Source organism: Thalia democratica, chromosome 7 (assembly GCF_965202585.1).
Source record: "Thalia democratica chromosome 7, ktThaDemo2.hap1.1, whole genome shotgun sequence".
Classification (NCBI taxonomy): Eukaryota; Metazoa; Chordata; class Thaliacea; order Salpida; family Salpidae; genus Thalia; species Thalia democratica.
This window is the reverse complement of record NC_139171.1, coordinates 20,340,431-20,412,519: the sequence shown is the minus strand read 5'-3', so window position 1 is coordinate 20,412,519 and position 72,089 is coordinate 20,340,431. Positions and strand designations below refer to the sequence as shown.

The 72,089-nt window shown below is 24.7% G+C and overlaps 1 protein-coding gene across 1 annotated transcript; it reads right to left on the bottom strand.

Annotated features, from left to right (window-relative positions):
• Positions 1–29,541: 29,541 nt before the first annotated feature.
• LOC145841164 (kelch-like protein 36) lies at positions 29,542–30,501 on the bottom strand. The gene has a single exon (XM_082948535.1). The coding sequence runs from the start codon at positions 30,499–30,501 to the stop codon at positions 29,542–29,544; it is 960 nt and encodes a 319-aa protein (XP_082804661.1).
• Between the last annotated feature and the right edge of the window lie 41,588 nt (positions 30,502–72,089).

The window sequence follows — 72,089 nt, the reverse complement described above, 5'->3', positions numbered from 1 at the left end:
AGGACAGTAGATCTCTCACCACTTAACAAGTATTGCAAGAGGGAGACGTGCGCTACAGATACTCCGTTTAAACTAGCGCGCAGAATCCCAAAGGGAACGTTCAAGACTGTAACAGATGCATGGAACGGGTATCATGGAGTTCCACTGAAAGAAAGTGATAAACACCTCACTACATTTATCACTCCGTTTGGCAGGTTCCGATATACTAGAGCACCTCAAGGCTTTGTATCATCTGGTGATGGTTACAATCGACGATTTGCAGCTATTTTATCTGATTTTGAAAGAAAGGAGAGGTGTGTTGATGACACCATATTTTTTGATTCAGAATTAGAGTGTCACTGGTGGCGAACAATAGATTTTCTGTCAAAAGTTGGCAATGCAGGCATCATTCTAAATCCAAAGAAGTTCCAGTTTTGTCAAAAGTCCGTTGACTTTGCTGGATTTAGAATTTCTGATGAACGTATAGAACCTTTGCCCAAATATCTGGATTCCATTCGCAATTTCCCAACCCCAAAGTCTGCCACAGATATACGCAGCTGGTTTGGTCTGATAAATCAAGTCGCAAATTATGCCAAACTTCGTAAAGTCATGGCACCGTTTAGAGATTTTCTCAGTCCAAAATGTAAGTTTATGTGGACAGAAAAATTAAACCAATCATTTAATGAATCAAAAGAGATAATCATTGACGCAATAAAGAGCGGTGTTCAAATTTTTGATCTTGGAAAACTGACTTGTCTTAGACCAGACTGGTCAAAGCAAGGATTTGGCTACTTCCTTATGCAGAAACACTACAAATGCAATAGCCGGTTACCAGATTGCTGCACCACCGGCTGGAAAGTGACGCTTGCAGGTTCAAGGTTTCTGAATGGGGTAGAAAAGAATTATGCTGCCATAGAAGGGGAGTCGCTTGCTATTGCTTGGTCATTAGAACAGACAAAGCATTTCACTAAGGGCTGCAAAGATCTTGTGGTTGTTACGGATCATAAACCACTGGTAAAGATTTTTGGTGATCGCACCTTAAACGAAATTCACAACACGAACATTTTTAGGCTCAAACAACGTACTTTGCCATAGTTTTTTCAAGTGCATTACATGCCAGGTAAAACTAATCTAGCGGCAGATGCTGCATCGCGTTATCCAAGCTCGATTAATGTAGTTAATTCACATGATAATGATTTGACTAACGAATCACTTCTAATTGCTTCATTGAGTAATGAAGTATGCCATTCAATGGCAATCACTTGGGAGGAAATTGTAGAAGAGACACTAAATGACAAAGTTCTTTAAAGAGTATCCAGGTGTATTGAGGAAGGTCGAAGCTTGAAACATGATGAATCTTTGTCAGCGTATTTTAGATACGATGATGCATTGTACTTAAGTGATGGGGCTATACTTTACAAGGACAGAGTAGTAATCCCCGTCAGTTTACGATATCGGGTCCTCAACAAGTTACACTCGGCGCACCAAGGAGTCACATCAATGCATAATCGTGCCCAACAGATTGTCTTCTGGTCTGGTATTACACAAGACATTGAAGCAATTCGGGCCAATTGTCAAAGCTGCAACCGCAAATCACCTTCTCAACCATCATTGCCACAAGAAGCATCTGATCCTCCTACAAACCCTTTTGAAAAAATTTTCGCAGATTTTTTCCAGTTTTCCGGAAACAATTTTTTGGTAGTCGGTGACAGGTTGTCGGGTTGGTCGGAAATATTTTCCACACCCAGCGGAACCTCTCAGGCAGGTTTGCGTGGGTTGATTAAGTGCCTCCGAGTTTTGTTTTCCAGGCTTGGAGTACCCGAGGAAATATCGAGTGATGGTGGACCGAAATTTACGTCCAGTGCAACAAAGGAATTTCTTAAAACCTGGGATGTCACGCATCGAATATCTTCAGCTTACTATCCAAGATCAAACGGCAGAGCGGAAGTAGCCGTCAAACAGGTAAAAAGGTTGCTAAGATCAAATGTTGACGCTTCAGGAAGTCTGGACAATGACAAGTTTTTAAGTGCGTTGCTCCATCTGAGAAATACTCCTGATAGCGATTGTCAAGTGTCTCAAGCCGAGATCATATATGGACGTCAGCTGCGAGATAGTTTCTCATTTTTGAACAAACTTGACAAATTCTCCAATCCTAATGTGCGACCCATGTAGAGAAAAGCATGGAAGCTTAAAGAAGAGGCGCTCCGTACAAAATTTGGTAAGAATTCTGAAGTACTTAACCAAAGAGCCAGGGATTTGCGGCCTCTCTATGTTGGCAGTAGGTGTTTACTACAGAACCAGAGTGGCACTCATCCACGTAAATGGGACAGAAGCGGAGTGATAATGGAGGTGCTTCCACATGATCAGTATGTAGTCAGAGTTGATGGTTCACGGAGACTTACTCGGAGGAACAGAAAATTTTTAAGGATGTACAACCCAGCCTCAACAAGCATTGAAGCAAAAACTTCCCATAGTTCGAGCAGTAATCTACCAAGCTCACATGAGTGCAATGTTGGTCCTCAACGTCCTGATTCTTCTGTAAGTTACAGAGGATTCCAACAGTGCCAATAGTGGTAAAACCAGTGAGGTTGAAGCGGATCATGAAGAGGTTGATGAAGAGTACATTCCTGCTCCTATATTTCCCAAAAAAAAATAAGGTGCCGCTTGCTTTGCGTAGGTTGAAAGACTTCAATGCGCCAGGGAGGCTTGAAAGTGGAGTACTCCAAAGTAGAAATCACCGTAAGTGAAGTCTGTTTGTTCCTGTTTATACAAAAGTTTGTGCTGAGTATCAATTGATGCTGATAGTGATGATTGCTGAGCCAGGAAGGATTCAGCGTGAAATAGCATGAATTTGTATTGTTTTGGATTTATTTAGTGCGTTTTATTGCAGTTTTGATTTTCTTCAAATAAATCCCTTGTTTAAAGATTTTTTATTTAAGTCAATTGAGTTTTTTTTTTAATGCATAAAATTTAGTTTCATCGTAGTAAAATATTTTTGTTAGTCGTTTAAATCCCCTCTTGACGAGCTATGTCATTGCCTTAAACTTGTTATTATCTTTAGTGAGCTGGAGGGGATGTAGAATAATTAGACAATAGCTCATTTTAGTGTTTATGTTTATACTTGTTTTCTTTTCAGATTTTACATTGTTAATAAATTATTGAACTAAATTGACAAGGAGTTATTCTTCAGTATTAGTCATTTATCATCTAAATTCTTTATTATTCATCAAGTTTACGTTTTTACTACATATCAAATAAATAGTTACAGGTAGGTTAATCATGTTAGTTTTTTGCTAATCTGCTAATGATGTAATACAAGTGTATTTCGTTATATTTTCTTTATTATTCTTTTTTATTACTTCTTTACACGTTACTTACTTTGATATTAAAAGGGTAGATCTTTAGAAAGCATTAATTAACAGAAAAATTTTGTAATATAGAAAAAAAAATCATTATACTTGTTAGTGATCTATCTTTTATTCATTAAAATAAAAATGTACATAAAAACTTTGTTTTTTTTAGTTGTTTAAGTTTATTTTCTTAAGTGTTAGATAAGTAAAATTTAAATTTATTAGCCATAATCTTTCAATTAGTCTAACCACTAATTCTGTTAGTTTACAAAATATTGTTTAAATAAATGTAAAAATAAATCAAACCATTGGTTTATGTGTATTCAAGTTATTTTATTTTTGTTTGTTTATAAATTTAAAAATACAAAAACTATCCATAATATTTATATAGATCTAGACAGTATTTTATTTTTCATTTAATTGCAGCAACATCTCAATACTACCCATAATTTGAATAAAATCACATCAAAATATGGGCATAACTGATTGAAGCAATTCTATACATAAAATAGTGCCCATAAAATAGTACACATGAGACCAAACTACTACTTCTATAAGTTAACTAAATATAAATTACATCTATACATTTATAAATCAAACAATTGGTTTATGTGTGTTTAATTTTTATTTTTTAATATTATTTTAAAAATCTTAAATAAAAAAAATATCCAAAATATTTATAAAATTACAAGCCATTACTTTTGTTAGTATAAAAAAAATAAATTACATAAATATAATTATAAATCAAATAATTTTTATTTTATTAAATATTACATAAAAAAAAACTCTTCATACTATTTTAGTAAGTCTAACCACTACTTCTGTCAGTTTACAAAACATAATTTAAATAAATGTAAAAATAAGTCAAACTATTGGTTTATATTTATTTAAGTTATATTTTATTTTGTTGTTTATAAACTTAAAACTACAAAAACTATCCATAATATTTGTATAAGATCTAGACAGTATTTTATTTTTCATTTAATTTCAGCAACTTAATTGCAGCTACATCTCAATACTACCCATTATTTGAATGAAATCACATCAAATTATGGGCATAATTGATTGAAGCAATTCTACACATAAAATAGTGCTTATAAAGTAGTGCACATAAGGCCGAACCTCTACTCTATAAGTTTACTAAATACATATTACGTATACACAACTATAAATCAAAAAGTTTTAGATTTAAATCAAACAGTTTATGTGTGTTCAAGTTTAATTTATAAATTTTGTTTATAAAATCTTTAATAAAAAAAAAACAAAATAACTTATTATATGACTAGCCATTAATTGTGTTAGTATAAAAACAATAGATTACATAAATATACATATAAATCAAACAATTTGTTTAAGTGTATTCAAGTTTTTTTTCTTTATTTAAAATTACTTAAAAAAATTTATCCATAATCTTTTAATAAGTCTAGCCACTACTTCTGTCAGTTTACAAAATATAACTCAAATAAATGTAAAAATAAATCATACTATCGGTTTATGTGTATTCAAGTTATATTTTGTTTGTTTGTTTATAAACTTAAAACTACAAAAACTATCCATAATATTTATATAAGGCATGAACAGTAATTTATTATTCATTTAATTGCAGCAACATCTAAATACTACACATAATTTTGATGACATCACATCAAATTATGGGCATAATTGAATGCAGCAATTCTACACATAAAATAGTGCCCATAAAATAGTTAACATATAAAGTCCTACCGGGCCTCTCTAAAAATCATGGATTTTCGTTGGCCTCTTTACTGCTTATGACCCCTCTAGCTTTTTGTAAAGTTATAAGTATAATTCTAGATTTTGTAACTATATTTCAAGTGAATAAAATTTAATCACTTAAGTTGTCTGAAGCTGAATTGTATTGAACATTTATTTAAAATTTAAAAAAGTGAAACTTATTTTGTTAAAGAAATGTTAGTTACAACTCAGTGTGACTTTTGGCCTTGGTAATCTGTAATAAGTGAATATCAAACTAAAAGAGAAAAATTATTCTGAAAAGACTAAAAATATAATTTCAATACATTGTCCTCCAATGGTGTGATTTTTTTAACAGATATAAGGAAATAAATATATACTTCATTGAAATATACATTTTACTTAGATTTAAATGATATTTAGTTTAAGCTAATTTTCTTTTAATTTTATTGGGTCGCTTTTAACAATATTTCAAGTTTTTAAATTGATTAGGGTAATCTTTTAAAGTGTTTTTAAAGCATAAGCTGAGCTAAGTCTAACAAAAAATACTCTTTACTGATCAAATAGTATTACAGTAGATTAGTTTATGATACTGTGAAATGTTTCTGCTTAAAGTTTAAAAGATAAACAACTATTTTTCATACCTCACTATCTCCACTCTTATATGTTGAAGATTTTACAGTATTTGGTGCTTGATCCATATCTTCTATATCCATGTTATAAGTTAAACAATATCTATGGAGCAAAAGAAAACTATTTATTTATTTGTAAAATATGATATCTTTAGTTATAAAAGATGTAATTTTTTAAAATTCAACTTGTATTAAAAAGTGGATACTTAATAATTTTCCTTTAAAAAACGCTAATTCTATTTACCTGCTAAATGAAAACAAAATAAATTGTTGTTTTTAGTAAAAGTGCTTTTAATGATAACTTCCACGTTATTTGAGTTTTAATCTTTAAATTCCAGACAAATAGCCATTCTGTTAATGTGTCTACAAAATTCTGTTTTTTTTTACTTTTCTGATTTTTGAAGATTTAATATTTTTGTTAGTTATTATGATAAAATTAAATTTATGGTTAAAAATGTTGCAAATATTACAAAGGTATTAAAAAGGTCAAGTCGAGCTACTTTACAAGTTATTTTTAATGATGAAATACTAAATGTTTAAAAATTTAACACAATGGATATTTTGTGTCTGATTTATATTTTACAGATCAATATTATCAGGTTTTTCAAGTTTTTTATTGATTTCTTAAAAAGACTCCAGGTTTTAAATAAATAAAATTACATGTTTTAATCCAGGTTTTTACATTAAATGACTATACTAATATTTTTTTTTGTTAACACTGTTAAATAAAATATTATTTTCAATCAAATACACAATAGTTTATTAATTAAGACTATGAAAAATTAATAAGCTATACAATTAAATCAAAAAATAAAAAAATAACTAAAACTACATGTTTGTATCCAGTATTTCACATTAAATGTCCCTACTAATATTTTTATGTTACCACTGTTATATAAAAACATTATTTTCATTCAAATAAATAACAGTTTATTGTTTAAACCGGAAAAAGTTATTAAACCATGTAACATTTATAAACATTCTGTATATAGCTTATATATTTCTTAGAAAATTGTCAATTAAACATATAGTAAGAAGCTTAAATTTAATAGTCCTAATGTTTTACACAAAAAACTAATTTTTATAAACAATTATAAAAATAGATTGCGAACATTGATCCTATAAAAATAAACAAAGAAACAAAATTACATTTATAAACTTTATAACAAACAATAAACTCTTCTAAATAAAAGTCTAGAATACACTAAAAAATAATATTTTACTAAATTTAACTTTAAATGTTGTAAACCAAATTCATAATTGTACAACATATAACTCAGTTAGTACTTATAATGGGTTAGTAAAATAATTAATACAAATTTAAGTAAATATAGTTAAGTAAATTGCTTATAGGCGTATTTAATAAATTTTTTTTAATATTTCTAATGAACCAATAAATATTTTTTTAAAGTTCAAATAAAGACTGGTGAAATGTAAGCTGAAACGTAAAGTTTATCTAAATATCACTGTTCAAAATGATAGTTGAATAAAAATTATAAACAATGTCTACGTGTAATTTTTTTTTGATTTATCATAAGAAAACTGTTTTTTACTTAAAAAAGTATTTTGAAATTTTAGTTGAAGTTTGTTTAATACATAACCATTAAAAGTAATCATAAGAATTTTCAAACTGGTTAATAAAAAATTAAAAAAAAAATATATATATATATAATAATAGTCTGTTATTTTGTTACTGATACGTATAAAGACAGACTTTTAATTCTTTTGCAATTTTAAAATTATTTGTTGTATTGTGTTGTTAGTAACATCAAACTATTGGTTTGAAATTTTTGACCTTGATGAGAAACTTTGTATGCAGCTACTGTTTTAAGTTAAAAATATACTTAATGTGAAAAAACATTTGACTAATATTTTTCTCCGATATTTAAATAGTTTAAAACTTTTAGAATAGTTTTAGGGGTGGCTTCGCGTTTAACCACCAAATCCTTCGCTCTACTGAGCACGAAAGATAGCTTTTTTCAATGAGATAAAATCATTCAACCGTATAAATTGATGCTAAGAGCTAAACAGTAAAACACAAAATGAAATTTTTTGAGTGAAACAATAACATATCAATAACAATATCTTATAATACTTAAAGTTATAAACAGTGGTAATGGTGACACAGTTAACAGCACATAGATAAATAAAATCTATATCAGCCTAAACTAAGAATGAGATAAAATGTGATTATCATAGTATTTTAAGTCCATTTGTTTTTTTTAATAATTTTTTTGTATTCATGGAAGCTCAGGATTGTAGTATTTATAACTTAGTTTTCTTTTCAAACACTGTTTTAAACGCTTACATTCTGACTTATAACAAAAAAAAAATGTTTATTCGGAAGAACTTATACATTATAAATAGTATCTTAAAATTTAAGTAAGGTAATTTCAAGTAGCCCTGTTTTACACCAGCAGAGCTAATGTGATTCTTATACTGACTTTTTTAAGAAACAACTTTTAAAGAAACAAAAAAAATTAGATTCAAAAGTTTTTAAGTCAAAAGATGAGTAGTAATTTTTTATGAATCCGAAACCACTCTTATTCTTTTTGAACATTTATCTATTTTTTTTATCATATTTAAATATATTTAGGAAAGCTAAAATTTTATGCCACAATATAATTAATTACCATAAAATAGTTTTCACAGAATAAAAAATTGCTAATTAATTTTTGTGATAAAGTCTTATGTATAAAAAACTTCATAGAAATATAGAAGAACTATTTTTTATTAATGATTTCCTCTAAATTAAAAAAGAAAACTACTAAAATTAGTCTTCTTAGTTTTTAAATAAATTGACTTCATATTTTCAGGAAGTGATTAATTCATTAGTAGAGAAACCGCTCGGCCATTAGACCTTGGTATGACTTCACAATTAGCTTTTATAAACTTCATAATTTAAGAATTTTAAAAAAATATTCTGTATTCCAGTTATAAGCGCAGTATTTTTAAAATTTAAAATTTTTATAAAATAAGTTTTATCTAAACTGGTTTTATGCATTTAAAGTTTTTAAAGTTTCGCACATGTGATAAAAACTAATTAAATAAACACGCATAAAAATGTTATAAAAAGTTATATTTCAAGTAATTTAATACAAAACGCTACTAAATAACATGTTTGTAATAAAAAATTTAATTAAGTCTTAAAATTTATTTCAATATACAAAACATTTCTAAACTAGCTTTAGATTTAAAGTCTCTAAGTATTCATAGTCTAAATGTTTGACAATTTTTAGTTGTTTATTTGAATTAACTTGAATTATTTTGATTACCAATTTACAAAGTTAGTTACCTCGAATCTAGGTTGTATTAACTATGTAGTTCTGTGAAACAGCAACTAAGTTTAATAGTATGGGACGAATGAAAATTAGCTTGATTTGCCAAAAAACATTGTTTGAAAAATGAAAATCTAAACCTAAAAATTTTTTTTTTAAATATGTCATATGTATATATTATTTTAAATGTGACTGTACACACTTAGATATTATATGTAAAAAAAGTAACAATAAATAATTTTGCGTAAAATATCTAACTTAAGTAATAAATAAAAAGTGGTTTAGCATCTACTGAGCATCTTTGAATACTGGTGTAACTAAGAAATAATTTAAAGTACAAAAATAACTTTAAAAAATCAAAATTTGTCAAAATGAAAATAAAATTAACCGTTTTTGTTAATATGTTAGTTGAAAGTTTTTTTTCACACAAATATATAATATTTATTAAAAAAAAGATCTATAATAGATACTTAGGTATAAAAACATGTTAAACAAAATACCTAAACTGTAAAGATTGACATTTTAGTTAATTACTGTACATTATTTTTGTACAAATGAAAACATTTGATTTAATTTTATTTAGTAAATAGGTATTATATAACTAACTTACTAAATAAAGGCACTCATTACACTCTTTTTCAGATATATACTTGCGGTTTGTAGAAGAAAGTTATAATGAAACTGAGAAAAAAATTACTAGACAAATGCTAATCTGTTTTTTCACTATTTTAACTAAAGTAGTAAAGTCTTTTAACTTTTTTAAAAACTTATTAATATACAGGGAATTAGAACGAAACTAATCAAATTAAACCAAACTACGTAAATAAAATAAACTTAATATAAATTTTTGCTCAGCGGGCCACATTTACATGCTCGCGGGCCGCAAAACTTTCTTTCGTGGGCTGCTTTTCACGCGGACCGCAGTTTTCGGACCTCTGAGGTAGAATAAAAAGTTTTTTTGTACGGTTTTGTATTTCTATATTTAAACTGCAATTAAGTATACAGCTGTCACTCTAAATTAAACATAGCTGGTAACAGGACCTATGATCAATAGTTATAGTTTATTTTGAATTTTTTTAAAATAACTTAAATTAAAAATATGTATATTCGTATGTTTAATAGATACTCAAAGTTTTTGTTTAGTCTACAAACATATATTAAATCTTACAAAATTTTATTACTATCAATGCTAAAAGTAAGTAAGTTTTTAATACTTTTTGAAACGTGATAATTTTTAAAACTTACAGTTATTGTCTGTAGTTTAATATTTAACAAAATTTGTATATTTTGTTGAAGTTGAAATATATTTAATTTAATCGAAGTGCAATCTTCATGTGTACTACGGTATCGTGAGTACTTAAAAGCTTACTAAAAAATTTTATATATAAATTCCTGTTTTTAAGTCTTTGATGAGCAGAAACAAAATACAACTACTACTAAAAAATACATTTCGACCAAAATTTATTTTTAAAGTTGAATTTATTTTAAATAAAAAAATAAGAACGTTTAATATTTACGGCTAAATTATTTAATAACTTTATTTGTTTTACACAAGGTTTAGTACATATATCAGATGACTTTTTTAATAATATTTTGGAAAAATTTATTTTTTAAATTTCGATAAACCTTTTTACAGTTGTTTAAGTTTTATTAATATAGAGTAAACTGTATCTGCAAAAAACAGAAAGAACACATAAGAACTAAAAATTTAGAACTAACCATCTGGCATAAACATGTAATAAACATATTCTAACTTAAACAACTTATTATCATAAAATTACAAAAACATTTTTAACCTATAAGTCATAATATTTTTTTTTTATGCAGTGTTCTGAAATCAATATAAGTATGTATCTTTATATTTTTAAATTACTTACTTTAGTAAAGAAAAGTATAATAATATACTTTTTACTATACTAAGTAAACAGACTTAAATTATTCAATTATATAAACTTCATTGTATAAATGGGGTATTACTAAAAATTTTAAACAGAAATAGACTTAAATTTTAACTATTTGAAGTATAAAATATTTTAGTTAATTTTATGCCTACAAATAGGGCACGTATTATGTTCAGTAAACCATCATTCAATGCATTCCTGACAGAAAGAATGCTGACTATCACAAGTGAGACGCATCATTCTTCTACAAACATCTATGTCTTCTATACAAATACTACATTGATCACCAACATGCGTTACATCAGCTGTAACATCAGCTGTAAAAAAGTCGAGTGCCCGAATGGTTTTATTAGACAAGCCTTATGATCGATTTCTTTGTTGTGGTTTCTGAAAAAATATCGTAGACGATTACCAGTACCGAAAACTTTTGACCAAACTTTTTATGAATTTCTATTAGTTTGTCTTCAGCCATCGTAATCATTATATGTCTTCTTTTAATAAACAAAAGTTTATGATTTTGTTGAATGATAGCTAGTTGCTTTGTCTTGTTTGCTTTAAAGTGTTGCTTTTGCAAAGTTTCCAAGCGCTCGGTATTCTCTTTCAGTTCAGCTTCGATTGTAAACAAATGTTTTTCTTCCAGAAATTTAATCTTGCTATAAAACTCAGTGCAAAAGGACTGGTGATGTTGACGATAAGTCTGAAGAACCCAGGCAACATTAGAGTTGTTCGTGAGGCTTCGAACGAAATTTTCCCAAGATTGATGTATCCTTTCATTAAACTGTTCGAACTTGTCCACATTTAACTAAATAAAGTTGTATACTATTTAAGTGAAAAAAAAAAGTAACTTTTTATTGAAAAAAAATTTATATATAAAATTTAAATTATAAAAGTTTTATACAAGAGTAAGATTCAATTTTACTATTTCAATTAAACTGTTTTAGCATTTACTTTAATTTTAAGCATGATAACACGTACATAAGTCTAAATTTTGCATAAATAACTTATTATTTACTAACTTTTTAATAAAATGTTCACAAACTACTTTTAAACAACTAATCTTCAGCATTATAAAGAAACTTTTTGAATTTAAGATAGCAGTGGTATTTTTGCAGCAGTATCATTAGCTACCTTCAACAACTTTTGTATTGATCTACTAAATTCTAGTATTCGTTCACGGAACCGACCATAAAACGCTTTTAGATTCGGATTCGGTCGGATACTAACTTTTTAAAATAATTAGATTCTGCCGGATCCTATTTTGAAAATTTAAACCGAATCTGGCTGATTCTTAACGTTCGTGAACCGCTAGATCCCTTAAAACACTAAATTTATTTTAGTTACTTTTTCTTTAAAAATTAAGCGACATTTTTTAGGGTTTTAAAACTTCTTTTAGATTTTTTGGATTAATCTGATTATAAGCAAAAATATTAAAAGATCTTTGGCGTATTATGAAGTAATTTTAAAAATTTCACTAAATACTACGAAAAAAAAAAAGATATTACGACAATGATAATTACAATGAATGTTACTAAAAACAATAAAAATATCACTAATTTTTCTGAAGTTCTTGTAAAAAAACAAAATAGTTCTTAGGCTTTATTTAGGTAGTGTTGGAATTTTTTTATAAGATAGAAAAATATGAAAATATAGTTTCAAATTTTAGATTTCACCATAAAGAGCAAAAAGTGTCTTAGGCACATTTTAGCTTAGTAAGTTACATTAGATAATACAATAAAACTAATAAAATTCAAACTACTAGATGCTAAGGGAACTTGATTATAAATTTATCAAGTATAATGATAAAATATAAAACTCACACTAAATACACTAGAGTAAGTTTTAAAAAGCAAAAGAAGGTGAAAAACTTACAGAATTCGGTATTATCTGTATTTTAAAATATACCCAGATTATTCCGAATCCTATTCATGGAATATTGATGCGGCTGGGTCTTGATTTAAAAATTTGATTCTGATTAAGCAGGGTACTTTTTTTGCAAAAATAATTTATTACGGATCCAAACGATACCAACACTTTGGGTTATGTCGATCACTGATTTTTTATTACTTAAAGTAAATAAAAACTCTGTGTATGTTTAAAGCTTTTCTGGTTTTAGTTTAAACTAAGTAAAAAAGTTAAACTCTAAGATTAGTAGTTATTTTTTTAATATATATTATATCCGTTGTTTATAGTTTCTTATAACCTAATAGTTTCAAATTTTACTTAAGGTATCTGGATCTCTAAGGTACGTAGTCTAAAAATAAATTTTGATAGTTTTTATTAATAAAGATGTTTAAATTGCTTAATAGTGTTGAGGTATTTTAAAATCTTAAAAATTGGGTAACTAATATTCTAAAATTTGTTTCTTTAAAATTCGTATAAATTTTAAGTTTGTTTAAAGCAGGTATTATGACCAAAGTTATAGCTCAGTAATGAAGTACAAGATTATTAATTGAAATATATTTTTCACTCGTTCTAAACAGTTTTGTTATCTGTAGTTGTTAAATGATTTTAAACCGAATCAAAAAACATTATAATCAATTGCAGGAAAGCCAACGATTAGGCTAACTATAATTGTTTGTTAACTAAAACTAGATGTTCTTGAGTTGGCAGTAAAAAAATGGCTGTACTTATGGGTAGTTTTAAAGCTCGTAATGGATATTATAGAAAGTTTTAGAAGTTAAGGGAATCTTTAGCTGTGAAAGGGAAGCCATTAGTCTATAAATTGATATATAAAATAGTTATTCTAAAATTGATTGTGAAGAGCAAAAAATAAAAAGTTCTAAAGTATATTTGTGAGATATTTTTTCAAGATAAACTTTGTCGGAGGTGACTTAGACTTTTTCACATATTTAAAAGGCGTCTTATTAAAAAAGTAAACAGTTTGGGAGACCCTGAAATAGGTGTAATAATTAACTGACGAGAGTAATTTTCTACAAGGCTGGTTCATTTCAATCTTATCAAGAAAGCTTAATCTACATTTTGAATTAATTATATAATTATTAGATTTTACGTTTAGTATAGGCTGCTAATAATTTCAAAAACCTTCAACTTCTATTACTAATTACGATACTGTTTTAAATATATGAATTTTTGTTTTATATTAACGATTTCAAAATGTACAATACTTATTGTACGTACTGTAAAAAGTATTACAAACTTGTTAAAGAAAAATACAAAAACTTCATATTTTCATGACAAAACTTATCTTATAGACAATCATTTTGTTAAAGTAATTAAAAATTTAATTTTTTACTAAAATGTGCATTGTTATGTATTTAGATACGTAGTAAGGTTAACTTACAACATGTTTTAAGGATTTGAATATATAGAAAACAAGCTATCAATTATTAAATAATGTACTGACTACTGACTACTGACCTCATTGTTTACCTCATTTTTCCATGCTTTGAACTCATTTACCCATGCTACGAAAACTGGACTATCTGTAAATGACAATGAAACATGCATTGCTTGTTTAAACTTAATTATAATGTACCTAAGTAATAACAAAATTAACTTAGTTTAATTACTGCATAGTCTTATGATACTAGTAACTGAATTTTAGCTGTTTTTTCAAAAAAATCATAAAAACGTTTTAAAATTTAGCTTATTAAAAATTAGCTTAATATACTAAACTTCCAAAAATATAAAACATTTTTTAAATTTTAAATTTAGAGTGACAAACTTTATTTGGAAATGGAGTCTAAATCAAATTCAGTTATTGTTATAATACGTGTATTTAACTCATCATTAACAGTTATTAGCATTTAATTTTATACGCAGTGTTAACAGTTTATTATCTATAATAATAGTTAAGATTCAATTAGAGTTTGATTAAATATATTATAAATATACTCCACTATTTTCACTACAGTTTTTCTAGGGTTTTTTAATTATTCCATGCGTTTAAAAGTTTATGATTTCTATTTTTTTTTATATGAAATTAATTTAAGTAAAAACCGGTCTAAAGAATTTAATAGTTATTAATAAGACACATATATACTACTTAAAAGGGTTTTATAGTTACAAAGGTAGTAATGATAACATTGCGTAGAATATGTTTTAGTATGTAACCAAAACTTTTTATTTACAATTAAATTTTTTTATTCCAAGTTAAAGATATGCTTTATGATTAATATAATAAACATGATTTTGACCTCTGGTAGGCAACAATAAGTACTTCAGCAAATTTAAAGTTTCAAAAGTATATAACCTAAATTAAAATGCTGATTGTGTGGATTTCTTTAAAACAACAAACTTATTAACCAAAATTTTCTGAAGCTTCGACTTCAGATTAATACTTTTATGAATAAGCTACCAGTTATTTAAGAGTACTGTTTTAATAAAAAATTTTTAGATATAATCTGATAAAATTTATTAATTGAATAAATACAGACTATTTAAAAAAAAATAATTTCTTTCATTTAGTTTTTTACCAGAATTTTATTTTATTTATATCAGAGTAGCAACAGGCTTTTAAAAAATTAAATGCAGCTTATTGTAACAAGGTATTTTCTGGTGTTTTAAAATTAGTAAAAAATAAGGTTAAAAAAGCTTTTAATAGTATAAATTTACAATAAAGGTACTGTAGTGATACTAAATGTATGTTTATGCTAAACAAAAATCAAAATGATATATATTTTTTGAATAAATATTTTTTGTCATTTCATATAATTTTAATCATGAAAATGTTTTAAACACAGTTTTTTTATTTTGCTTGCCTATATTTTTAAACTAAGGTATTTCCAGATAAAATGACCACCCTGTAGATAAAACAGTAAAATCTGTTTAAAGTAATAAACTTTCTGTAAACAATATGAAAACATCATTTAATTTCTATTAGGCATTATTTTACCAGATTCTAAAAAATCTTATTTAATTTCTATGTACTTTGTTTTTAGAAGTTAAATCAGCTGTTTTTTTTTAACTTTAGTCACAAAAGTTAAATATTTTGGTTATTAAATCCACTTACTAAATTTATCTGTAAGAATGGAAAAAAAACACTTCCTTTTTTTTAGTCTAAGAGCAATATACTTATTATCTTTTTCAAATAAGGATGCCACTCCTTTAGTCAAAGTAAATGTCTTAGTCGACCAAAAAATTCTCTTTTGATTTTCTAAGATTTTTCAAAATCTTAAAATATTTTTTAGTTTTCAAAACTTAAAATATTGAAACTAATTAACCAAATCTCATTTAAAGTGAAAAAAAATGTAATGACTTTATTAAATAATAAAACTATCCTGAATAGTCTATAACAGAAACATAGTATCTTAACTCAGATTAATTGAATTATCCTGAGTTATCCTAAGTCCACCAGATATTTTAAAGGGTCTAGAAATTTACTAATATTTCCCTAATCAGCCTGAGAGTTTATTTTTTTTTATTAAATTAATTATATACTGAGCGTACTGAGTATTCTGATAAGTGATAATCCAGTAAAAACTATGAAAACATTATCCATAAATAACTTATCTTTCAATAAACTGTATCAGACACTTTTTAACAACTAACTGTACCTTAAGAATCAGTTTAAATTACTTATATCTTTGTTATATGTATCATGCAGTATAATTTTCTTGATAAAAACTAAAATGTCCTCTTTTTATAAATGAATTTTTTTTTTTGTACCATCATTTAACATTATAATTTTATAAAAATGTAGTTCGTATGTTAAAGCAATTTTTTTCAAGTTTAAGTAACGTTTTTTTTTTACAAGATTTTTAAAATTCTGCTAAATTTTGAAAATTTTGCTTAAGTCTATCAATTTATATTTCTAAAAAAAATAAAAACCTATTTTTGACCATTGTTAAAAACAAATTACTTTGTAGTTACCAAAAGTGTGTATTTAAGTAAGTTTAAATACTTTTAAGATAATATAAATAAAAATTTTGTTTTATACTTTTGCTACCTGTACTAACATTTTAGATTATTTTTTTTGAAAGTTCTTCTTATATGACATTTTTAAACTTTAATACCTTATAATACTTTAAATATAGAAAAAGAAATTATATCAAATGTTTTACAAAAGATAACTGAGAACTTCTTTTGGTTAGTGTGTCCTGTAACTGCCTTACTTTTTCACTTTAACTATTTGCTTTTAATATGACTTTTGTTCATAAACTAATAGACTTAACTATTACACTACTCAATATGTCTAAATTTACTAGCAATTTTACAAAAGTATTATAAAGTTAAAGTTATTGCACCTCTAATGTTCTTTTAAAATAGCCATTAGTTTTTTTAGCCATGCATACAATATTAAACATATAAACAGTAAACAAATAAGGTTAATAGAAAAATGAGTGTATAAAAAGTTTAATTGACAAACTATTAAGTTTTATAGTTATATACTATAGTTTTAAAGTTTTTTTATTTGTAAGTTTAAAGCTTTTATTTTTGTAATGTATTATTTTAACCAAAAAAGTATACTTTGCTTCAAATTTTTTAATAAATTAACTTTTTTATTAGTCTTATTTGGATTGTAAAAATCTACATTAAACAATATATACTTAGAAAAGACGTTATTATAGCTTTAATAAATTTTTTTTTTCGGAAAACCTTTGAATTGAAATATAAACTTTATGTTAGGTAGAAGACTGCTTTTACTTTACATACTTTCTCGCTATTTAAATTAAGGTTATAAAGTATATATGTTTTCATTTGTTGCTTTGTTTAAGTAAAAGCATATTTGTTTTTTAATCAACTGAATAGTAATTTTCAAAACATCTTTATATATTTGTAAGCTGATTGTCAGGTGATTAATAAAATAAAAAAATGTGTACCTCATACCTAACAAAAGTATTGGATAATTTTTTTATCAGCAACGCAAACAAAAAATAAACAGTAAGAAAATAAGGTTCATCAAATAAAGTTTTTGTTTTTAAAAGTGTTTATTTATAAACTATAAAGTTCTATAGTTGATTTGTTTTAAGAAATAGAAAATTTTTTTCACTTACTATCTTAACAAACAAAAACAATACTAGTTTTTAGGCTATTTAACTTTTTTCTAAAAAAAAAATTCTTAATATAAAATGGATTACTATTTAATAAATTTTATTTAGACCGCTAATTTACTTAAGTGTCTTTTTTTAAACTACTCAACTAAAATATGGTTTTTGATTTATACTTAAAACAATGATTAAATGACTATTTTGTACAACAATGTAGTTTCATATACATTTTTTGTGATAAGGCTATCAAAAACTGATCAAAAATTAATGTAAAAACTCTGTTTGTCTTTGTACTAAATTACAATCATAATACCAAGAAACTAGCATCATAGTAAACTTCAAGCTTAAATTTTACCGTTAAAGTTCGATTGAAAATTGCTTTATATTTCTCATACAAATTTTGATTATCAAAAGCATCGAAATAGGCAGAACTCTGCAGACTGAGTATTGTCCTTTTACTGTTTTACGATAAGAACAAATGAAACTTAAATCACAAAGAAAAATTGTTCACCTAGTTTCGTTTAGCTTTGAGTTAACTAGCATACTCTATGCATAGGTGACGTACATAGATTAACATTGAATTTCACGAAGTGTTTTTCACGCAAACAACTCAACTGACGTTTTTAAATACTAAATACTGTTTGAGTATGAAATTTCCTTTTTCTTATTATATAGTGCAAGTCAGTTTACTGTTTTGATAAATTTGATAGGTAAAACATGTAATAGTAAATGTTTTAATTTAAAGTGAAATATTGTCTACCTTTATTATAAAGAAATAAAAAAGTTTAAATAGAAGGTAGTTTTCTCTATATTATTGTTTAATCGACTTGTTTTTCAAGAAAAAAATGCTAACTGACTATTTTGTTCTTGATAAAATTAAAGACTTTGTAACTCTAATGAGTAAAACTTTAAAAACTTAAACATTTATGCGTTTTATTTTAAATAACTTACTGGCTATATACAGCAAGAAAAAAAAAATAGTTTTTAACTATACTATTAATTGATAAAAATTAATTCAAGATTTTATCAAGACTAAATAAAAAACTATATGAATACTTTTCAGAGTTGCCACTCTTTAAGTGAAAAAAACAATCTTAAGAGATGTTATACTGTCCTGACTCCTAAGTATTTAAAAATCTTTGATTTAAACTATAAATAAATTCAAAAATACAAATATTCTTTTTAAATAACCAAAAATTAAGTTTTTGAACAAAATTAGTTATAAAATATCAAAACATTAAATCTAAAATAACTTAATCTCATCAAAGATGTAGATAATAAATAAAACTAGCTTGGTATTTGAAAAAAAAGGTATCTTGAGTTTTCTAATAAAATAATTAAACTTGCGTGAGTCATACAAACTGAGTGTTTTGGAGCTCTGAGTTATTATATTGAAAAATTAAAGCCGTTCTATTTATTTAGCAATTGGAATTTTTAAAAATCGATTCTTAATGGAATTTTAAAAATTTTCAAATTAATTATAGATTGTAATATCCTACCTATGTCATCTTAAATCCCTTGTTGTTATTACATTACTTTAAATTTTGTTAAATTTTTTAACTCCACATTTTTTATTTTATTTGTAATAAGTAATAAATTATAACTAATTACTATTTGTAAAAGTGGTTAGAAGTTTAATCTAGAATAAGACATTTTAAAGTTTAATCTAAAACAAGAACTATAAAACGTTTAAGTTTTTGTTAAAAATTTTTAAAGTCTTTTGAAACTAAATAGCTAGAACACTGAACATTTATGTATTGAAGAATGTTACATTCATTGCTTTTAAGTATTTCCAGTTATAAAAAAACACTAGACACAATCAAAATAAGAAGAGTCTATGTGTAGTGAAATGTTATAGAAAATTAAGATAACGAATCATTAAAAAATTAGTTAATATTTAAATATTTCAAACACAAACAAGACTTTGTAGTATCTCAAGTATTTTTGTAAATAGAAAACACTTTAACATAAAAAAACTCCTAACTTATTTAAAATACTAAGCATGTTTCTAACCTCAATTTAGTTTTATAATAAACAAGCTTTTTTAAAAATAATAACACAAAAACAAAACCATTTTACAACTTCAAAATAAGTTCAACCTATAGAACTCTATTTAGTACTATAAAGTTTAATTAGAAGTATATAAAACTTTAACTCATACGTAAAAAAATTAGAATAAACTAATCGGAAAAAAATATGCGTTAAAGTTAAGTACCTTTAGGAGAAAGTAAACTTCTATAGTACTCAAATTATTTAAAAGTCGTATATTAAACTTGTAGACGTAGAACAATTCATTTTAAATTTAAGGAAAAATTAACACCAAAAATAATTTTACTTGTTCCATAAAAAATATAGAAAAAGAAACAAATCATTTAAATATATGCCTACAGATGGGGCAGGTATTATGTTCAGCAAACCACCCTTCAATGCATTCCTGGCAAAAGGAGTGCTGACCATCGCAAGTGAGACGCATCATTTTTCTACCAACATCTATGACTTCCATACAAATACTACATTGATCACCAACATGCGTTTCATCAGTGGTGAAGAGAGGAAATCTCTGAATACTTGCTGATGGCAGACCTCCTTTATTATCAATGATGTGCTGTAGTTGATAGTTTCTTAAAACTCTAACAGCTCGTGTTCGAACTTCACTACTTATAAGATAAAATTGAATTTTAAGAGTTTGTAAAGTTTCTTTTTCTTTAAAAGACATTGCTTTGAGTTTTTCGAAGTCTTTCATTTCTCTTTTCTGCTTTCTATATTGTGTACCACTTTCATTACAGTTCTGTGGCATACTTCTCAATCGTTTGAGATTTTTCTTACATTTATCAATAGTTTTTTGCAACAAGTTATTTTTATTTATAAAAAGAGAACGATATTGAATAAATTTTGCATTACAAGTATCAATAAATATCCTTGCTTGATCTAATCCTGCCACGTTTTGTAGTTCATCTTGCCATTTCTGGTTAACTTCTTCAAGTTCTCGTTTTAACTCTTTGTAATATATATGTTAAGTATTTTTATTTAATAATAAATAATACATTATATTTATTTTTAAAATTCTTTAATCATCTACATTATTTTTTAGTTTAATTAAGGTATACTTTAGTTAATTAGTTCTCTTATGTTAGTAATGTTTATAAATTTGATCAGTATTTAAAGTTATTTATCTTTTAACCTACATATTCGTAATTTCCTAAACTTATGAGAAAAACATGTTTTAAAAGTTTATTTTACAAATTTTCAACTCATTAATTGTTTAGCTTCTGGTGCAAGTATAGTATGCATAAGTTGCATTAGTTTTACGTATTGACACTTTGAAATTGTTTATGTGTCTTTATATAGAAACATTGTTCTTTACTGCGAGGATACCCATGTTAGATAAAAAAATAACTTTGTTTATCAAGACACTATTACATTTAAGTTCATTTCATTTTGTAAATAAAGAGTCTAAGCTGCACACGATTTCAACCCTATTTATTAAAACCGCTTGCCGACCAAGGAAAAGGTTCAGGGGTAACAGTTGTAGTTAAGAAAATATGTATAAAAGTTAAGGAAAACTAATTGGATGGGGATTGTGTGCAGGTGTAAATTTTGAGTATTTGATTATTTAAAACCCATTTTTAAAACCAGCATATTATAGACTATTCGCAATTGTTAGATTATTATAATACTACTAACTAAAAAGTTTATTAACGTTTTACTTTAGTTTAAGAATGTTTGCAAAAGTTTTTAACGATAATTTAGATGAAATACAATTTAATACTTAATCTATGTCGAGATTCGTTTGTTGAAACTTTGATATAAAACTATAAAGATAAGTTTTGGTGCAAGTTAGTCAGTATTACCTTTGAAATTATGTCTAATGTTTCTTTAACAGAAAAAAGCTAGTGCTTTAATTATAATGAAAATGTTTTGAGTATTTTTATTTTAAAGCAAGGTTTTACAAACTACTTAAAAAGGCACAAATTACTTTTACTAAATTTGAAAATTATTTCTCATTAAACAGCCATTAAAAAGGTCTAAGACCTTTATTTTTGCTCTTCATCACAATACCCTAGAATATCTAGTGTAAGATAAAAAATAAGACATTATGGCCCGTCTGTGACCTCTCAACTGTTCATGGCTTCCCGTTTGCCCCTTTACTGCTTATGGCTTACTTAATTTGTGTAGAGGTCCCAAAGGAAGCCATTTTGATAATTTGCGTAAACCTAGCTTCAACGTTTAACAAACAATAATCCTTAAAAACTTTATATAATACCAAGTTGTACGTATAGTTTTAGATTTTTAGGTATATTTCAAGTGGATAATAATTAATCAAAATATTTCTTTTTTCGTATTGACATTTATTTAAAATTTAAAAAGCAAAAAAAAAATGTTACGTTCAACTCAGTGTGACTTTTAGCTCAGGTAGTATTTATTTAATGATTATCGATTCAGAGGAGAAAAGTAGGTCTAAAAATATGACATAAATATTTTTTCCTCAAATGGTATGTAAATTTTTGTTTAATAAATATAAGAAAATAAAAAAATAATTTATTTAAATATACATTTTAGTTAGTTAAAGTAGTTTTTAGTTTTAGCTATTTTTCTTTAAGTTTTATTAGATTGACTTTTACAATTTGTTAAACTTTTAAAATTGATTCAGGTGAAATTTTATTGTGTTTTTAAGGCATGAGCTGAGTCAAAAAAAAACACACTTTATTCTAATCAAATATTATAACACTAGAGTAGTTTATACAAGGTTGCCAAAAAAGTGAAAACCTTAAAACACATGAAAATTACCTGAAGAAACCTGGAATTAAAAAACTTAAAAAAAAACTGTAAAAACCTAGAGTTTTGATTCAAAGTCACCAAAAAACCTGGAAAAACCTGAAAATTTTAACAATTATAACATGTTATGTAGAAAAATTTTAATTTGACATAAAAAGTCTATCATATAAATAAAACATTTTTGTCATCATCAATTTTTTTTTTATAAATAACACATTTAAAGTAGGTTTACAGTATGTTTTAACGTTTTTTTTACTTTTCAACTCAGCTTCTTAACTTGAACTTTACTTTAAACTAAAAATAGACCCAAAACTGTGTACTTTTAAAAACCTGAAAGAAAATTTTAATAACTTGGTGAAAATTTGATAAAAAAAATTGGAAACTCTCTTTATGATAGAGTTAAAATGTCTGTGCTTAAAGTAACACTTAAAAAAAAAACATTTTGCCTACCTCAGTATCTTAAATCTTATCTGTTATAGATTTTGTAATGTTTGGTGCTTGGTTGTCATTAACTTCTATTATGATGTTATAACTGTTATAAGTTATCTGTAATAAAAGTGTAAATTGGTGTTTTTTCTAAAATAATACATCATAATAACTGTAGTTACAAAAAGATATAACTTACAAATTGTAGTTTGTAAAAAGCAAAGTTAATATTTACAATTTTTTAATAAAAAAACGTCTAAACTAAATTTACTTGCTTGCTAATTGAATAAAATAAAAATTTGATCCAGTAAATATTCTCATTCTTAAAACTTAAAAGTATTACAGGGTTGTTTTTGTTTTAAATTTTAGATTTTAAGTTATTAAAGAATTTCAAAATAAGTAGCCACTCTGTCAGAAAAACCAAAAGTTTTTAAGAATCTTTTCCAGATACTCTTATTACCTTCTAAGCTTTTAAAGGTTCAAATTTTCTTGTCATTTACTAAAATTACCAAATAATTTAATTTAAAACTGTTCCTAAACAAGGTTCAAAAATATTAATATGCTGCAACTTTTTTCATAATTAAGTTTTAAATTTTAAGAATTTGTGTAAAATTGATATTTGGTGCCTGATTTAATGATCTTTCATGTAATATTTGATCAAACTTTCATATTTTTCATTGTTTTTTTAAAGATTGTTATTAAAAATTCAAGGCTTCTTAAATAAAAACAATTACATGGTTTTTTAGAATTTCACGTTAAACGGCCCTGCTAATAATTTTCTTGTTATCACCTTTTTTGTAAAAAATATTTATGCTTAAATTAGGTATAGTTTATAAGTTAAAATGCAAAAAACTAATAAGCCATGCAACAGTAAAAAATTGTATAAAACTGATATATTACTTAAACATATTATTGGTTTTAATTTTAATTTTTTGTTTATATTTTTTCATTTCTCTTTTTTTTTTTTTTGTTATTATTTTTTTTTACTATTACCATCGGTATTTTTTTATTTTTGTTTTTTTATTTATTTTTTTTAATTTTTTTAATGTAGATATTTTCTGCCTTTTTTTTACTCTCGTGCAAAATTGACTCTGGGTACAAAATTTTCTTCAAGCAGTTTTGTCACCAGTGCAAATTTTTCTTTGTGCAAAAGTATCTTCGTGCAATCTGTCCCATTACCCTTTTATTCATATAAAAAAAATCTGAGGTTAACTAGATTTAACCATATTTTAGTTGATGTATTATAAAAAATACTCGAGAAAATTTTGCTAATCTATATAGAGTCTATAAACTAATTATCTATTTTATACGAATAATTTTTTCCATTTTCTTTAAAAAAGTTATATAGCCTATTTTTGGTTGTAAAGGTAGTAAATTATTATAATTTTCTATATCTAAATACTTAATCTAACTATAAAACTTTTGTGTTAATCAATAAAATTGTTGAATTGAACAATTAAAACCAAAGAGACTTGGTGACCCAACATCCAAAGGTTCATTTGACCTAAAACGCTTACGCTTAGGGCTTAATTTGAATGTGACTTTACTATTGGGATTTGACATACTTATTACTTTACCCTAGACTTAATATTACTATATATCAATACTATTATAAATAACCAGGCACAACAATTGAGTGGCTTTCTCTATTAAACGAACTTCAATGAATACAAAACCAATTGTAAAAATTACAAGAACTATTAAATCTGTGTATCGTAATTACTTTTTATATAGTAGAAACTTGAATCCTTTAGATCACGTAGTTTTGTGCACATAGAACAAGATTCTAGAGTTTCATTGTTTTATTTAAAGTACGAGCGGTTTTAAAGTGTGTTTACTAGTTTTTTCATTATTATTTTTGCTATTTTTCGGCCTACTGTAACTTTTTTTTATATAGTAGAAAGTTAAATCTTTATGATTACGTAGTTCTACGCACATAAAACAAGGTTCTAGGGTTTTGTCGTTCTAGTTTAAGTACGAGCAGTTATAAAGTGTGTTTACTAGGCTTCTTCTATATTTTCATTATTATATCTGGTATTTTTCGGCGTATCGTAACTATTTCATTTTTTATAGTAGAAACTTAAATTACGAAGTTGATCACGTAGTTCTGCGCACATGGAACAAGGTTCTAGAGTTTTATTGTTCTAACTTAATTGCGAGCGGTTGAAAAGTGCTGTAATGACTATAATTAAAAAATTAGAATATGTTGAAAATCTTAAATTTAAATGTCTATGAAACTTCAGCCTCGTAAAAGTTATTTGTTTTTATAAACAAGTTTATAATAAAAGTTTGCAATAATCTATTATATATATTTTTATACTAACATGAATAAAAAATGATAAAATAAACATTTATTAAACATTTTAAAAGGGTAATTTTATCTGAACAAATAACTAAAGTTACCAATAAATCATCTTAAAGTGTTTTCATATGTACACATAAATGTACAAAATACACACACAAACTCAGTTTGTACCCCTTTTTATTAAATACTTTAGTTAGTTTAAGTTTAGTTTATGCATAATTTTCTAACATTGTTGTTTCTACATTTTATATATAAATTTGTTCAGACAAATTTATAACAACATATATGACATAAATTAATATAGTTTTTGTTAGGTATATATTTTAAATTTTTAAACATTGAATTGTCAAACTAAGTTAATTTGTATTCCTTGAATATCAATACACAAAATTGCTGGTTTTTGGAGCTACATTTTTAATTTTAAATAGATTAAGGGATGGTAAATTTATTAAGTTTGTACATTGTTAATCATATTAGTTCAAATTCAAGCAAATAAACAACCAAACAGTGCCACAAACTCAGTCTATCACTAATTTAAAACTTCAAATCTCAGGCTAACTAAGTCATTTTTTAAGTTTTGGCTAGAATTGTTTTTTGTATACAAAAAAAAATCAGGAATATCTTTGTTTGGAAGAGTGGCAAATTAAACTTATAATGTATGTTTTGCTCAACCCACAGTGTTAGTTTGAGTTATAATATATGTTAGATTTAAGTCTTAAAGCTGACATAATTCAAAGTAACATTTATACTATTGTGTACTTTTAGTGTGAACAATCAGTGTTGACAAAAAACCTAAATCCCGGAAAAGCTGTGAATTTGAAACTTTATGCTTAAAAATTCTGAGAAAAACTTGAATTTGAGAATTTTTGAAAAAACCTAAAATTTCAAACAATTGTTACATGTAAAGCAATAAAATTTCGTATGAAATAAAATTTACCAAATAAATATTTTTCTATTAAAAACATATTAAAGTAGCTTAACAGTTTGTTTTAATATTGTTATATTTTTACGCCATTTTCTATAAATATTAATTAAACTAAAAATAAATGAAGGAAATGTATTTCCAAAAATTTTGTATTGGTGCTTTGCACCTTTACTTGAAAAATTTCACCGATTGCTGTGCTTTGCGTTGAAACTAAACTAAGAAATTCTACTAAAATGTAAAAGTTAGTAGAAACATCTCTAATAAAAATTATAAGATGAGCAATAGTTTTTTCTATCAATGCCTCATGTTAAATGATTGATTAAAATTTTAATTTGATTTATGCGACTTTATAACTTTAATGCAATTCCTAAACACGACTTCTTATTGTCATTGAAGAAATAAACAAATATTTTTCATTACCTCCAACATAAATTCTTTAAAAAAATTTTAAATTATAAACGGTATCTCATTTTAAGTAATAAATTTTGCTTCTTCATAACTTGCCTTAACAATTTTTTCTGATCATTCTGTAGTTAGTGAAGATAACCATGTGCTTTGTTTGAACTAATTTGTTTGTTTATTGTTTCTCGCAATATATTATAACTAACGTTTTTTATTCTTGTGGCTCGTCTTATATTCTACAATTACTATTTTTTAATGCAATGTTCTTATTGCAGAAAAAGAATTGCTATAATGCTTAATGAAATTAAGTTATCTACTTCGTTAATGACTTAAAAAAGTTTTATACTTTTGTTAAATTAGTTTAAGAAACTTAAAAATCTATTCCAGCTGACTTATATTTTTTTGGAATGTAATTAATTTACTTATAATAACCTTCTTAATTTCTTCATGTTGTGAACTTTATTTTAAATGTGTTGCTACACAAACAGACTATTTTAAAAGTTTGAAACCTAAGCAGTTTGTGAAAATTTTATTTCTTCCAATTTCTTCCAAAGAAATCTTCCAATTATCAGAATAGATTTTATGACTGTAAAGTAGTCTACTAATAGTAACTTTTTTCTTAATTTCTAACACTTTGTACATTTTAATAATGATAATATTTTAACTAGGTGATTAAGCTTGATTAACAACTATTTTTTAGCTTCTTCAACTTTAAATAAACTGGTTTGATACAACTTAGACATCATTGATTTTCACGTGGCAACCATGTAAAAGACTAGTTACTAATAAGATATTTTATTAAAGTATTGGAGTATTAACTATTTTAGAGAATTTGTTTTAGCTTCAGGAATATAAACAGGTATTAATTTTATTAAGTTTACTAGTTAATAAATTCTTTAATAAATTTGAATTGTTTTTAACGCAAAAACTTTTTTTAAAGTAAATATTTTAAGATATATAAAAAAAGGGTTGATAACTTAACAAATAAATTGTCCTCAAGTTAGGTTTTTATAGAGAGCTAGGTTGTAAGTAAAGTAACAAAAGTATTAAGTTTTAAGTTTAAGTATTAAGAAAGTACATAGCTTATTAACACTTAAGTATACTATTCAATGTAAGTTCTATTCTAATAAATAAAAATTTAATTAGGCATTCTTTTTATGGCTCAAAGTCATTTAGAATAATAAAGTGAGTAAAAGTAAAACATTTCTCTAGTGTGACTAAAACTAAAACCACAAGATTATTCAAATGTCACTAAAACTGCGGCCCGCGAAGACTTTGGAAACTTGAAATTTGGCTCGTGACCAAAAAATGCCTGGCGACCCCTGCTCTAGAAGTTGGTTGTAGTAATATTCTATGATATTTAACTATATGCAGATTATATTAATTTTGCTTAGTCTAGCCTTTTTTTCCGATAGTATACTTTACAAACAGTATATGAGCTATTTATAAAAAAATTAAATGCTTACTATTCTAACTAAATTATAAGAAGTTTAAAATAAAAAATTTCGATTCTTGTTTCAGTTTAAACTTTTTTTACTAGAACTACAAAGAGAGTTTAATTTTGATTTTTTACTTATTTAAAGTAAAAAAAAAATAATTTCTGGTGTATTAAAAAAAAAAAAGTATAGTAATAAAATAAGGGAAGTAAGTAAGTATAGCAATGATAGTGAATTCTAAAACTAATTTGAAGAAAATCAACTATGGGTCCATATAAAAAATTCAAATAGACAAAAACTTATAACGGCTTTTATTTTTTAAAATTAGAAATCAGGGTTTCCACAAACTCAGTCTGTATGACTATGGCAAGCATAGTTGTTAGGTAAATTACTCAAGATACTTTTTAGAATTTTTTGAATACCAAGATAGTTGATTAAATCCTGGATCTTTAATTAGATTTAGTTTTCCATGTTTAAATATTTTGATATTTTATAAATATTTTTTTTAAAGTTTTTGATTTTTATTAATTTTTGAATTAATGTTTTATTATTAAAACTTATTTAAGTGTGTTTAATTACTGAGGAGTTGAAAAACTTTGAGGTCGTTTAAGATTGTTTTTTTTTTCTGACTTAAAGACAAGCAACCCTGATTGATACTTATGATATATTATGTTTAAGTATTTTAAAAAAAATTAATAAATATTTTATGAATTAATAGTGTTTTAAAAATTAATAGTGTTTTATTTTCCTATTCCTCTTACTCTGGAGAGATAGTTTGCGGTTTTTGTAAATTTGATTGTATAAATGTTCAATTTTTAATAGTATTATCTATTAGAGTTACAAAGTTTTTAATTCTATTACTCACAAAACAGTAAGTTTGCAATCAATTTGAAAAATAAGTTAATTGACCTAAAACAGTATTGATTACTACCTTACAAATTATATATTTATAACTAGAGCCGATCATTTTTTACTCGCAATCATTACTAACCTGACCAAACTTAATTAATGTTTTAATTACAGCTACTTGAAATTTTAATTTTATATTAAAAACTAATTAAGATTTTTTTTTTGCTAAACTGTTTATTAAACATAATCAAAAAATACTTAAAAGTTAACTAGACGCATTGACTATGATGGTCTTCATGCACATGTTTGAGAGTAATTTTTAAAAAGAACAAATGTAAAAATAAAATTTTGAAAATACGAAAACACTAAAATTTCTAAAACTGTTATACATTCATAGTTTTTGTTTTTAGTGAAAAACATAAACAAGGCACACCTTTGCGTCTAGTCTTTAAGAATAAACTACGAAGTTTAGTAGTTTTTTTTATAAAACGAATAGCTTTTTAAATTTCAAAAACTTTAAAAAGTTCGTAGCTAAAAATAAAATCTAAGTTGTTAAACTTTTAAAGTTGAATTGAAATTCTAAACTCCTTATTTAATATTTCTTTTTACAGCTTTTATTCTAGCATAGTTGCGGTAGTTTAGCACAAGAAAAATACCCATTATTTTCAGTTATTTCACAAGATGTTTCTGACCATACGTCATTGTCAACGTCATAAAGAAGTGCAAAGGTTCGGTTGTTGCTGAAAACTACAATTTTATTTCCAACCATAACTACGTCAGACTTCCAGTATACGTACTCATTTGAACCTGCAGGGGGAGGTTTCAGCAAAACAAACTCGTTACAAAATGAATCAAAAACTTCACTAGTTACAATATAATATCCACCAATTACAAACAACTTGTTCTTAATAGAAACCGACTTGTGGTGTGTTCTTTTTTCAACCATGTTTGGCATTCTTGACCAGGAATCATCAATATGATCATATGCCTCTACAGCGTTTGTATCACCATTGTCGGTTTGTCCACCGGAAACAACAATTCTTCCTTTGAAAACACAACACGACGGGTAATACTTTCCCAGGGACATTTTTGAGATTTTTCTCCATGATTTGTTTTTAGTATCAAATTCAACGCACGAACTCAACTTTTCTGAAGGTAAAGTTCCTCCAAAACAATAAACATTATCAATAAACGAACACGTGCAATACCCTTTACGATAATCATTCATTAAAGCTATTTTAACCCAAGTGTTTTTAACGGGGATGTATTTTTCAACAGACAATATTGCTTTGTGAAATGTGTAAAAATCATAAAGGCCACCGAACACATATATTTCGCCTTTAATGCAAACTACTTGTGGACGTTTTCTCCCATTATTCAAAACTGGCAAAGCCTTAACGTCAGAAAGATTGTTAGCATTGATACTAAATGGTTTCTTAACAAATTCTTTTTTGTTTATACCCCCTGCAAGAACAATGTTAAATTTATCCTGATTGCAGTACTTACTTGTAATACTTGATTGGTTGTCATTCATATTTTGCATAGCTTCTTTGATAAACTCAACACATTGTTCATTCATAACTAAACATGAATTTAGTTTAAGAATATGATTTAATGCTGGAATTGTTAACAACGACAGACGTATCTTGCGCAAAAGATCTTTTGCATGTTTGCTACGTTCAGTAATTTTATGGGACAACCAATTGTTTGCTGCTTTGAATACCTGAAGTTCTGAGTCTATGAACAGTTCAGAACTCGCTAATATAGTTTTTAAAAGTACTAAATCTAACTCTAAGAAATTTGGAGAGTCTTGAACAGTTGGGAAGCAACGCTCGATAAAACACAAAGATGTTTTATATAATTTAGAGAGATTGAAATATTGTGATAGTGAAAAAATTGTTGAAACATTTTTAACATTAATACTTTGCTCTATCTTTTTACTTATTTCTTTTTCTTTACCTTTCTCCAAAAAAACTTTGTTTATTTTCATAGATAGTAACTTTTTTTTTTCATCAAAAGGTTCAGTTCCTATAAATATATTTTGTTTAAAAAAAACAAATAAAGCTTTTTAAGTACAAAATCAATAATATTTCAACAGTTAAAACTATAACTATACAATTCAAATTTAAAAAAAATGACGGAAATTTGCAACACCAATCTAAGGTTTATAGTTTAAGTAAAAATAACCATATTATCAAATTAATTTTCATTAACATTACAAATAATTATTATAAAAAGTTTAGTTATTCAAAAACAAATAAAAAACTACACGTTAGCATACTACAAGATAAATCTTTATTTGTTATAAATATCATAGTTTTTGGTCAATATTAGTAAATTTTAATTCAAAATAAACCATACTAATATGATTAAAATATAAATTGGCAAAACATTTATAACTGTTGATTTTATTAAAGTTTTAAAAAAAGAAAAAAAGAGTCATAGGAACAATGTTTATTAACATGCTATTTATTTTTAGGTAAAAAGCTTTTATTATAAATAAAATCTTACCTTTATTCAAAACATCAATGCATTTTTTGGTATTTTCTTTGCAACGATCATAAAATTTACCTATTGTGTTTTTTGCGAGAAAAATTTTTTCAGCTTCTAGTGTTGGTGAAACTTTTTTATGTTTTGAGTTGCTTTTATCCATAATTAAATTTTAAATCTGTAAAAATTTGTTACTACGTATTTTTCATTGTTAAAGTAAACTAACAAACCAAAGATAAATAATATAATAAATATATACTTTTATATTCAACCGTTTTATAGTATGTTTTTTAAGAATAATTTTAGTTATTTTCACAACTATCTAGATTTAGTCTTGTAATTTTAAAGCACATTTACTTTAATAACAATTCTACAAATTTCTTCACAAAAACAAAAATATATTAAGTTAAATAAAATTTATTGGACAAATATTTAAAAAATTACAGCAATTTATACAATCTTCAGTCAATGTGAAATGGTAATTATAAACTAACAACAAATTACACAAAAAATACTGTTTTACCAACTTTTATTTTATATGTTAAAATAAAGCTACACTTTAGAATTTAAATAATTTTAAATTTAGGCGATTAAAAATCGAAATTTAAACAACTTGGTTTTCCTATTACTACAGTTGACTTAAAAATAGACTTTATTTGCTATTCCACCTTGTATGTATATATAATTAGACAATAAAGATTACTTCTATGTAGTATAGTACTCTGTGTAATACCTTCATATATTTTATTGAAAAAAATAAATTGAAACGTAAGAGAAATTTAAAATAATTTCTTAGAACAAAACTCAAAATTTAAAACTTTAACTTCCAAATAACAAACAAAATTAAATATAAAATGTAACATACAAAAAAATTTCTTCCGACAAATTATAAATATGTAATCCACATAGAATTGTAGGTATGATTATTGTGAAATTTAAACCTTCAAAGCCTACAATAAATATATAACAATATCAACCTAACTCATATTAACTAATACTTAGGGCTACTCTATATAAAACTAGGCAAGACCATTAATGAACATATATTTATGAAGAACCTTTAAAAATTAAAAATAGAAAGAAATAGTAACACTTATATAAAAGCTTTACTTTACGTTTTAAATAAATGATGCTGAAACCTTTAAACAAAATAATTCTTAAGAGAATTTACGTTAAGAAATGACTAAAACAATATTACTTTTAGCCACCTAGAATTTAAATCAGAAACCTGCTTATAAGTAGGAAATAGTTTAAAAAGGAATTTTACAATAAACCACACATACTACAAAGGTATACACGTTCAAAATAAAAATACTAACTGTGAAAAACTCAAATATAGAATAAGCTTTTAACTTTAGGCTGCGAGCATTGGAGAAGAGTTCTAAAATGTTAGTAAAATCAACTGCATTAACAACAATAAAAGTTTAGTATAAACCAGGCTTGATTCATTACAAACTATATTCCAAGAATGAACATCCAACAAATCTGTATTTTAATATTATTAAATTAAACTACCACTAGACATTTATAACATCGTTGCTAACTTTATTAGCCAATAATATAGCCCGAGAAACAGCTAAAGTAAGTTAACATTAAAATACTCATAAGTTTTAGATGTCAACCGAAAATAATTGTAGGTATGGATGGTTATATGGTACTCTTACCCTACACTATTAACCTTTACAAACAAAAAATAGTATTAACCTAACTATTATTGATACTTAATAGAACTTAAGGATACTCTATACAAAATTAGGCATGACATAAATGAAAATTTTATATTAAATAATATGTGCAAACAATAATAATAATAATAATAATAATAATATACAAACTTATCTTTAGAATGTTTTAAGTAAATTCAGTTATATCCTTTAAACACAATAGAGTTCAAAAGTATATACTTCAAGATAACTTTAATTAATATTATATAAAACAACTTATAAATTTAATCAAATGACTGCTGACAAGAAAAAACATGTTAGATTAAAAAACAACTTTAAAATAAACAACAAATTAACAAATTTATATTTTAACTACTTGTAGCAGCAGCAAGGTGGCCTATAATGAATACTTCTCCAACTGATGAGTACTTATATCTGCCTGTAATATACAAAGCAAACTTGCATCTGTAAAACTGTGACGTTGCGAGCTTTCTCTTAAACGCTTGGATGATCAAAAATTTTAACTCAAAAATTTCCATTTAATTTAAACACTTAATAAGTGCAGTTTTATAAAAAATATCCTATTAAACATCCTTTTATTCCACTTTTTTTTTGTTTAAAAATAGACAAAAACTAGGTAAAAAAAGTAACACATATCAAAATTTATTGGTCTCAAAACTAACACAAATGTTAAAAAAAAGTGTTTAAATAAGTTAAGAAAAAAAAAACCAACTAAACAATTTTTAACAAATGGTCTAGTAGTTCTAAAAAAATTTGTATTGCATAAAATAAAAAATTTTTTTTATGTATTTACCAGAACTTTAACAACTTACTTTTATTTCAAAACCAATAATTAATACTTGTTACAACCCTTTATAATGATGGTTGCTTTTAAAAAAAATTACTGTAAAATAAAAAATCACTCAAAAGTCATTCCTATTCCCAATGATAGAATTCCTAATAATTTCAGTATATTACTGTTCTTTGCTATCTTATTTATTTATACATATTTACTTTTTCTGTTTTTAATTAGAGTTAACAGCCTGACATAAATGTAATATGACTTATTTTTACAAAAAAATAGTCACTAATTTTGTGACTTATTTGTAATAATAAATTGTCAAAGCTTTTGGGAATAATTTAGAATTATATGTTATTAGTTTTGTGGACTTAAAATTTGTCACAACTTTATGTGAATTATTTAAATTAGAATTATGTTAAAACCCTTTAATTTATTATTTAATCTCCCTTTGGTACTCTATTGCCTGTGTATTTCTTAAACTTTTATTCCTTTTGTTTATTAAACTTCATAGACTCAGAAATCAAATCTTATTATTTTTCTTGAAAACTAATGCAATATTTGTTGTAAAACTTCTCAAAATCTACTGTTTTAGAGAATTCACTGTGAAATGAAAATGACAAAAGTGTGAGATTAAAATGTGATAAATACAATCTTAATAAAAATGTTTATCCTAGTAAAATTTATTTGGGTAAAATACTGCTTGGTTTTATTAAATTGTTACTTAGAAGACTAGTGATTTTTTACCTTGAGGACAAAAATTGTAATATTTAAAAGTAGTGTACAACCACACTTAAAACAATAATTAAAACTAAACCTATCTTTGAACTAAATAATACTCAAATATATTCTATACTGTACTACTTAAAAATCTTGGTATAACTTTTGGTGGTTATATATTATATTAAGGAACATATCAAACACTAAAAAAAGTAGAACATCTTACTTTTAAAAATACTTTATGTGTTGTCAAAAATTTTTAACAAGAACTAAATTCAACAGGAATATACTACAAAAAAGAAGAATTTTATTAATTTTAATTACATGGAATTACAATCAGAAAAAAAATTAATAAACAATATTTGAAAAAGAACTTTATACTAAACAGAATAACAACAAATAAGTTTTGTTCTAGAACAGCATTTGGAAGGTCATGACTAGAATATAACTGCAGCACACTTTTGCTAGTCTATGTAGGTATATCTGAAAAATGGGTACGGATATAAATTGCACGAAGACAAAATTTACGAAGCCAAATTTGCACGAAGCCAATTTTGCACAAGGTACTTAATTGTAAGAGGGAAAAAATTGCACGAAGACAATTTTGCATCAAGAACTAATTTTGCACGAGCTAAATTTTTGCACGGGAGTAAAAAAAACTGATAACAAATAAAATAAAAAATTAGAATAATTAAATAGAAAAAAAACAAACCGAGAGTAAGGATTAGTTGTAACTAATCCTAAAATAAAATAAATAATAACTCATAAAAATTATTACCAAAATAAATTTGATAGAATAAAATTAAATCAATAAATGCTATCGACCGAGGGCAATAATAATATAAAAAAAAAAAACTAAATTGAAAAAAAAATTAAAAAGAATTAAAAAAATAAATAAATAAAAATAAAATTTAACCTGTGCAAAAATGTCCCCGTACAAAATTGTTTTCGTGTATAATTGACCCTTCGTGCAAATGTTTCTTCGTGCAAGTTAATCTTCGTGCAATTTTTCCCCTGTGCAATTTTGACAGCGACCCCTTAAAATGTAAACTTTTTTTTGATCAACTTTCTTTCTTGCTGACTGATTTTATAACATTTGATGTTCAAGTAATTGAAACAGTAGTGAAACTTGTATTCAATTACTAGTACATTACTTAACTGTTAGCACAAGTTATACCAAATATAAGCTAAAATATAAAATTATTCCATTTGTAATGCTTTATATAGTTCTAATAAATCTTTTAAGTACAAAATTAAGTTCAACAAATTTAATATTATTTCTAAATGAAAGCTTGTTTATTATGAACAGCAAATTAACTAAAAAAATATAGTATTTTAAAAAATCAGCAGTTTTTAAAATTTAAAATCTTTTTTAAATAGAAAATTACTAAAGATACTACAAAGTCTCGTTTGTGTTTAAAATGTATTAAAAGGTAACTTATTTTTTATAACTTTTTGTTATTAGTATAATACTATATCCAGATTTAATTTATTTTTGATTTGTATAGTGTTGTTATCCAACATTAAATATTTTACAAGCAATAAACGAGCTATTGTTTAAAAATTGAGTGCTTTGTATTATAGTTAATAAGTTTTAAAAGATTAAAACATAATTTAACTAAAAATTTAAAAATATATATAATTCTTGTTCTAGTTTAACTTTTCTAACAACTTACTCTAGATATACTTTTGATTACCATTTTTACAAAAAGTATTTTATTAAAATTATTTATTAATTTAAGAACATTTATTTATTACAATAGAACACAAATATTTTTTGTTTAGTAAGAAGTAACTAAAATTTGAATAATGTAATAACAATTTATATTTTAATTAAGAAAACTAGGATATTACAATTTATAAACTATTTCGACACTTTCTAAAATTCCATTAAGTTCCATTTTTTAAAATTCAAACCACCAATAATAACAGCTTTCTTATATTAAATATCATAAATTAGGTTTCAACACGTTCAGTTTAAATGACTCAGACAAGTTTGGATATTCTATTAAAAAACTCAAGATACCTAAATGAACTTTTCAAATACCAACCTATATTTTTAATTTTTTAGATTTTTTATGAGAATTAGATTTTGTAGTTTCAATGTTTTGCTATTTTATAACTAACTTTATTTTAAAAATTTCCTTTTATAAATTTAAAAAAATTTAGTTTAATTTCTAAATTTGTTTATAATTTAAATTAATGGTCTTGAAACTATTCAGTAATCGGGACAGCTTAAGGTTTCGTTTAATTGTTTTTTGGCTTCAATAGTGGCAACCTTGATAAAAAATTTTAATATTTTCTATTTAAGTCTTAATAAGAATTTTAGTTTATATTTCATTAATTAAAAGTGTTTTTTATTATTATCCTTATTTTGTAGGTCTGACTTGAAAATTTAATAAAATCTGTAAATGTTCAATTTTTTATAGTTTTACTTAATAAAGTTACTAAGTCTTTTATTTTAAAAACCACAAAACAGTCAGCTTGCAATTTTATTTTTCGAAAAACAAGCCGATTAACCAAAATCATATAGATTAAATTGTTTAAGAATTTTATAATAAAGGTAGGCAACCTTTTACTCTAAAGTTATTTTACATTATTTAACATCTACCTGCCAGGTTAAATAAAATAAAAATGACTAGCGCTTCATGATAAGAAAAAATATCAAACTCATAAAAGTATATAGTTGTTAAAAACGTTAAACGAGTTATTAAATTGCCAACCTATGCACGTTACTTAAAATAAGATTACGTTTTAAATAAAAGCTTAATTACAGCAGGTGAATAATTTTTCTTTTCTTCATTTTAATTTTAATTTTTCTTTTAATAAAAAAGTAAAAAGACGATACCCAGTGCAGAAAATATACTTCGATTCTTTTGATAATCAAAATTTGTATAAAAAGATAAAACAGTTTGAAACAAATTTAAAAAGTACAATATAAGCTTAAAATTAGCTTTAATACTAATTTCTTGGTATTATTATTGTAATTCGGTACAAAGACAAATAAAATTAAAAATTTCTTTAAATAGTTGTAGACAGTTTTATTACGAAAAAGTAAATATGAAATTACTTTTAATTGAACGAAAAAAACTTTTAATCAATAATTTAAATAATATAACTTCGAGCTTAAGATTTGTACGAAAATTGTAAACAAATATATAACTTTCTGATCAAGTTACATGCATGTTACTTACCTTTTATTTATATAAAACATAATTTCTTCGTAATTAATAGTAAAATATATTTTAGTTGATGATGAATACAAAATAAGAGACTTGAATAAATTTAGCTAGTCTATATAGAGAATACTATCTACTTATGCATTTTATATGAATAATTTTTTTATTTGCTTTAAAAACGTCAAATAGCTTAAAAACTAGTATTGTTTTTGTTCGTAAGAATAGTTAATTATTTCAAGTTTGTATATCTAAATACTAAATCCAAATAAAAAACTTTATAGTATATCAATTAAATGTTTTTAAACACTTTATCTTTATTGTTAAACCTTATTTCTTTACTGTTTATATTTTGTTTGCATGGTTAATAAAACATGAAATTTATACTTAAAGTTTAAGTTAAAATGTTTACACACTTATTCTACTATTGACTTCTAAACATATAAATTTAATTAATAATTCCGTACTTGTCAGATTTGTTTAACTTTTCATGGACTACAGCCACACACTGCAGATTCAATTTTATAAAGTCAACAGGTTTTGTGGTATAAGAAGTACTACAAAGTTGAACTATTCTTTTTAACTAATAACAGTGTTTAAATCTAACAAAAATAAAATATCAACCATGTGAGTTAATAGAATTATTCAGTATTTGGTTTTGAGATAAAGCGGGACTTTTTTAATGTAAAAAAGTACATTACTTTAATTTTTTGAAAATATATAAATAAACTATTTATTTAAAGTATTTAAAATTAGCGCTTAATTATTAAGATATTGGTAAATAGTTTTTTTAACGTTGCTTAATAAGAAGTTTTGAAAATTTGCTACTTGTTTTCTCAGACTTATTGTATTTCAATGGTGTGAAAAAATTCTAAATATGTTTTAGCTTCAAATTAAAATTAATTTAAATATAAAGCCAACAACTATAAAACACCAGCAAGTTAATTTGTAAAAGTATTTGAACTTTCAACGTTTCTTAGTAAAAAATAAAAAACCAATTAAGTAAAAACTTTAGTTTGTTGAATTTTAAGTCTTCTTGATATTCAAAATAAATGTATTACAAATTAAAGTTGACTTAAAAACAAGTAAACAAAAATTAAAAATAAAATTGAGCTAAAGTTCCATAATATGTGCAATTAACGCTTTAACGCTTAAAACTAAAGTTTATGAAAAAGCGTTAATTTAATTATTTATCTGTAATAACAAAAAAAAGTCATATAATTTCATTTTATATTCTTTTGATATAATATTTCATATTAAAGATTGATAATATTAGAAATCGCAATAGTGCTTGTAATTATTCACAAAACTTACTAAAATCCAATTCTAGATGTCAAAGCTTTCAAATTGAGATTATTTAAAAAAAATTACTAATTTGTGTCAAATCTTTACTTATTTGTGTGTTAAGTCTTTTTTTTTATTTAGCATTTCCGACCAAAAGCTGAACCATTAAATATTCTAAAGTAAAACAGACAAAGATTAATATTAAATCAGCAAATAAAGTCGGTAAAACGCTGTAGAAGCTAATAGTTAATAATCATTTGTCAAAAGTTGTGAAGTTAGAACTTACTATATAAATAACATAAATTTGAGCAGTTTTACGAAATTTGTAAGAGATATTTTATAATAAAATAAAATGAAAACAAAACACTTTTGTTTTAGTTTTAACAGGCATACCAATCAGTATTACAACAGTTGATATAGTTTGAAGTAGTCGGAACGGAACATTACATATGCAAATAAAAACAATAAATACAAATTTAATGGTTATAAACTATATTTCGTTATTTAGTGCTGATTATTTATTTAAACTTGTAAGAAATATACAATAAAAACAACCACATAGATTTCGTAAAAATTCTTAGGAATGTATTTACTTGTAATTTATTAGTTAAATTTTATTAAAAATTTAGGGAACTATAGATTAATTTTATTAACGGTTTGTTTACACAATTTAGTCCGGAAGTTTTAATAATTTAAAGTTTAAACAAACTTAAATACATTTTTTTGTGTCTGTATAAAATACATTTTTTATTAAGTATTAAAATTGAATACGTAATATTGACGTGCACTTTGATAATTTTTCCTTGAAAAAAATAAAACGATTAAGATACTTTTTGTTTGGCTTTAAAACTAACTCACTAGTGTCTATTCGGTTAGATAAAAAGATAGTTTCAAAAACTTTTAAACCTGCTTATTCTAGAAAATCCGTCTTATCACCTCAAAAATATCTAATCATTTATTTAGATATAACATAAAGAATGTACATAAAAAGTTTTTAATTTTATGAACAAAATATTTAGCTAAACAAAAAATGAACAGTTTCAATAGAGCAACTAAATAGTCTATAATATTAATTAAATAGGTCGAGTGTTTTAGAGACAAATTAATTTCACCTACTTGATTGTTGTGATGGTTTTAAAAAGTAATTTTACGTCACCAAGCGATTTTGTGCGGTTAATTTTTTCTTTGTTTATTTCATTTAGTTTTAGTTTTTTAGCCAAGTCTTGTTGATACCGAAGTTTATAAACTTTGAAAAAACGCTTTCTTCAATTATTTTTTTTGTGGAAAAACTACAAAATGTTTCCTGACATTAACAGTTTAGAATTTACGCTTTTAAGCGAAAATTGTTTTCAACAGAATAATATTTAAGCTTTTATCTAGTTGTAATTATAAGTGCTCAATTTGAGTGACTTTCGCTTTTGATAAAGTTGTTGTAATTCGATTATAATTCAAAACATTTCCAGAAAGAAAAATTTAGTTTTTTAAAATTAATTTCATATTCTTAAACAACTATTTTTCAGTAATACGTAGCAAAAAGTAAAACAACTATCTAACTGAGTTAACATTTTTGAACAATAAAATAAATAGTTATATATTGATAATAAATATTTAAGATTCAAATTTAATCGTTTGCTAGTAAAGATCTTAGCGAAAAAAGTTTATTGAAGTATACATTAATAACAAACTTAAACAGTACTCTTTCTATTTAAACATTACTAACACATTAACACATTAATACATGTATTCTTATTTTAGTGGTTAATAGTTGGTGCTATTTATAATGTCAAATACGTCTTGTATGAAACTATATAATATTTGTAGTTATTAAATACAAATTATAAAAAAGCAGAGTAAAACAAAAAATAAAATAAACAATTAAGTTGTAATATAAATTTTGATGCAAATTTTTTATAACTTAGTTAATATTTTAGTTTTGTAAATTAGTATCTCTTCAAGTTTCATGTGAATAGTTTATGATATAATCTTTGAAATATTGAATTGAAATATAAACATTATGTTAAGGAGAAGATTTGCCTCTACTTTTTATACTTTTAAACATTAAATTAAGTTTATCAAGTATTTAGATATTAATTTTTTGTTTTGTTCATTTAAAAAAAATTATTTGATTTTTGCTCAACTGACTAGTAATTTAAAAATTTATCTATTCGAAAGCTAATTGTGACGTGGTAAACAAAAATTTTGTACCTCTGTTAACAAAAAATTCAAACTTTTATTTTTTATTGACCACACAAACAAAATATGAACAGTATAGAAATAAGGTTTATCAAAAAAATATTAACTGTTCGAGAAAAATTTATTGATAAACACAAAAATTTTATGGTTAGATATAGTATTTAGATATAGAAATTTCAATCATTTACTACCTTTACAAACAAAACCATAATCATTTTTTTGCTATATAACTTTTTTAAAGAAAATAAAAAATAATATTTATATAAAATGCGTAACTAGTTTATAGATTCTATATAAATTACCAAAATTTACTTGAGTATTTTTAATACTACATCAACTAAAATATGGTTAACTGTTATTAACCTCAGAGTTTTTTGTACATGAATAAAAGGTGAATGGGACAAAATTGCACGAAGAGACTTATGCATAAAGAAACATTTGCACTGGAGGACAAAACTGCTTGGAGAAAATTTTGCACCAAGAGGCAAAAAAAAATTTTGCACGAGAGCAAAAAAAAAAAAGCAGAAAAAATATACATCAAAAACAATTAAAAAAGATAATAATAAAAAATCTCAAAGCAAAAAAAGTAAATTACCGAGGGTAAGGGGTAGAAGTATTAGTAATAGTAAAAAAAATAATGAAACTGTTTATAAAAAAAGAGAAATAAAAAAATATATAAAAGAAATTAAAACGAAAAAAAAAGGTACCGACCAAGGGTAAGGATTAGGGGTAACAGTGATATTACAAAAAAACAAATATGCATTAAAATAAAATATTAATAAAAAATAAGTTAATGAGCGAAGATATGGGTTTAGGCAACAGTGATAAAAAAACTAATAATTAAAATAAAACTTAAAATTATTAAGAAAAAGAAAAAAAAATCACTCTGTGCAAAAATGTCTCCGTGCAAAATTGTCTGCTCATGAACAATTGTCTACGTGCAATTTAGTCTCCGCCAAGTTTAATCACCTCTTGAAAAGTTGTCTTCGTGCAAAAATATCTTTGTGCAATTTTGTGTCCTTGTGCAATTTTCTACGCTCGTGCAAGTTTGAAAGCTACCCATTTAAAAGATAAGTAACATGCATGTAACTTATAAAATAAAAAGTAGAATGTATTTCTATGCACTTTTTGTATAAGTTGTAAGTTTTAAGTTAATGTAAGTAGAACATTGATTGAAATTTTATTTTGTACAATCGAATGTAGTTTAATATATACTTTTTCAAAGTAAAGTCATCAACAATTATTTAAAAAAAATCTAAACATTTTATTTTTATTTGTACTAAATTACAATCATAATACCAAGAAATTAGAGTTATAGTTAATTTTAAACTTGTTTAGTACTTTTTAAATTTGATTGAAAGTCGTTTTTTCTTTATTTAAAAATTTTGATTAATAAAACAATCGAAGTAGGCAGAACTCTGCAGACTAGATATTGTCATTTTACTGTTTTATGATGAGAACGATTAAAATTAAAATCGGAAAAGGGAAAATTGTTCGACTAGTTTCTATATTTTTAAGTAACATGCATAGGCTGGCAAAAATTAATTCGTTTGACCTTTTTAATACTAAAAATTCTTTAAGTTTAAATTTTCTTTTTCTTTACATTTAGCGCAAGTATGTTTTTGTGATTTAATAAAGTGGACAGGTAAAAGTTTTAATACTAAATACTCACTTTAAAGTGAAAGGTTGCTAACCTTTATCTAAAGTTATAAACAATTTATTCAGAAGGTAATCTGTTTAATTATGTTTAATCGACTTGTTTTTCAAAAAAAAAAAATTTCAAGCTCGCTGTTATCGTGGTCATTAAGGTTAAAAATTTTGCAACTCTATTAAGTATAACTTTAAAATATTAAACAATTTACAGGGGGTGCATGACACGACTATTCAAATTCCGACAATTCAAATTCTTTAAAAAAAGTTGAAACGGCCTTAAATAAAAAAGTAATGTATGTTTGTCAAACATTAGAAATACATTTGTTAATAATATAAATATCTACAGGCCATTTTTTTCTTTATGCAAAAAATTAAATAGTTTATGAGATATGGCTTAAATAAAATAAAAAACATAGATATTTTTAGGAGTTTTAAACTAACTTGAAAAAATTTTGGATTATGCAAAAAAGAAAAAAAGTAGCTTGTTGATATCAATAAGATCTACATATATTTTTTTATAATTTTTTTAAATTTACATTACTTTTTGAGATATAATCTTTTAAGCACTTTTTATATTTTCGGAATTTGAGTTGTCTGAATTTGAATTGTCATGTAATCATTTACACGTTTATTTGAAACTACAAACTATCTCTATCCTTAAATAGAAAAATTTTAAAAATATTTTAAGAGTTCACACTATTAAAGTCAAATAACAATCTTAAGCGATTTTAAACTGTCCTGACTAGTGATGTACCGGACTCACTATCCGGGTCCGGGTCCGGCCGGATATTGCCATTTTTGTCTGATATCCGGATCCGGCCGGACTCTAATTAAAAAAAAAAGTCCGGATCCGGTTCCGGCCGGATTCTAATTTGAAAAAAAAGTCCGGGTCCGGTTCCGGCCGGATTCTAATTTAAAAAAAAGTCCGGATCCGGGTCCGGCCGGATCCTAACAGAGATCCGGCCGGACCCGGATCTAGTTAGTAAAAAAGAGCATATTGAAAAATATTTTTTTAAAAACAAACCCTGTGTTAATTAATAAGAGTCATTTTCGTCACTTAAAACTAAACACCTACCCCGATTGGCTCATTTTGTACACGTGACTAATTTACACTTGTTTACATTTAAACTATGAAATAAACATTTTAGAAATGCAACTCTTTACAAATGTTGTAAAATTGAAAACTTTGGAATGAATACTTGCATTATTTGTTGTTTAAAGTTGAGCTCAGAGAATATTTAGAGTTAATACGGTTGAATGTATGAGCCAATGAGAATCATATGACGAAATGTCTCAAACTAAATACTGATGCAACAAAACATCAGAACATGACAGGCAGTTTATATGTAAGCAGTTAGTTAGTTTGGTGAGCAGCTTGAAGCAACAAAATATCTTGAACTTTTTGTGAATGCTTATTGTAAGTAGTGTTTTGTTTTAAAAGTGAATATTTCAACTGGTGTTTAATTGTTTAAATATTTAAGCCAGGTTTATAGTTTAATAGTTTATTAAAAATTTTACAGTCTCTTGTTTACTAAAAGTTTTATTTAATTTTTAGTTTTTTGTTTTAAGTCTTTTGATATAGATTTAAATAGCTTCAACTTTTTAAAGTGTTACCAAAGTAATTAATAATTTTGTATATGCTAGTATTTCTTGTTGTGTTTCATATAAAAGATTCATCACTCAAAACTGTCGTGTCTGATTATAGAAAGTAGTCTCAGTTAGAATTTAGTATTTGTTAGATATTAATTAAATAAGGTAGGATTTAATTATGATGGGTAGTGCAAATAAGTTAAGTGTGCCACAATCAGTCCACAACTTTACTACCAAATTGTCAACCTTTGCTAGCTGTTCTACTGATTATTATATTAAAGTAATTTTTTCAGTTTTTAAAAACCTCATTCTAACTCAGGCTTGTTTATACTCACTCTAGCTAGTTTTATTGACTTAAACAGCGGCAACCCTGCTAGTTTCAAAATTTTTGGGAATTTTATAAAATCTTTGACTGCCTCAGGCTAGTTTAGTTTTTTATAAAAACTCAGGCTAGTTTTCTTTTAGATTTTGAATGAGTTTGAGCTGATCCAGTTTTCAATATTTTGTAATTTTCTAGTGTATTTTGTTCATGAACTTGATTTCAGATTTTTAATTGTAAATAACACTTAAATTTGTAAACCTTGTGGCTAGCTGTTCTACTTATTATTAGATTAAAGTTATTTTTTTTAGTTTTTAAAAACCTCATTGTGACTTAGGCTAGTTTATACTAATGATGTACCGTACTCACTATCCGGGTCCGGGTCCGGCCGGATATTGCCATTTTTGTCTGATATCCGGATCCGGCCGGACTCTAATTTGAAAAAAAAGTCCGGATCCGGTTCCGGCCGGATTCTAATTTGAAAAAAAAGTCCGGATCCGGTTCCGGCCGGATTCTAATTTGAAAAAAAAGTCCGGATCCGGTTCCGGCCGGATTCTGATTTGAAAAAAAAGTCCGGATCCGGGTCCGGCCGGACCCGAAATTGTGGGTCCGGTACATCACTAGTCCTGACTCATGAGTAATCTGAAAATCTTTTGTTTAAATAATAGTTAACCTTAGAAAAAAAAATTAAGAATTAATAAAAATAAAGATTTTTAACAAAATTTAATATAAAGTCTAAAAACATCAAAAAAACAAAATTTCATTAATGATCAAGAAATTAAAAAAACTAGCTTAGATATTTAAAAATTCATAAAGATATCATGAAGTTTTTAATACAATAATCAAACTTGCCTGAGTCATTCTGACTGTACGTGTAGAAATCCTTATTTATGATATATTTTATGTTTTTGGCTATTGGATTTTATGAAGTTAATCCTGAGTGGAAAATTTTTGAGTTAAGTTATATACTGTAATATCTTAGCTATTCCTACTCATATTCCTTACTTATATTAAAACACTAAAATCTGTTAATTTTTACTAACCCCGAAAGATTTTTCTTCATTTATAATAAGTGATAATTAAGTAATAACTTAAAGTCTTTTTTTTAAACGGCTATCGAGTTCTGTTTAAAATAAAATAGTTTTGAAATTTAAACTAGAAAAATATTTGTAAATCTTTTTATTTTTTTTTAAACTTCCATATTAATCTGTTATAACTTATTAGTTTGAAAAAATAAGTCGTTTATTGTTTGTGAAATATTCTACGTGGAAAAAAATCAGTAGACAAAATAAAAGTATTTAGAAACTCATATAGTACAATACCACAAAACATTAATACAACCAACTTTTAAAAAAATATTTTTCATTTATAACAATTAGAAAAAAAACGAAACTCTGTAGTGTTTTTAGTATTTTCTAGAAAAAAACAATTTAAAACTTAAAAGATACTAATTTATTTAGAGTATATATCTTTCTAACTATAATTACAGTAAACATGCTTTTAATTATAACAATTATGAAAGCAGTGAACCATTTTACAACTTCAAAATAAGTGAAACCAATGGTACTTAATTTAGTACATAAAAGTCTTACAAGAACTATATAGAGCTTAACAAACACATAAAGAAATAAAACAAACTACTTTGAAAAATTATACCTAAAAGTTAAGTAAACTTGACTTTTAATACATTATAAACGTTTATAGTGTTAAAATAATTTAATTTAATCATATCCTAACTCCTTAAACTATAATTATGTTATATTTTTTAAAACAGAACAAAGGCCATAAAATACTCTTATTCGTAACATAAAAATCTAGAATATAACAGACACAAAAAATTTCATTTAAATATATGCCTACATAGAGGGCATGTATTATGTTCAGTAAACCATCCTTCAATACATTCCTGGCAAAAGGAATGCTGACCATCGCAAGTAAGACGCATCATTTTTCTACCAACATCTATGTCTTCCATACAAATACTACACTGATCACCGACATGCGTTTCATCACTGGTGAAAAGAGGAAATCTCTGAATTCTTGCTGGTGCCAGACCACCTTTTCTGTTTATGTGCTGTCGCTCAAAGTCATAATAAACTATACCAGCTCGTCGGTAAGTTTCTAAAGATTTTCGATTCCATTTATTTCTAAGACGGTCTAAATTTTTCATTTCTTTATGTGTGTCTTCAGCCTGGCGTTTTAACTTTTTATTTTGTGCATCACTATCATTACGTTTTTTTTGCATATTTTTCAATCTTTTAAGATTTTTCTCGCTGTAGTCGATAGTTTTTTCCAACGACTTGTCTTTATTAATAAATAGAGAATCGTAATGATCAACTTTCCGCAAATAATCATCAATGAATCTTCTTGCTTGATCGATTCCTGCCACGTTTTGAAGATCATCTTGCCATTTCTGATAAACTTCTTCAAGTTCTCGTTCTAAGTCTTTGTAAGATATCTATTAAGTATTTTAAAGTGAATTAGAATAGTATTTTATAGTTAATTTCAAAATTTTTTAATTATCTACATCATTTTTCAATGTTTAAATAAGATTCAACATCATTATATATAAATTAAATTTTAGCAAAGTTCACAAACTTGATTTATACTCGAAGTAATGTTTTTTTTTATAACTCATTAAACATTACTTATTTAACGAACTTATTAAAAGTACTGCTTTTAAAGTTTCATCTTATAGTGTTTAAATTAATAAATGTTTAGTTTCCTGTGCAAATATTGTATGTTCGTATTGCATGAGTTTTACGCATTGACACTTTGAAAATTTATTTTGTGTCTTTTTAAAAGTAACGTGGTTGTCTAGGATAATAAAATTAGAAAGAGAAAAGCTGTGTGTATCAAAAAACCACTACATTTACTATTTTTGAACTATCAAAATAAAAGACATACTTAGTTATAAACCGCACACAAATCTCACTAATAAAATTTCAACAAAATCTGAGAAAACGCTATCCAATTGTAAAGAAGGGTTAGGGGTAACAGTTTAAGTAAAAATAGTTAAAAACAAATAAGATTAGGGTTGGAATTCTACTCGAGTAAAAATTTTAAGTATACCATACATTAAAAACCATATATACAATCAGCATGTTGTAGATTATTAGCTCATGTTAGTTATTTTGAAATTTATTTCAGTTTTATTTTAGTTCAAACCTTTTTGTCCTCATGGTTGTAAGTGCAGTTTTGTAAAATACTTAAAATCAAATTAAATTTTAACACAGAGTGTCTATAATAATTAGTAAGTTAATACGGCTAAACACATTATTTATTGTCATCGTATGATTTTCGACTCATCGTATGATTTTTATTAGCTGTAATGGATAACTATTTACTGGAAGGATTTTATTTATTTTTACTGTATTAGTATGAACCAATTTAGAAGAATTAATAAAAAAAACCTGACAGTATAATGTTCTTATCAGGTTTTTTTCTTTTATTAGTACAAAAATATTGAAAATGCGAATACTTCCTGTATAAGAAGGATTTATTTACACACTAGTAATATTTGCTTTACTTTTTGTAATTAATTTATCTAGAAAAGGAATTTAGTTACTGATTTCTACTTCCTTAATGAAATAAAATTTTTAATGTAACACGTTTAAGTTACAAAAAAAAGTCTAATTAACTTTCTCTGTTTGTGAAATAAAATGTCCATGCGTCCTAGGTGAAGAACTTGGGATGAAAACTTATCAACCGGTTTAGATTATAAGTATCCCATAAAGATGTTAGCGATAGTAGGCCCAAGAGGAGACCCCATAATCAATCCGTCTATTTGACTCGCAATCAAATTATTAAAGCCAAAAAAAAATGTTGCTTGTAGTTGTTTTCATTAACTTTATCAAACTTTTTTTCTCGATGTTAAGTTTTTTAGACCATATAATACTTCACTACAAATTAATATAACCTAATCCAGTCGGAAGTTTGTAAAGAGATTGTTCACATTAAAGGCGGATAAGATAATATTTTTGGATTAGTAATCCTAATCAGCAAAACTAGTTCAAATGAATCTTTGAAATCAAAATGTGAATAATGATTTAGTACTGGTTCAAATAATAAGATAAGAAACCTTGCTAGCTTGTGTTGAGGAGACTTCGTCATTGACAAAATCAGTTTCAAATGAGCTACGGTTTTATGCAATTTTGACAAGCTATATATTCTTGGTTTTATTAAGCCTATAAATTTAATCTCATTAACTGTTTTTTGGCTTATTTATTTTTTGAATACCAAGTCTTTGAGTATATGAATTATCTCCTTTTCAATTTCATTTAAATTGTAAAAAACACTCGCTGGTTCAATTTTAATAGTTTTTATTTTATCTTTTATTATTTTAACATTCTTCTCGAATTTTGCTTTGATAAGATGATTTTATCATTCTTTTTGGTATTTTTTAAATGGCTTCTGATATTTCATTCATATTTAACATCGACCTTTTCTCTGGTTTAGTTTCGTCATAGTTGTGAGCCATTGTAAGCTCACAACTATGCTTTTAATATTATTTCAATTGTTTAAATGCACAAGCCTGTTTCAAACAATTTTTGAAACTCAAATATTTTAATTCTTTATTAGCTTTCTGTGGAGGAATACAAAAAAATTGTTTATAAAACAAAACATTAATCTAATTTTCCTCATAACTAGTTTAGACAAGTTTGTAGAAATCTGCCTACCTGCTGCCCCTTTACTGTTCATGGCCCCTTTTTGGTACAACTACTGCTTATAACCCAATATATTTCTGTATTGGCCCAAAAGGAGGCGACATGGCCCACTTTCGTAAGCCCTGCTTTAGAGTTTAACTTAATACTAAGATGAACGTATAGTTTTAAACTTTGGAGTAATATTTCAAGTGATTTAAAATAAAACCAAAATACTTTCATTGTCAGTAGAGAAATTGTATTGAACATTTATTTAAATTTTATAAACTGAAACTTATTTAAAAACTTGTTACCTTCGACTCAGTGTTACCTTTGGCCTTTGTAGTGTATACTTAATGAATATCGAATCAAAAGAAAAAAAAGTCTGAAAAGACTAAAAATATAGTTTCAAAATTTTACCCCCAAACGGTTCTTATTTATAAATCTTTTCAATTTAGTTTCACTACCTCATGGCATATCTTTCTTATTATTAATTTGAAAACATAATGTTTTTTATATTTAATAGAACGTCTCTTTAAATTTTAAACAAAGTAAAAGTCAGAATATATTGAGGCTTATATTTTACGCAAAGGCCCTTTGAAAAAATCGTCATTCACGTCAAAAAAAAAAAAAAATTAAACAAAGAAAATAAAATTTGTTTTTTAAAATTAAGTTTATTTGTTTTATCTCCATTTAAGTATGTTTGTTTTTATTTTAACTTCAAATTAAAGATCTATGCAAACAGATATTCTTTTTTGGCATCACTTATGACAACACTATTTGCTTGTCAAATGATGACTTGAATATCAGAGATTTTCTTTTTTCTTTAGCTTACTTAATAATTTTTGTTTGTTTAATGAGATGTAGTTTGTTAAATACGACCCTAAATTTTATTTTTTTTATGTGTTTATCTCTGTTTTTCATCTGCCGAATATTCCTACAATATGTTCCTTGATCAGTTTTAAAATTTCTTGCACTAAATAGCATAAAAATGTATCAAAGTTTAAAAAATTATTAAGACAGCAGTGACAAAAATTTGCAAATACATTAAAAAAACAAACATGTTGTTAACAAAAAATCCTAAACAACTTGATTAAAAAAAAACTTGCGTATTTTAAATAGTATTAACATACACAAATTGAACTTTATAATTTCATTATTTCCATGTTTTTTAAATACAAACCGGAAAGATTTAATGATTTTTTTAATAAATACTGATAAACTTCAAAATAAATAACTAAAATGAACGGACTTTTAATTGAAAGATTATATAAAAATCAATAGAGAATAATTTTTTATGTTAAAATTAAAAAAAAAAGTAAAATTCAAAAAAAATATTTTTGTGGAATATTATTTCTTTATTCAAAATACAATTTATCTAAAGATTTCAGATATTTTTTATATTACAAAAAACTTGTTGATAATTTATTAACAGAAAAAAACAGTTAAAAAATATAGATAAAAAATGTGTCAACATACTTTGTATCACTCTCATAATTAAGCCTATTAGTAAATGCCATTAGAGTCGTATTGGCATAAGATTGCAAAGTATCTTCATGTTGAGACATTTTATAAATCATTTTTCCACAACCTAAAAGAAATTCTGATAAATCTGTAGAGAACTTATAAAACCTGGAGAAAATTAACAAACCTGTGGCCACCCTATGTTTGTATTACTATGTACATTAATTTTTACTAAATTGTAATTTTTTTAGGGCAATATATTATTGGTTTATTTTTAAATAGTTTCCTACAAATTGTTTAAAATTTATTGTTGTTACTCTGAGAAATGTTTTAAATAAATGCTCAAAAAATTAAGGATTAGATAGGTTTCTAGTAAAATGTCTGTAATTGCCTTTTAATTTTGCACTATAGAAAAAAAACCTATTGGACTTTCTAAATTTGATTGGTTATAAATATGTAAAGAAGGATGGTAACTTAGACTGGCCTGTTAGCTGAAACAAAAGAAGACAAAGAAGAGTATAATAAAGGTATATGTGGTCTAATAATGGATGATGTCTTTTTTGTCCATAAATAAGAGTGTGATAAAAAATCTGTGTTGGTTGGTTCTTTACTCAACCCAAGATTTAAGAATTGTTGTGCATTAATAGTTAACTTATATTTTAAAATAAATTTATAATCATTAATTTTTTAATTGTAAATTGATAAAATTTTATTAAGGGCATATAATAGGGGGGTAAAAACTTAATTGTAAGTTTCGCTAACTTTGTACAATTTTTAAGCTACCAGTTATTTTTTAAAAAATTTTGTAATTAGAAATAACTTTAAATCTTAAACCAATGAAATTTAAAGAGTTCGATAAGTTTTTATCTAAAGTGCAAGTTCAAAAGGCAATTACACTCATTTTCACTAAAAACCTATCTTATCCTTTGTTTTTTGAGCAATTGTTCAAAAACTTCTCAGAGTAACTATAATAAATTTTGAACCACTTGTAGAAAACAATTTTAATTAATAAAAAACAACAATATTTTGCCCTACAATAGATTTACAAATTAATGTATTAATTAATTTGTATTACATACAAAGGGTGGCCACAGGTATTGCAAATTTTCTCAAGAATTAAAAATTTTTTTCAAAGTTTATCAGAATTTCTCCAGGTTGTGGAAAGTATGATTTATAAAATGTCTCAACTTAAAGATATTTTGCAATTTTACTCCTAATCAAGACACTAGTGTTATTTCTAAATAGGTTTGATTAGGAGCATGATAAAAAAATGGTGACAGATTTTTATCATTATAAAAAAAAAATTAAGTATACTATCAACAAGTTGTTTGTTATAATAAAAATATCTGAAACCTTTAAATAAATTGCTTTTTAAATGAGTTACTTTTAGGGGTTATATTTAACAAACTAGATCAAATAAAAAAAAAAAAACTTTCGAATTAAACCTTAAATAGTATAAACAAAAAAAAATTTCTGATATTTGAGTTATCATTTGGCAAACAAATAGTGTTGTCATAAGTGCTGCAAAAAAAATGTTTTTGCCTAAATCTTTAAACTGAAGTAGAAATAAAAAATCTATTAACATGGATATAAAATAATCAACTTTAATTTTAAACAAAAATTTTGAATTTACAATGGTATTTTTTTGACAATGACTAAAATAATGCTAAAATGACCCTTTTTTCAAAAGGCCTTTTCATCAAAAATAAGCCCTAATACATTTTGAACTTTACTTTGTTTCAAATTCAAAGAAACGTTCAATTAAAGACAAAAAAATGTTTTAAAATTATTAATAAGAAAGATATGCCTTGAGAAAGTGAGGCTAAATTTGAAAATAAGAAAATTTGTAACTTTTTGAAAATTTTTGGTCACTATATTAATAGTTAGATTTAATTAATAGTTAGTTTTAGCTAATTTACTTCAACTTTTATCAGGCTGATTTTCAAATTTTAATTTTTTTTTTGGAATTGATTAGGGTTTGGTACTTTCTTCTAATTAAATATTATTACAGTAGTGTTTATTGTTTATAATAAAGTTAAACATTATATTCTTTTAGTAATAGCTATAAAATAAATAAAACTATTTTCCATACCTCAGTATCTTGACTCATGCCTGTTAATAAATTCTGAATATTTTGTCCTTGGTTGTCCATAACTTCTATAGTGATTTAAAAAATTTATTAGTATCTGTGATCAAATTTAAAACTGTTAACATATTTGTAAAGGATGTTATTTTAATACGAGTGTGAAGTAAGCTTGAAATTTTTTTTTTAAGTGTCCAATTGGATCTAGTAATTTTCTTTATCTTAATAGCTAATTAAAAACTTTTTTTAATGCTAAAGAACAAATCTTTGTCTAAAAACTAAAAAAAATCCATTGGATTAGGGTTTTGTTTTTTGAGTGGGATTCGTTAGAAAAAGTTGTTTTTTTTTTAAATTTTTCTTATTTGAGTTTGGGTAGAAAATTTTAAAGTATTCTTTTTTAAACCTTCTTAATAATATGTGTTTATACGGCTATAATATTTTTTATACTAGTTGTCAATATTTTACACAATTTAGCCTTAATAGAGTTTGATTATGTATTTTTTTACTTTATGGATTTGAGTTTATAATTTATAAAATTCATAAAAAAACCACAATAGATATTTTGTGTCTAGTCAAATTTAATTTTTATATAAGTCTAAAAACTGCTAAAGTCTACAGGTTTTTTATTAATTCTTATTAAAATTTTTAGGTTTCTGAAGAATATAGTTACATGTTTTTCTAGGATTCCAGGTTAAATGACCCTGCTAATATTTTTTTTTTGATTACTGTTTCTTAAAAAATAAGTCATATTTAAATTTGTTTTAGTTAACTAATTTCAATGCATAGTATTTGTAACAAAGATGTAACATTTTCAAAATACTTGGCATTTAACTTAAATATTTCTTAGAAAATTATCAACTAAAACTATAATAATATAAAAATGTTTGCAATAACTTATAATATATATACTGACAAAGAAAAAATAAATAGGAAAAAACATTTTTAAAACTTTATAAAAAATCTACATATTTCTGAAAAAAAAAACTTACATACACTTAAAATTCATTTTTAACTAAGTTCAACTTTAATTTTTACCAAACATAGGCATAAATGCGCAGTATATACACACAAACTTAGTTACTACCTGAAATGTGTTAGTAAAGTAGTTGTTAAAAAACTTATAATAATTTAATTGAAACAAATTACTAAGTAGTTTTTTTTTTCGAATTTTATATCATATCTTAATAAAAGGATTAATAAAAAAACAGTCAAAAGACAAGTGAAATGTTAGCTATCATTCAGCATCATACAGTTATTTTCTATAATAGATATACATTTTACTATTCTAAACGATAGTTGAATAAAAATATTTAACAGGGTCAAAACACAAAAACTAAAAAAGGAGATAAATGTTTACAATTTTAGTGTATTTTATACTATAGATCTGAATAGTATAAAGTGTTTTATTGTTTTTTAAATGTATATACTTCCTAACTTTGTATTGTAAATTTAAAATCTTTTATGTCTTCCAGATTTGTAGTTGAATCTAATTAAATAAATAAACCATCTAAAATTACAAAATAAATAACAACAAAAAGTCTAATTTAACACGTTATTGAATAAAATATCTTGAGGAAAAATTCAATATATATTTTATACTTGGAAAATTTAAATTTTTTTATAAAAATGACTAGAAAATTAGATGTTTTTACTGTTTCTTATTTTAAAATATTAAAAAGAAGGATTATAAAATCTAAAGAATTGAGAATACTTTAAATTAAAAGTATACGTAACTGCTATTTTTTTTTTATGTCAACTCTTAAACGACGTACAACCTAAATTTGTTATGCACTTTGACAGAAATAAGTTGTTTTAAGTAATAAAAAAAATTATAAAAATATGTCTAACTTGTTGAAAAAAATATTTTTAATTTATTTGGAAAGTTTAACCTTACTTTTTTAATAAAAAACCATTTAAACCAGAGCTTTAATAAATCTAACAGGTTAAATTGTTGCACTTTTTACTAATTACAACCTTAGTTTATGAAGCCGCATTACTTTTTAGGGAAAAATGTTTTTATAATTACATTTAAAAAGTGTAAAATATTTTTTTGAAAAAACTTTTTCATAAAAATTTTTTAAATGCCATCCTAATTATAAATTAAATCAGAAAAGTGCACGGCGAGGATTTTTTATTTGTAGTTTATATTTTTGTTTTTCTTTTAATTGAGCGACCTTTAAAGCTTTATTTTAACAAGTTAGTGCTGCACAAGACATATGGATGTAAATCTTGCCAAATAAAAAAATGTCCACTTCTAACATTTGCCTGTGGTTTTAATTTATCCCTATTCTTACTGTTTATTAGACTTCAAAGGCTCAGAAATCAAATGTAAGTATTTCTTCTTAAAAACTAATGCAAGATATGTCGTAAAACTTCTCAAAATCTTCTCTTTTATAAAATGCACTGTCAAATAAAAAAGCATAAGATTGTTAAATATAAATGTGGTAAATACAGGCTTAAAAACAAAAAATACATACTAGTAAAATTAATTTTGGTAAAATACTATTTTGGTTTTATGTAATTGTTACTTATTAGATCAATGTCTTTTACCTTGAGGACAAAAATTGTAAGGTTTTCAATTAGTGTACCATTACACAAAAACAATTATTATAATTGAACTTAATTTTGAACTAAATAATACTCAAATGTATTCTTTACTACTTAAAAAACATGTTATGAATTTTGGTGGTTATATATTATATTATGAACATATCATTCAACAGAAAATGAAGAACATCTCATTTTAGAAAATACTTTAACTGTTATAAAACCTTTTCAACAAAGACTAAATCAAACAGGAACATATTATAAGAAAGTATAATTGAATTTATAATTAATTAGTTGGAATAAAAACCAGAAATTAAGTTTAAGCAAACATTGTTTGAAAAAAACCTTACCCTATACAATATAATAACAAATAAGTTTTTTTCAGAACAGCATCTCGAATGTTTTAACAAGAATATAACTTCAATCACACTGTGGCTGGTTTATATAGCTACATCTTAAAAATGATTTATTAAAAAACCAGTTTCTGATCAACTTTGTAGTCGAGTACAAAAAATCAATTGATATGTCGTATAAAATATTGAAATAAAAAAACATATATTTATTTGAAACATCACCTATTCCCGATTGTAAATAATGTAGATTATTAATATTTTCCTTTAAAGGTTATAATGTAAAAAAAAGTTAAAAACATATATTTTCTAAGTCAATTTTATGAAAGTTTAATCTTTCTTACTAAAAATAATAATTCAGTTTTTATACAAATTTTTAATTTAGTAACGTCTTGTATTAAAATGTTTGATGTATAATTTTTAATAGTAACAATTTTTTTAATTAATTAATTTGTATTAACATGTTTGACTTAAAATACTTACTTACTTTATATTAAAAATGAAGATTAAAAAAGTTTATACATTTTAAAAACTGAATCTCACATTTTATTCATTGATGTCTTTGAATTTAAAAACACTTACTTTTATACTATATAATATATCATAATTAAACTTATACTTTTTAGGTTTTGATACTGTTTTAGTTTTTTGCAACTATCGTTTTGAATAACAAATGTAAATATTTTTAGAAAAGCTCTGCTTGATACTGATGGCTAACATTTTATCAGTCTTTTACTTGTTTTGTCTTACAGTATTTTTGATTGTTTAGAAATAGTATTGAATTTTTTTCCTTATAATAACCCTTCGGTCATCAGCTTTACTATATTTAATTCAATTTTAAAAACCTGCCTAGCTAAAATATTTTAAGTAGGAATTGAGTTTGTGTGTATATTTTGTACTTTTATGAGGATGTTTTATAATACTTAAAGTTAAACTTAGTAATAGATGATTTTTCAGTGCATTTTAGTTTTTGTTCAAAAAAATGTACTTTTTTTATATAATTTTTAAAATTATTATTTTATTTTTTTTTAACTTTTTTATAGTTTATAGAAAAAATTCTAGTAATTTTTAATTAGAAACTTGTATATACAATTTAGTTGTTTGTGTAAAATATTTAAAACTAGTTAATCTAAGCTTTTTAATAATATATTATCTTTAGTTGATGTTTTTCTAGAAAATATATAGTTATATAATTTTTTTTTTCTTTTTCATGGCTTATTATTTTTTTGCAATTGTAACTCATAAACTATAACTAATTTAAGTATTTTTAGTTTTCCAATATTAGTGATAACATGAAAATTATTAGCAGGGCCGTTTAACGTGGTTTTTTAAAAAAACATGTAACATTTTTTTAAAAAACCTAGAATTTTTAATAACAATCATTGAAATAAACCCTGAAAAATATGAAAATTTGATCAAATATCACATCAAAAATCATAAGTTTTAAATCAGTCACGAAAAATCCTATGAACAAAAATTTTTAACATTTAAAACTTAATTATTTAATGAGTAGCAGCATACCAATATTTTTGAAACTTATTTAGAAACAATTTATAATTTAAACTATTTGATAATATTAGTAAACTGAAAAGAAAACTTGCACCATTAAAAGCTAAAAGGTTAAAAAAGAATCTGGAAAAGATTATAAAAAACTTTTGGTCCATCTGACAGTGTGGTTATTTATTTAGAATTTCTTCAATAACCTAAAATCTACAATTGAAAACAAAAATAGCCCTGAAATACCAGTAAGTATTAAGAATGAGAATATTTACTTAAGCAAATTTTTATTTTATTCATTAGCAAGCAAGTAATATTAGTTAAACAGTTTTTTTATCAAAAAAAAATATTCACTTCGTTTTTTACAAATTACATTTTTTTAAATTATATCTATTTATAACTACTGTTATTAAGATATAGTATTTTATAAAAAATAAATTTTTTAATTTTTTTAAAGATAATTTATAACAGTTATAACATCATAATAAAAGTTATGGACAACCAAGCACCAAATATTACAAAATCTTCAACAAATGAGATTAAAGATACTGAGGTAGGAAAATGTCTTATTTTTTAGTGTTACTATAAGCACAGACAATTTAACTGTATTTAACAGGATATTTTTTATTAAATTTCATTAAGGTTTTGAAATTTACTTTCAGGTTTTTTAGCATAATTTTTGGTCTATTTATAGCTTAAAATTAAGTTTAAGTTAAAGTGCTGAGATGAAAAGTAAAATAAAAACCATAAAACATACTGTAAAGCTACTTTAGATGTGTTCTATATAAATAAACCTGATGATGACAAAAATATTTTATTTATATGATAGACTTTTTATGTCAATTTAAAAATTTTCTGAATTAATGTTAAAATTGTTAAAATCTCCAGGTTTTACTAGGTTTTTTAATGATTTTGTTTAAAACTCTAGGTTTTTACAGTTATTTTTTTAAGTTTTTAAATTCCTGGTTTTCTCTAGGCAATTTTTAGTTGTTTTAAGGACCTTGTAATTATATTAACCTTGTATAGACTACTTCAGTGTTATAATATTTGATTAGTATAAAGTGTAATTATGTTTAACTCAGCTTATGCCTTAAAAACACTATATACCTTCACCTGAATCAATTTTAAAAGTTTAACAAATTTTAGAAGTCAATCTAATAAAATTTAAAGAAAAATAGCTAAAACTAAAAATCACTTTAACTAATATATATCGAAATGAAATATTTTTTTTATTTTCGTATACTTTTTAAAAAAATTTTACATACTATTTGAGAAAAAATACTTAAGTCATATTTTCAGACTAACTTTTTTCCTTTAATTTGATAATCACTAACTACATACTACCAAAGCTAAAAGTCACACTGAGTTGAACGCAACATTTTTTGTATTTTAAATTTTAAATAAATGTCAATACGAGAATAGAAATATTTTGATTAGTTTTTGTCCACTTGAAATATACCTACAAAATCAAACTTTATACGTACAACTTGGTATTATATAAAGTTTTTAAGGATTATTGTTTGTTAAACATTAAAGCAGGGTTTACGCAAGTGAGTAAAATGGCTCCCTTTGGGCCCTTTACACAAATTAAGTGGGCCATAAGCAGTAAAGGGGCAAACGAGAAGCCATAAACAGTAGAGGACCACAGACGGGCCATAATGTCATATTTTGTAACTTACACTAGGTATTCTAGGTTTTGCAATGAAAAGGAAAAATAAAGGTCTTAGACCTTTTTAATGGCTGTTTTATGAGAAATAATGTTAAAGTATAGTAAGTTTCTGACTTTTTAAGTAGTTTGTAAAACCCTGCTTTAAAATAAAAATACTCAAACATTTTTCATTATAATTAAAACACTAGCTTGTTTTCTGTTACAAAAAACATTAGGTATAATTTCAAAGGTAATACTGACTAACTTGCACAAAAACTTATCGTTATAGTTTTATATCACAGTTTGAACAAACGAATCTTGACATATATTAAGTATTAAATTGTATTTTATTTAAATTATCTGTTTATTGTCTGAACTTTTGCAAACATTCTTCAGCTAAAGTAAAACGTTGAAAAGAAACGTTAGTTAGAAGTTTTATAATAATCTAACATGTGCGAATAGTCTACAATATGCTGATTTTTAAAATGGGTTTAAAATAATCAAATACTTAAGGTTTACACCTGCACAGAATCCCCATCCAATTAGCTTTCCTTTACTTTTATACATACTTTCTTATACTACAACTGTTACCCCTGAACCTTATCCTTGGTCGGCAAGCGGGTTGAAATTGTTTAATTGGGTTAAAGTTTTGCGCAGTTTAGACTCTTTATTTATAATGCGAAATAAACTTAAAAGTAATGCTGTCTTTATAAACAAAGCTTTCTTTCATCTAACATGGGTATCTTCGCAGTAAAGAACAATGTTAATATATAAAGACAGACAAATAATTTCAAAGAGTCTATAAGTAAAACTAATGCAATTCGAACATACTATACTTACACCAGAAGCTAAACATTTAATGAGTTGAAAACTTTAGAACAAACTTTTAAAACAATTTTTTTTCATAAGTTTAGTAAAATACTAATGTTTAAATTAAAAGATAAATTACTTTAAATATTGATCGAATTTATAAACTTTACTAATATAACAGAAATAATAAACTAAAACATACCTTAATTAAACCAAAAAAATGATGTATATGATTAAAGAGTTTTAAAAACGACTATAATGTATTATTTATAATTAAATGAAAATACTTAACAGATATACTACAAAGAGTTAGAACGAGAACTTGAAGAAGTTAACCAGAAGTGGCATGATGACCTACAAAACGTGGCAGGATTAGATCAAGCAAGAAGGTTCATTAATGACTGTAATGCAAAATTTGTTCAATACCGTTCTTTATTTATAAATAAAGACAACTCGCTGCAAAAAACTATAGATGAATGTAACATAAATCTCAAACGAATGAGAAATATGCCACAGAAACGTAATGAAAGTGGTGCACAATACAGAAAGCTGAAAAGAGAAATGGAAGACTTCGAAAAACTTAAAGCAATGTCTTTTAAAGAAAAAGAAACTTTACACACTCTTAAAATTCAATTTTATCTGATAAGCAGTGAAGTTTGAACACGAGCTGCAGTAGTTTTAGAAAACTATCAACTACAGCACTCCATTGATAATAAAGAAGGTCTGCCATCAGCAAGTATTCAGAGATTTCCTCTCTTCACGACTGATGAAACGCATGTTGGTGGTCAATGTAGTATTTGTATGGATGACATAGATGTTGGTAGAAAAATGATGCGTCTTACTTGCGATGGTCAACATTTCTTTTGCCAGGAATGCATTGAAGGGTGGTTTACTGAACATAATACATGCCCTATCTGTAGGCATGTATTTCATTGAACATTCTTTTTTCTTATTTTATATTTTTATGGTACGAATAATACTACTTTATAGTTTTTATTTTTCCTTAAATTTAGAAAAGAATTGTTCTATGTTAACAGGTTTAGTATACGATTTGTAAATAATTTGAGTACTATATAAGTTTACTTTCTCTCAAGGTACTTAACTTTAAGGCATATTTTTTTTCCAATTAAATGTTTTTAATTTTTTTCAAAATGTGTTAAAGATTTATATAGTTCTAATAAAATTTATAATACTAAATAGAGTTCTATAAGTTTAACTTGTTTTGAAGTTGTAAAATGGTTTCTTATTTATGGTATTAATTTAAAAAAAAGCTTGTTTATTATACAAATAAATTGAGGTAAGAAACATGTATAGTATATAAATAAGTCAGAACTTTTTAAATATTGTAATTTTTTCTTTATAGCAAAAATACTTGAGATACTACAAAGTCTCTTTTGTGATTGAAATGTTTTAAATCAGGGGTCGACAAACTTCGGCCCTTGGGCACGATTTTTTTTTGAATGGAATGCGGCCCGCGAAAGAAACTTCTGCGGCCCGTGAGGTAAATGTGGCCCGCTGAGCAAAAATATATTCTAAGTTCAATATTTTATAGTAAAAATGTTGTAGTTTGTTTGAATTTTATTAGTTACATTCGAAGTTCTTGTATAACATTTTGAAACTATTAAAAGGCTTCACCGCTTTGTGCTAAAAATGTAAAAAAGACTGATTAGCATTCGAGTTGTGTTATTTTTATCAGTTTTATAATAACTTTCTTTTTACAATAACAAACTGTAGTCTGAAAAAACAGTTTTAAAAGCACTAAAAAGTTATATATACAACACATACTAAGTAAATGAATAAAATGCAAATGTTTTCCCTTGTGTACAAAAGTAATGGACAATAGTTAACAAAAATGTCATTTCTTTACAGTTTATATATTTTCCTTAGTATGTAACTTACACCTAAGATACTTTACCACTATATTTAAGTGTAAAAAAATCATTAAAAGTAAGATAAAATAGTTTGTTTTATTTATGTTATGACATATTTAAAATGTTGTATAAGTTTTCTGTGCACTTTATTTTAATTTCTATGCACACCAATGTACAGAAATGGTAATTCTTAAAACAATTTTAAAACATTTAAAATTAGATTAAGTTCAATTTAAGCATAATTTTCGATAATAATTGTTTTTACATATAATATCTAAGAATGTACAGACACATTTAAATCAATAAATATGACATAAGTAAACTAGTTTTTGTTCAGTATAAATTTTAATTTTACAAACAAAGCTTTTGACAATTTAAGTTAATTTCTTTGCATTTCATTTCACAATTATATATACAGGTGATCTTTTTTGGAAATATCTATTTAATACAAACTAGATTTAGGGATGATAAATTTGTTGAGTCTGTGTATTATTAATTAAAATTGCTTAAATTTAAGCAAATAAACTACTTAACATTGTTACACACTAAGACTAAGTTAGGCTAGTTTATAAACCTCTCGAATATCATGCAAGTTTAGCCGTTTTTCAGTTTATGAATTAAACTGTTTTTTTTTTCTAAAATGTGACGATAGTTTTTCGATCAGCCAGGCAGGAATTTTTGCTTTGAAGAGTAACAAAGTAAACTTATGATGTATGTATCGTTCATTTCACAGCTTTGGTTTTAATCATGATATATATTAAGTTTTAAGTCTTGCAGCTGATATAATTGGAAATATAATTTTTATTATTGTTTAAATATAAATGTGAAAAATCATTTTTGCCAAAAAACTTTGAATTAAAAAAAAAAACTTGACATTTGACAATTTAGGCTAAAAAATCTGGAACTTGAGAATTTTCGAATAAAACTACAAGTTTTCAACAATTTTTACATGTAAATAAATGAAATTTTGACTTTACACAAAAGATCTATCATATAATACGTTTTTTGTTCTCAACAGTTTTATTTATTAAAAAACACATTTAAAGTCGCCTAACAGTATCTTTTTAATTTGCTATACTATTTTAGAAAGTTTTTTTTACTTCAAACTTAGTTTTATACTAAAAATAGACTGAAAAACTTGCACTTTTAAAAACATGAAATATATTTAGAAAACCTGGAAAAAGTTTCTTAAAAACCTTATGCAGCCCTGAAACTGTTTACATTCTTTCTAAGAGTTAAAAATTGCAAAATTATTTTAATTATTGCTGCAGTTTGACATAACCTTTTTATAAGTTTTCTGTGTGTTTTTAATTTATTTCTACGCACATCAATGTACAGAGATGCTTATTTTTAAACCACATTTTTGAATAATACTTAAAAAAATAAGTTGGTAAAAATATCTCAAATAAATATTTTCAGATGAGCAGCATTTGTTGTTGCTTTCATCTTAATAGATCGATTAAAGTCCTAATTTGATTTATTTGACTTTGAAATATCAGAAATTGCCTAAAAGCGACTTTTTGTTGTCACTGAAGAAATTAACACACAACTTTTACTATCATCAACACAAGTTCTTTAAAAAAAAATTTTAATCTAAATGTTGTCTCCTTTAAAGTATTTACTTTTGCTTTTTTATAACTTACCTTGACAAATTTTTCTGATAAATTTGTAGTTACTGAAGATTATAGTATGCTTTGTTAAAAGTAACTTATGCGATTTATTTTTAATTTCATTTCTCGCAACAACTCCTAATTAACGTTTTGTGATTTTTATAAATCTTCTTATTTTTCTAATATACTCTTTTTTGTAAGCAATGTTTTTATTGCAGATAAAGCTACACTTATTTTCTATATTTCGTGAGTTTTATTTTAAACAGAGCTGCCAAACATTTATAAAAGCACAACAAAACAACGTTAAGTTCCAAAAAACTTAATAGCACCTTTTACAATGTCATGACATTATTACATCAATATAAAATGTGTTTTCTTGTCTATTAATTCGAGAAACGAAATACTTATCAAGACTGTATTAGATTTTATGTTGTATACTAAAAAAAAAGTTTTCCATTTCAATTGTTTTTACAGATATTGGTTTAATTATTGATTTAACGTTTTAATAATTTCAGCGCATTATGTTTATATCAATGAAAATGTAAACAATCGATAATGTAAACTTAAACATTTCAGTAAACATTTACTTGAATACAAAGATGTTTGTTGTGTGATACCAATATTCTAGAAGAAACTTTTTGCAGCAATTAATCTACAAATTAACCTAATAAATAAATCTGACCACATCAATATCTTTTAACTTCCAGTTTGGTTAACTTGTTTTTAAGTTAAAAACCTTGATGGAGTGTTAATTATAGTTAAGGGTAATATCTAAAGTATGTTAAAGCTTAATAACAATTAATATTGTAGTTTACTGTTATAGAAACTATTTAAAAAGTAAAGAAAAATATGTTTTACAACATTCTTAATAAACTTTAGTGTGATTGACTATTTTTTGTTAAAAAAAAATATTTATAGACTTAAATTCTAAATTTTTCATCTAAGAAAATATTTTGTAGTTTTCCTATGAAAAAAAAAAAATAAAGAAAGGGTTTTTTTAAAGTTTAAAAACTTGGTATCTACAAAACTAATCTAAATAAATTTAACAAATAAAAAATAACCGAACGAAATTGCGTTTAAACGTGATAATTAACTTTTGACACACAACAATCAAAGTAGAGAGAGTAGTTATTTTGTTTCTAAAGCAATTGATTTATTAAATTTCTATAATAAACTGTTATAAAATTAATTTTCCTATTGAAACTCTTCATTTTCTTTTAAGCTAAAGATTTCGTTTATACAATTACAACTTTTTTATATACGTCCTTTGTCATATATTTTAATGAGTGCTTAGCATTTTGAAGCTAAAAGAACAGATTTTCTAGAACAAGAAAGATTGAAAGTTAGTTAAACAAACTTTTTATCTAGATTCTATATTTAGACTAATAGACACTAGTGATATTAATGTTAAAGCAAAAATAAAAATCTTGATCGTTTTATTTTTATCAGCAAAAATTGTCAAAGTGTTCCTCAATACTTGTTTCAAGTTTAAATGCAAGTAGATAAAAATTTTACTGAGAGAGAAAAATTAGTTTATGTTTGTTTAAATTTTTAATGAAAACTCCAAGACTAAGTTGTGTCAACAAACTGTTAATCAATTAATTTACAGTTTTGTAAAAGTTCAATAAAACTTAATTAACAAATTACAAGTAATAACAATCCTAGAAAATTTTACGATATCTATGTGATTATGGTTATTGTGTACATTTTACAAAAATTTAAAGTTTTAAAGAATAATCATAGTTGAACTAGAAATATTAAGTTCAAAAGCATTAAATTAGTAATTATTGTTTTCATTTGTACATGTATTATTCCAACTACGTTAAATTTTAATTATCAATGTAATACTAATTAATATAACCGTAAAAGTTAAAATAAGAATTTTGTTGTTTAAAAACTTAAAAACACAAACAAAACAAACTAGAATAAGAAATCTCTAAAACATTTTAAAGCACTGCTACTATAGGTGTTGTTTTTATAATAAATTTTAACCTAACAACGCTTACAGGTGATTATTAACTATTAGTATATACAGCGTCCTACCAATTGTTTTTATTAGATTAAATATTACATTTTGTTTTTTTTTATTTTAAATACAAAATTGACGCCTCAAAGGCGTATGTAAAAATATTTGTTTATTTTTTTTTATGTAAAATATATTTATGAAAAATAAACACGAAGTTCAAAAAAGAATAAAAGTTTAGACTTGATACGAATTTGAAAGAATAAAAAGTATCAAATTATTAATCGCAATTATAAGTAATGACAGCTAAAAAGGACTTTTATATTTTTTTATGAATAAAAAATATTATTATATAAATTTTTAAAACATAATTAAGAAAAATAGTTTAAGTAGTTTGAGATCGGAAACTTTTTTTAAGTAATATAAAATTATATTTTATTACTTGATATTACAGATAAAAAATTCAATTAACGCTTTCTCATAAAATTTTCTTAAAAGTGTTAATAAAATACATTATTGAACCTTGGATCAACTTTTATTTTTACCTTTTGTTTGCTTTTTATTTTAAATCGACTTTAATTTGTAACACATGTAATTTGAACTTTTAAGAAGGTATCAGTTTCAAAATACATTGCTTTTAGTTTAATTATTTTAGTTATTTAACAAATTTTTAAACTTTTAACAAATTGAATTACTTTTGTACAGATGTTGTTTTTATGTTTAGTTTAATCTGATTTTTAACCAAAAGGTTAATTTAGGTTTAACACTTTATTTTACGATTGAAATAAAAAAAGGGTGAGAAAATAATAATATCGGAAAATAATTTGTATTTTTAATTATTTTGTTTATCCATTTAAGTAAGTAATACCTTTTAACTTATTTTTCGTTTGGTTGAGTTTTCGAAAGATTTTTAATATTTGATAAGTTACATTTTGAAAACATTTTTAAATGTTATAGTACTTTTTAGATTTAAGTAAATGAATATAAATTAAAAATCGTGCTAATTAATATTTTGAGAAACAGTTTAACAATTTTGTACTTCATTACTTAATATAAAAAGTCAAATTTTAACTTAACATAAAGCAAATAAGACTTACATCACATGTCTTTAAAAAATTTGAAAAATTATTCTGTAAAGTTAAAAGTTTTTAGTAGCTTTTAAACTACTTACTTTACATAAGTTACTTGTTCAGAAGTTGTTATGTAAAACAATAAAACACACAGTTAAGATAAGACTTGTTATGCTTATATGGATAAAACATGTTTACTTTGCACGAAAAAAAATAATGTTAATTGTTTTCTTTTGCCTTATAGTATGAAGATTTAACTTTATCAGACAAAAGTATGATTTTTATTCTATCTTTTGAAACATAAAAGTTAATAGTAAAATTTAACGTAATAAAATTTACATTAGCCTTTTATCTTTAAATGAACTAAAAGCATAAGTTGACACACAATCTAAGAACATTTTTCAGAATAATTTCGATAGCTAAAGCTTGAATATAAATCATTGAAGTTAAAAAAAACACATAGTTATATTAAATTTTTAAATATGCTCTTACATAAAACTATTACTGTTTTAAAGTTGTAATCAGTTTTGTTAAAAAAACATAAGAACTCAAAATGAAGAACCGTAATACAAGTAAACTATTTCAAACTAGTAAATTTTAACAAACTTAGTTGTTTAGTTAAAATTTAATAAATAAGTCGATTTTATATTAGTTAATAGTACTATTTTTTTATTTGATTTTAATAGCAAAATTTAACGTGTGTACTTATAACAAAATATGTTATAGTAAGTAAAAATTTATAGCTTAATATTTCGATTCAAAGACATTTAAAGTATTTAACGTTGGTTTATTAATTAAGAAAAAGGATTTGTTTAGTTGTTTGAGTTTAAAATCGTGGAATTTCTATTTAAACATTTTAAAAGTTGTCAAGTAACAAAAAGTATAACTTAGCACAAGTTTTTCTGTTTTATAATTGTTCAATACTTATTACTTTCTTTTATTAAAAAAAAAATATATATATAAAATGAATTTTGTCAAAGGACTACGCTTAGTTCTAGTTATTTTGCAGTTATAATAGTAAATATTCAAAATAAGGTTTTATGAATTTCATTTGAAAATAAAAACACACTTTTAATGAAATCTTTTAAAATCAGAATTTAAATAGAGAAAATTATTTTTGGAATCTAAATGCTTCAAAAACAACGAATGAGAGTATGACGTAACATAGAGAAAAAAATAATAAATTTTATCACACGGTGGCAATAAAGAGCTCTCTCCCTCTTACTAATAAATTTTGTATACAGAACATTTTATTTTCATGCACATAAATTTTGATGTCAGTTTAGATAAGATCGGTTTTGTTTTTTTTTTAATAATTTTAATGTTTTTGTAAGTTGTGGTTTTTTTTAATAATTCATATATTTATTGTTAATTGCTTGCATTTATAAAGAAAGATTATGTTAATGATTTATTTTTAAGATTAGAATAATTTTAATAAAGCTAGTTTAAAACAGCAGTTTTTTCATTCAATCGTGCACTTATTAGCAGTTTTATAAATGTTGTTCAAAAATCACCAGAATTTTAAAACTGGTCTCGATAAGCATTCTATTCTCGGTTCTACAAATTAGTTTTTTTAACTAAAAGACATTAGATTCTTAATAGTACTTGATATAAAAAACAATAAATTGCCAAGTTATTGTAACTTTTAGTTTTAGATTTTCCGTATAACTATGTAAAAACAATTTGAAAAAATTAAAAAGCTATAAGATATTTCAATAATATTTTGAAGTTAGTTGTATTACAATGAGTCTTTTGTTTAAAGAATATCGAGGATTCTGCTTGTTTTAGTATGCATGCGATTCTAATATTTACGATTATCTACGGATATGTAGAAAGACTAATTTGATTTGTTATGAACTTAAATTGAACGTTGCTTCCGTATTTTACTAAAAAAATTTTAACAGTCAATCTATTATTTCAAAATTAACTATACAAAGTTAAAGTTATTTATTGTTTAAGTTTTGTAGAAACATTTACTTTAGTTTTAGTTGCTATGAACTGACTTTGATAAACATTTAAAAATTATAAATTAATTAAATGTTAAAGCTAAACTTGTTAGTCGAAACGTATTATTTCTTTTAATTAAACTAACAAAATAATTTTCTAATAGCAATCCATCTTAAATATAAATAGAAAAAATTAAAGGTTATAAGGTTCTTCTTTATTTAAAAAAAAATAATGAGCAAATACGTAACCTTGTACTAGAATTTAAATGTAACTTCAGCAAGATTTATACTTACAATTTTTTTTTCTTTAACGTTATGAAAAATTGTAGAATTTAAGTATTTTGTACTAACTTAGTCTAAAATAATTCAAAAACCATTTTAGTAACAACTACATAATAATACAATAAGTGATTTATACAGAAAAAGGTTAGTTTTATAACTTTTACTAATAGAAATACAAATACTCTCAGCAACATAATTTTATGTTAAATACTTTTTAGTCTACTTATAAATTCATTTGTTCCAATAAACAAACCTAGACAAGGTTTTTAACTAAAGATAAATGTTGTTACAAAACATAAAACTATTATATTTAGACATTAATAGTTTTTTAAACTGTAGTCTTTTGCATTTTTGTAGTATATAGTTGTATGGAAGTTAAAGGCTTTACTTAAATTAAAATATTTCTTAATGATGCACATGTTGTTCTCATAAGTCTTTGTGATAAAATTAAAGTTAACTTTCGTGATTGGTTTAAGTTGGTTTAACAAAAGTTTTTTTAATCAAAATATATTTTACAAAATTATTCTTTTTTTATCGTATTTAATTTGCCTGACAAACTTAAACTAACTATTGAATTTAAAGCAAACACTTTTAACAATATTAAAAAATGTAAAGCAACTGCGGGATAATTATAAATATAATGTTTATGTACATAAGTAGTTAAATTGTTGTAAATATTTGTGGTTAGCTGTTACGAAAAAACTACTAATGTAAAACTGTCTTGCTATCAATAAACTATTGGCTTTATTCTAATTCCCACAAGTGCTTACACATCTTTATAAGACTTCATTATACATCAGTATGGTAAAGAAAAAAAAAGGTTTTAATGTTTCTTTGTAAATTTACGTTTTTATAATTTGTTCATTTCAAATTATAATAAACGTCCAAAAACTATAAAGATTTTACGGTTTGAGTAACTCTTGTAGAATTTATCTTCGCAGTAGTATTGGTTTTTGTGAAAAAAAAATTGTTTTGCTATGATGCTCAATATTGATAAAAATAAACCTTATCAATTGCAAAACCTTATCAGACAAGTTAAGAAAGAACTTTACATCAGATTCAGATAATAGTCCGCTCTTATTATGTTAAACCTTTGTTTTGCCTTAATTTATATAACTACCGTAGTTTTAGTTTGTATGTTTACTTGATTTGGCATAAATTTCTAAAATATCAAAAAACTCCATTTGTAGTTTGTTGTATTGCTCAATAATGTTAAAAACAATTAACTACTTTTGTAAAAGTTTGAATGCTGTAGTTAAATCCGAACTGTTAAAAAAATTTAAGATTAAAGTATTACATAAATATTAAAAGTAAAAGATTTATCATAAAAATTTTTAGTTATATTTTTTAACTATTTGTATCAAATGAAATACACAAATCTCAAACTAAAGACCTTAAAACTTTAAAATTAACAAGAAAGATTTAAGTAACAAAAAGTTTTAATAAGAATTTTAATATTCGCCTAAACTGATTGTAAAAAAAGTTGTGTAAAGTGAAAAAAAAAAGAAATTTCAACGTTTAACAAATACATATTGTAAACATTAAAGCTGAAGACAATATTTTTGTTTTTCATATAGTTTCTAAACGTTTAGTCTAGTTTTTGATGAATTTGTTTTAAACTGACACAAATAAAGTTCATAAGACGACAATGTTTTAAAAACTGATGTGTTTTTAACGCTGGTAATATATGTACGATAATGAAACCTAAACAACTTATGTTTGTTATGAAACATATGTAACATTTTTTTCACGCTTAAACAAAGATTAAAAATTCTTAGATATTAATACCAATAAATCTTTGAAAAACTGTGATTATAATAACACGTTTAATATTATCACTACAATTAGTAAAAAAAAGTTATTTTTTAAGTAGCATTAAAAATATAGTATAACACTATATTTATTTTAGAATTGCTACAAATGAAACACAAATTAAGAATCTGAAATAATTTTTTTTATATATATTTAATAAAAAACAACCGTAAATGTAATTATATTAATTCAAAATGAATATTTTCAGATGTATTAAAACAATACAAAATGAACAAAATCATAGTTTTAATTTTATCAGTACTTACTACTTTTGTGGGTTCAAAAAAATGCAGATTTCTGAGAAACTTTGCATTTTGCCAAGAAAGGGGTCTTGAAGAAATCCCCTCTGAAGTTCCTGAAAACATCTTAAAACTTTTCCTACAAGGGAATCACCTTAAAAACTCAAGTGCATTGAACTCTCGGTTGGGTGATTTTTTCCGCTTGAAAGTAATAAACTTAAAGTCCAACAAACTGATAAAAATTCCATTGAATCTTCAAACCACTTTGGAAGTCGTCGATCTGAGCAATAATTTTATTTCTTCAGCGGAGGGAAACCCCCTTTCAAAGCTGTCGCAGTTGAAAGCGCTACACCTGGCAGCAAACAACATGACGTCACAATGCTTCAGTGGGTTGGCCTTCCATCCCGAATGCCCCCTGGAAGAGGTCGTACTTGATGGAAACCTGATGACGTCATTACCTAGCAACCTGCCAAGGAGAGTAAAGAGGCTGAGTCTGGTAGGGAACAGAATAATTTTCGTCAAAGGAGATTTTCTCAGCCTTGAAAGCTTGGATTTGCGTGGAAACTTGTTAAAAAGTTTCGACGGAGGTGTTTTCCTGAACCTAATCAGGTTGAATTTGGACGACAATCGGGTTTCAAGTGTGCCTGCTGGGTTGCCTGGTAAATTGAAAAAGTTGCATTTAAAGGGAAACCTGATCAGGTATTTGCAAAAATCAGGTGGAAACCAAAAAAGAGGAATAGAAAGTTTGGCAAAATTGCAGGTTTGTCTGTTATAAATTTGATTTTTTTCCAATTTAATGAAAAACATTCATTAATTGGAAAATAATTTGTTGGTGCTCGTTTTAGCTTCCTGTAATTATTAAAAACCCATTTGAAATAATACTTTTTTGTTATAAAACAATACAACTTAACAAAATTTAAATAAAGACTATGTAATTAAAAAAATATTTCTTGGTAATATTGGTGATTTAGTTTAACAAATATGATGTATAAAAAATTTTTAAGTATATTTACGCTATAAGCTTCGTAAATCTCTTAAATATCTTTGAAAAAGCTTCAAAGCCGTTATAATGAATAAAGTCTAGATTCAGATAAAAATTTAAAAAAATAATAACTTAAACCTTAGTTTTAAACCAACTTTTTTAAATACACAATGCAGTTCTCTAAATTTTATTCAAAGTTTAGGTGTCGCTTCGTAATCAGTAAATGGCGATATAAAGTATTGACAAAATGTTTGATTTCTTAAATAAATTTGTTTACAACGGGGTTGACACTATGATGTGAGAGATAAAACGATATATAAGCTTGTGCAGGCTTCTAGTTTAACTACTTTTTGACAGTTTAACAAGTTTCTCATGTTGTAGTTTACAGATACCTTATGTTTGCTTTTCAAATGGAAACTGAAACTGATACAACTTCAAACTGATGTTTAAAACTAATGCATT

Coding starts and splice junctions, on each gene's coding strand:
- LOC145841164 (XM_082948535.1), bottom strand. CDS start 30,501: ATGAATGAACAATGTGTTGAGTTTATCAAAGAAGCTATGCAAAATATG.